Source organism: Pongo abelii, chromosome 5 (assembly GCF_028885655.2).
Source record: "Pongo abelii isolate AG06213 chromosome 5, NHGRI_mPonAbe1-v2.0_pri, whole genome shotgun sequence".
NCBI lineage: Eukaryota > Metazoa > Chordata > Mammalia > Primates > Hominidae > Pongo > Pongo abelii.
The window spans coordinates 28343812-28415900 of record NC_071990.2 but is presented as its reverse complement, the minus strand read 5'-3'; the positions used below and the strand labels follow the sequence as shown (position 1 = coordinate 28415900).

General features: G+C 39.4%; 3 protein-coding genes, 2 long non-coding RNA genes and 2 other non-coding genes across 8 annotated transcripts in view; 5 read left to right on the top strand and 2 right to left on the bottom strand.

Annotated features, from left to right (window-relative positions):
• GPX6 (glutathione peroxidase 6) overlaps positions 1-802 on the top strand; it is an 11401-nt gene extending 10599 nt beyond the window's left edge. The window contains 1 exon segment of the mRNA XM_003776782.3: positions 596-802. Coding sequence (XP_003776830.3) covers positions 596-802 — 207 coding nt within the window.
• A 9221-nt stretch (positions 803-10023) lies between these two features.
• On the bottom strand, positions 10024-13015 carry LOC129060188 (uncharacterized). Its single transcript, XR_008526694.2, has 3 exons — positions 12652-13015; positions 11924-12110; positions 10024-11465 (listed from the first exon to the last, which is right to left on the bottom strand). It is a non-coding gene; the product is annotated as an uncharacterized LOC129060188 (long non-coding RNA).
• A 510-nt stretch (positions 13016-13525) lies between these two features.
• TRNAT-CGU (transfer RNA threonine (anticodon CGU)) lies at positions 13526-13599 on the top strand. The gene has a single exon. It is a non-coding gene; the product is annotated as a tRNA-Thr (tRNA).
• Positions 13600-29955: 16356 nt separating this feature from the next.
• Positions 29956-59378, top strand: LOC134761657 (uncharacterized). Its single transcript, XR_010140616.1, has 5 exons — positions 29956-30509; positions 46056-46216; positions 48165-48226; positions 57034-57248; positions 58764-59378. It is a non-coding gene; the product is annotated as an uncharacterized LOC134761657 (long non-coding RNA).
• Positions 33213-33286, top strand: TRNAT-UGU (transfer RNA threonine (anticodon UGU)). The gene has a single exon. It is a non-coding gene; the product is annotated as a tRNA-Thr (tRNA).
• A 51-nt stretch (positions 59379-59429) lies between the features above and the next one.
• LOC129060187 (zinc finger protein with KRAB and SCAN domains 7-like) lies at positions 59430-61654 on the top strand. Its single transcript, XM_054558610.2, has 2 exons — positions 59430-59654; positions 61139-61654. The coding sequence occupies exons 1-2, from the start codon at positions 59453-59455 to the stop codon at positions 61501-61503; spliced, it is 567 nt and encodes a 188-aa protein (XP_054414585.2). The 5' UTR covers positions 59430-59452; the 3' UTR covers positions 61504-61654.
• Positions 61655-68592: 6938 nt separating this feature from the next.
• Positions 68593-70930, bottom strand: LOC100937493 (cytochrome c oxidase assembly protein COX11, mitochondrial-like). Of its 2 annotated transcripts, XM_063725411.1 has the most exons (3): positions 70259-70930; position 69844; positions 68593-68640 (listed from the first exon to the last, which is right to left on the bottom strand). In XM_063725411.1, exons 1-3 carry the CDS (start codon positions 70903-70905, stop codon positions 68593-68595), a joined length of 696 nt encoding a protein of 231 aa, XP_063581481.1. In that variant the 5' UTR covers positions 70906-70930. The 2 variants fall into 2 exon arrangements, with proteins under 2 accessions (XP_063581481.1, XP_063581480.1); XM_063725410.1 differs by lacking the exon at positions 68593-68640 and having other exon boundaries at positions 69778-70930.
• Between the last annotated feature and the right edge of the window lie 1159 nt (positions 70931-72089).

The window sequence follows — 72089 nt, the reverse complement described above, 5'->3', positions numbered from 1 at the left end:
GTCCTTTACTTACTCAAAAATGGTGCTATAATCAATTTTATGTGGTTCAACAGAGTATTTAAAAATCCCTTAATTTTTAAATGTATGCTTATAGTAGACTTTTAATTTTTCTTATTGGCAAAATGAGTATTTGTGATTCTACGTTAATATCCAAGGAAATAGTTATTGAAATTTTACTGGCTTATGAAGCCTATGAAGCCCCAAACTCTGGGAGCCACTACTCTAAATCAACCTCTTTTTTTTTTTTCCGCTAAGGAAACGAACTGTAGAAATGATATGACTTGCCCAAGGAAACAGAAAATAGTCTTTTACTGAATCACAGTGATAAAATCATGGGAATAGAGGAAAGACAGGGAAAGGAGGAATGCTTTCTATTTACCATTATACTCTCTAACTCTCGGTTATTTGGTAGTTGGTGTACTGGTATTGATACATTGCAGTGTCTGTGGTTGATTGGAAGCATGCAAACTAGTTAATATATTAAAATACATAATGGTGAGTAGACTCTCTAGTCTGGAGATAAAACTGTACCACACAGAGGTAGAAATAAAGTAGAAATAAATGTATATCTCTACTTTCTATATCTCTGCTCCAGAACTCCTGCCCTCCGACCTCTGATCTTTTGGGCTCATCAAGCCAACTCTTCTGGGAGCCCATGAAGGTCCATGATATCCACTGGAACTTTGAGAAATTTCTGGTGGGGCCTGATGGAGTCCCTGTCATGTGCTGGTTCCACCAGGCTCCAGTTAGCACAGTCAAGTCAGACATCCTGGAGTACCTAAAGCAGTTCAGTACCCACTAGGAAGGGCTAGTGACTGGCAGAAGTAACTACCCTGTCTCCCACCTGCAGGAATGTCTAACAAAGCATCCATCTTCCTCCATCTTTGCTCCACACTCCTGCCTACCCAGCCTCCTGATGACCAAACCATCCTGTACTACCCAAGCAGCTGCTTAGCATGTGTGTGTAGCTGTGTGTGTGTGTGTGTATGGATATGTAGAATTGTATTTGTTGGTATATGCATAGGTGTTTGTATGTATGGTGTGTGTGTGTGTGCGCGCATGCATGTGTGTGTGTGTTTGAAGATTAAGGAAAAGAACACCTATCTCTCCAACTCTCTGATCCTGAAATATCTATTCCAAAGGAAAATCATATTTTAGGGTAGATGAATCAGACTATCCTGTGTCCCTAAAAAAGCAATCCCCAGAAGTTGTGACATCTATCCTTTGCCCTTCCTGAAAGTTTTAAAGAAAGCAGGAGCTGGCCGCAAGACTCTAGGCCTCCTTCATAGCCTCTCTCCTCTAAGATAGGCATACATTGTTAAACTCTTCTCTCCTTAATTCTCCTTTATTCCCCTGCCACCCAGTAGTTCTCATGTAGGACCTCTGAAGGCAGAGTGAGAGCAGAAACCCCACCTCACATGAAGGGAAGGGCATCTCCATGATGGTGGATCCCAAAACCCCTCTGGGTCGGACCCTGCCAGAGCCTTCCTTGGTGCCTGTCCCTTAGTGCATTCAGGTCACGGCACCTGGGCAGGGATGTCCCTGTATTCTGAATGATGGGCTTTCTCCTCACCCTGAGCCTCCTCAACTTTAAGCTTATTTTGATCACTGTCTCAAATTTAAAAATTCTGCAGCAACCTGGCTCTGTGTGGTGTTTTCCCAGTCCCATATTATGTCCAGTCATACTTCTTCTTTCTCTGTCACTTTGTCCCTGCTTTCTTGATTCCCTTGCCTTGTTCTTCAGTATTTTGTTTTTCTCAAAAATGCTCTAGAACTTTCCTTGGCACATATAAAACACCGGCTGGAACTGGTTGCTCAGAGCTGCTGTGACCGTGAGCACAGATCTCTTCGTGTCAGGTCTCTCTGCACCCTCCTGTTCAGGTCTCTTGACCAGGCCCCTGCATGACAGGAATCCTTGCCTCTCAAAGAATCCTCTCTCTCTCTACAACAAATATGCATATATTTCTGTTTATAAAATTAATTCATGCTCACTGTTAAAATCTGAAAGCACATAAAAGTAAAAAAGCATAACAAAACAAAATGGGACAAAACCCACTCCTAATCAGAGGTGCAAAGGACCTGCTAGGAAGCCCTATCTGCCCCGTGCTGTTTTATAGTTAAAATACAGTGTTTTATAATTCAAGCAGATTTCAGAAAACCAGATATTAAGGAAAGAAATTAGATGAGGAAGTAAAATAAAATCACTGTTTTTCTTTTGCTTTTTACAAATTACTTGGAACATAGGTATTAGCACTTAAAAAATGCAGGAAATTTAAATCAGTGAGTAATTTCAAACACTATGGAGATCGTAATCCTGCTGTGTACCTAAATAGAAATATGGGCTGGGCACAGTGGTGCACACCTGTAATGCCAGCACTTTGGGAGGCCAAGGAGGGTGGATCACCTGAGGTCAGGAGTTCATGACCAGCCTGTCTAACATGGTGAAACCCTGTCTCTACTAAATACAAAAAAGTTAGCCGGGCATGGTGGCATATGCCTGTAATCCAAGCTACTTGGGAGACCGAGACAGGAGAATTGCTTGTTCCCTGGAGGTGGAGGTTGCAATGAGCCGAGATCGCGCCATTGCTCTCCAGCCTGGGTAACAAGAGTGAAACTCCATCTCAAAAAAAAAAAAAAAAAAAAAAAAAAATGGAAGAAAGAAAAAGAAATGTGATCCATGACTTAATCTTTATTCAGCAACATGAAAATTGACTAACTAAACCAAAAACTGTTAGGAAAATGATTCTTAAGACCTTAAAATTCATAAGTGGTGGATATTTGATACATGAAAAATGGGAAATATTATCAAAATGTTTGGATGTTTTCTTAAACTTAACATCTAGTAAGAAAAAATGAATTAAAAAAAAATCAGGCTTTCTTTGGCTGTAAACCATAGGATTTGAGATTTCCATTAATCTTTTCCTAACCACTGTGGCGGTTGTGAGGGCAGTGAGGAGATTACAGAACCAGCTACCAGGGTGTTAAGAAATATGTTTCATTTTTTAGCTTCTTTTAAATCTCTGAAGTGGTTAAGTACCTCTGGGACCTTAATAGTCTACAGAAGGGTTCCAGACCTGGTAAGATCTGGATAACCAAGGTCCAGAAAGTAGGTGGAGAGGATGAGCTGACACAATGTATAAAATTCTCTCCGGTTACTGGTTCAGCCTAACCCAGGAACCTGCAGTTGCTCCAGGTGATCAACATTCCTATAGTAATGAAGAAAGAGGACTGCAGCCTTCAGCCTGAATGCGTTCTGCCTGAGTATGCGGGAAAGGTCTTCATCCTGCCACTGCTCTGAAAATCCAGGTTCTATACTCCTAATGCCTTCCAGTGGCTGTCCCTGAAGAGAAAATAAACATTGTTCTGGAGAGAGCCAAGACCATAGAAATGAGAAACAGAAATGTCCTTGCAGTGGGAGGTGGGCATAGGTGAGGGGCAGGTTTGGGGGCCAGCAGTCCAGATCAGAATGTCACAAATGATGACAATGATGATAATGATGGCAATAATAATAATGTAAAATATAATAATAATGTAAAATGTCTTTATAAAGAGAGGATCGAGACATAAAATTTTCCACTTCTCTCCTCCTCAACCAATCCCTATAGCAGAGCTTAGTCCCCAAGGAAAGTTACACTTAGAACCTTCTGGAAGTGGGTGGACTTCTCAGGAGTGTCTAACGAGCTCCAGTCTGTCATAGTAGTTAAAAGTTTACTATCAGGTGATTATCATCATTACCATCACAGGCACTATTATTGCTGTGGAACTTTTTTCTTCTAACCAGAAGTTCCCACAACTTATTACACAAATCAGGTACACTAGAGCTAATTGGGTCCATAAATCCACTACCCCACAAACAACCTACCAGGCATCTAGAATCATTTAAGGCTCCACTGATCACAAAACCTTTGGGGAGAGTTCTCACGCAGGACGGGAAGATTCTAAGATACTAGAAAACCAGGACTCAGACCCTCTCTAATCAACCTATTCCCAGATTTGCAAAGCAGCCCATAGCAGGAGGTAATAAACCACTGTGGTCTCCCCTGTGGCAGTTAATCTGTGGATGTAATATATTTTCTGTGGACTGTGTGGACACAGGTGGCTCTTAGCCTTGGAGAGTGCCCGTGTCAACTCTGGGAGGTGAATTCTCAAACTATGAGAAGTAGGACACAGTCTGTCCCAGAGCGCATCAAATCTTGCTTGTGTGGTCTTATGAACACCTCTTGACTTGGCTTCTGTTCTCTGTAAACAGAATCTGAGACAAGAATTGAGGCACATATCGCTTATTGAAAGAATGGTCTCAGAAGAAAGGGAATCTGTGAAGCAGGATAGGGCCAGGAAAAGAGAGAATTAAAATGCAATTTCTGCTGGAGTTTAGCTTCAGAAAAAATCACACTATAATCAGTCCCATCTTGAAGGATGAGACATAGCCTCTTGTAGCCCACCCTTGAACTCTAGAGGCATAAACTCCCAGGTGAGGTGGCTCCCTTTGGCTGAAGAAAATTCTTTGGAGAAGGTGGCCACTGAGAGTTAATGCTCTGGAGAAGGGGCAACTCTGAGCCATTAGCAGCCAAAACTCACAGCAAGTGGAGATGCAGGCACTAGCCCAGTAAAGCCCATCTGGGTAAGGCTGTGGAGACCACCTATTACCCTCCACAAATGAGTCATTATTGAGGGAAATCTCCAGTAGAGGCCCTGAGAAAAGGACCTTGACAATCAGTCATCATTTTCCCTTTCTTGACTTCTATCTCTAGGAAATTGATTCTCAAAGCATAGTCCTCTGGCCAGCAGCAGTAGCATCACTTGAGAACTTAGAAATGCACTTTTCAGATCTCTCCTGGGCTCACTGACCCAGAAGCCCTGGGGTGGGTCCAGCAGTCTGTTTTCAAAAGGCTTCCAGTTGATCCTAATACATGCTAAAGTTTGAGGACCATTGCTCTAAGGAATGGAGAATTTGCAGAAAATATTGTCATTTTGACATAGGATGAGTAAGGAGAACTTCTCTTGTACTTCATGTGGCTACTGACTCCTCTGCATAGTCAAGCCACACTGCCTCCCACTCAGTCCTTAGGTGTCCCCAGGGTTAACATGGACAATCCAGCCGTGCCCTTGGTTTATTAGTTTCCTGAGTCTCTGATCCACATCATCTTCATTTAGGTCCAAATTCAAGATGTGTTATCTGACAAAGACTCCCTCCTTGACCCAACTTTAGTCAGGGTTCTCTGAGCCTTTGTGACATCATAAGAAATATGTATATTTGGTCTTTCCTCCCAACTCCTGGCACAGAGCTTCTAAAATCCTTGTAACTTCCTGAGTGATAGGGATGATAAGAGGTTCTTTTGTTACATTTGGTCTTAGTCCCTGGTTCCCAACACAAGAGCTTTTAAGACCCTTGGAATCTCCTAAATAATAACTGTCTTTGTGTATGTTAATGAGATGACTGGTGGCTGAAAGTCTCCAGATAGCTTCAGAGTGAGGTCTGGTTGCCAGAGAAACCATCCATGGATTAAAGATTTGGAACTTTCAGCACCCCAGCCCACTTCTGAGGAGGGCAGAGGTGCTGATAATTGACCCAGTCACCAAAAGCCAATGATTTAATCCATCATGCTTGTGTAGTGAAATCTCCATAAAACTCCTAAACAACAGAACTCATAGAGATTCTGGGCTGGTGAGCACATGGAGTTATCGGGAGTGTGGTGCCCCCAGAGAAGACACAAAAACTCTATATTCCTCCCCATACCTTGCCAAGTGTATCTCTTCATCTATATCCTTTGTCATATCCTTTATAATAAACTGATGAACATAAGTAAATGTTTCCCTGAGTATTGTGAGTTGTTATAACAAATTATCAAACTACAGGGGGAGGTTGTAGGAACCCTCAATTTACAGCAGTTGGTCAGAAACATGAGTGACAACCTGGGACTTATGATTGACATGTGAAGTTGGGGGCAGTCTTGTGGAATTGAGCCCTTCACCTGTAGGGTCTGCACTACTTACAGGTAGTTAGTGTCAGAATTGAGTTGCAGTGTCAACACCCAGTTTGTGTCTGCAGAATTGGAGAACTGCTTGGAGTGGAAAACCCACACATATGGTGTCAGAAGTATTGTGAGAGTATAGAAAAACAGTCTTTTCTTTTAGCCTTCTCAAGTAGGCCTTAGCTTTCGACTGCCTTCAGCAAGACTCCTTCTATCAGTTTACTGAGAATCTCCCCAAGTCTGGTATCTGCACAGATTATTAATCCTCTACCCTTAATTTCTAAGTCCTTAGCCTACCATTAGCAAGAATCCTGTTAGGCCAGTTTAGCAAGAATCTTCCTCCCTTTGATATCTGTGCTAGTAATTTTCCATCATCTACGACACCTTCACTCTGCCTGTTGGCTGTAAATCCCCATTTGTCTCCATTGAGTTCAGTATCTCTCCCTAATTGCAATAGTCTTAAAGTCTTTACTAACACTTTACCGAGTGCCAAAATACTCTTTCTTTAATATATATTTTCAAATACATTGTGATTTGGAGTAAAATAAAAAGTTCTCATTTTCTCTTCTTTCTTTACCCCTTCCCCTCCTGACCTCCAGCTGGCATTGCTCTGATTGCAAGTTTTCTCTTGCTCTTTCAAGTGTTAGGTTACAAACTTTCTTTTCTTTGAATCTCTATGAAGTTCCTGGATAGGGATTCCATGCCCCTCTAAAATTTTCCTTATGAAACCATATTGACTGTCTACCTTTTCTTGATTCCTTGTAAAGGGAAAAGCTAACTAGTTTTAATTCTTTCAGACTCCTTTTGGCCTTTAAAATACAGTGGGGTCAGGAGTGGTGGCTCATGCCTGTTATCCCGACAGTTTGGGAGGCCAAGGCAGGAGTTTGAGACGGGGCAATAGAGTGAGACCCTGTCCCTACAAAAAATAAAATTAGCCAGGTGTGGTGGCACACACCTATAGTCCCAGCTACTAAGGAGGCTGAGGTGAGAGGATTACTTGAGCTCAGGAGGTCGAGGCTCCAGTGAGCAGAGATTGCACCATGTTCTCCAGCCTGGGTGACAGAGTGAGACCCTGTCTCAAAATAAAATAAAATAAAATAAAACAAAACACAGTGGCCTCAACTCACCATACGAACCATTTTATAACCACAGAGTGCCACCTAGAGTGTATGTAGAGCTTCTACCAATTTTTAGATTATAACTTCAGAGGAACTAAGGCAAAGATAACTCAAGGATCTTCCCTTTTTCCAGGTCTTTATTTTTTTTCTCTCTTTCCAATTTCCTCTGTATTTCTTTTCCTCCAGCCAGACAAGTTAATAGAAATGGAATTATCACCTAATAAGTTATGTTTGAAGACAGTCTACACCTGGCAAAGAGAGCTTTATCTTTATCTGTAGAGCCTCAGAGTCATTTCTATGCAGAATACTGACTTTCTAGGGCTCGCTTTCCAAAAACAAAGACTTCTAAGTTCAATGGCTCCTGAAATATTAGTTTGCTGTATGATTTTATTATATTCAGATATAGGAAATAGGAAAACAAATTGGATGGATAAAACCAATATAGATAGTACGTAAGCTAATAGCTTACAAGATAAGGCAAAATTCACAAGATGTGTTAACTATAGATAAATTAATAAGTAGCTTGTGAGACAGAGGCAGAATTCATAAGTTGTGTTAAATACACATACAAGTACAGTAGTAACATGGAAGATATGTTACAGATAGAATAAATAGAATATATGATGGAACAAACAATAGTGTTATTTGGAAAGGAGCAGAAAGATGAATGGTAATCAAAACTAAATGACATTCAATTTTTCTATTCTCTTATTAGAGAAAAATTGAGTCCTCAAACTGTAACTTCCCACCAAAGGAGGAGAGGAATTATTAATGGCTTTAATAATCTATTTTAAAAGCCTAATATAAAGTTTAAAAAATTGGCGGGACATGGTGGCTCACGCCTGTAATCCCAGCGCTTTAGGAGGCCGGGGCGGGCAGATCACTTGAGGTCAGGAGTTTGAGACCAGCCTAGCCAACATGGCGAAACCCTGTCTCTACTAAAAAATACAAAAATTAGCCAGGTGGGTTGACAGGTGCCTGTAATCCCTACTACTTGGGAGGCTGAGGCAGGAGACTCTCTTGAACCCGGGAGGTGGAGGTTGCAGTGAGCCGAGATTGCACCACTGCACTCCAGCCTGGCTGACAGAGCAGGACTCTGTAAAAAATAAAAAAATAAAAAAATAAATAAAGTTTAAAAAGTTAATTTACATCAATCACTGTATTTTAAGAGTTCTAAGGGCACATGAGTACCTTCTGGCTTCAATCTATATTCATAATTTGCAACATTATGTAAAAACCAAGCTCTCAATGTCTGCTATCAAGGAATTCTGAAACCAGCCACTTCATGCCTTCCTAAACCAGCACTGCATTTTCACACACCCTATCTAAGTCCCAAATATAAACAAACTTTAAACTATTTTTTCTAACTTGTTTTCTCTCAATTTAAGAGTGAATGGACAATTGATATGGGCCTTGCATTATATACATGGGGTATAAGGCCCAGGGGGAAAAAAAGACTTCCAGATCCTCCATAACTGGGTCCTTTGTTAAAAACCAAAGCTCAAACCCATCTTATATTTTAAGGGGCCCCATCAGCTGGGGGACAGAAGGGACAGAAAACAGCATTAATGTAGGGGATGAAAAGCTTGTCTCAGGATTTGGAGGTGCTGTGGGGATTATGGTTCAACTCTGCTCTTGACAGTCCAAACTAATCAAGTCAATTTCCACAATTCCCTTCATGCAAAAATTTGGCATAATATATGCCATCATTTATGATTATTTCTCATAAGTTTTTTTTGGCAAATTTAAGTGTCTCTTTATGCCAAACTTGATTCAGATTTTTTAATGTGTGCATCAAAACATCAGGTTTGTATCTCTCTGTTTAGAATAAAAGCTTCTCAAGAGACAAAACAAATATCAAATTAAAAACAGAACTTTACATTTGGCATATTTGACTCACTAAGAGTTTAACTGAATAGCAAAAACTCTCAATTCCATCAAATTATGTTTTCACAATAGCAGGTTCTGCTTAGAATATCATACTAATTGCCATGGCTAGTTAGGGAAGGATTACTATTTGAATCTAAACAGCAGTGACATCATATTCACTTGATGAAAAAAACGCATGAGGGGACAAAGAGAGTCATCTACAGTAATCACACAGTTTTCACTTTAACAGACTAGGTTGTGGTGCTACTCAATAGTACCACACCAAGCACATTAGGAGCACATCAGGGTGTCTATGAGATACTAAGGTGGAAATGTCTTGTAGGCAGTTGGCTATAATCATATGGCATTCTAAAAAGGTCTATGCAAGATATTTGGAAGTTATCAGTATTCCAAATACGCAAGATATTTGGAAGTATTTTAGAAGGTTCAAAGATATGAGTGTATGGAATATTCCTTTGAATACCATCTCAGAAAAAAGGGCAACCAAATATGGAACCTAGAAAACATCAACATTAAAAGGTTGAATCTTCTACTTGCACAGATTTTCAAGTTGGGAACATTTTACTCAAGCCTCTGGGAAGTTCTTGGCTAGAATCAGGGATTCCAGTGCCACAATTTCTCTACAGAGCTACACATTTGATATATTCAATATCTCAATTGTAATTTTCGCTATGACCACATAAACCAGTGGAAGATTAAGTATCTCTTAATTAGGGTCATTGGCTTTTAAAATGCTGTGAAAATAAAAAACTAGTCTTTCTGAGCTCTTTGTTTCCTGCATATACCTTGTCACACTGTCTCCCAACAGCTTGCCACTTACCCACAGGCTTGGAAACAATCAGGAAGTTTGAAAATAACAGACAAAAATATCAGGCAAACTCACAAAAAGAAAGGATTCAAGGACTTAAAATCATGTGAGGTGGGATTTTGGACAACATTCATTAAATAAAACAAAGAAGGGTGCTGCAAAATGCTAAAAATTACAGTTTAAGTGGAGATAAAGATTTTTGGGGTTTTTTGATATTTTTTATTGATTTTTTATTGATATTTTGAACACATATGAATACACGGGGAAACGTATTCGGCAGTCTACAGTGTCAAAGGATTTTTCTATTAATCCAAGAAAGAGCATTACAGAAAGCTATACAATACGTGAAGACGATTAAAAGGAATATATCCATACATAATTTTTAAAAACCTTTGAATCTTGGTTTTTTTTTGCTCAAAATAAAGCAGCAACTTTCATTCAGCAGAAATTCAGTGGAGACACAAGAGGAAAGGCAGAAACAATTTAGTAATTGACTTCAATTTATTGCTCTAAGTTCAAGAAATATCAGTGGACAAAGAAATAAGTAATATTATAAAAGACAAATAAGAATAAAACATTGACCTGATAGATATCATAAAATTATTTATAGCGAATACACAATTTTTAAACTGCCCAAGAAATTAATGAATTAACTATACAATGATCTAATAAGAAAATATCAAAATACATTTTAATTTAGAAAATTAATACTGTGCTAGAAAATAGAGATAGAAATCAGCATCAAAATATAATCAGAAAAGTATAAAATGTTAATGTCAAATGCTTCTAAAAATGTTTTTGCGCAAAGAGAAAATCAAAACTAAAATTACAGGCTAGGTATAATAGAATGTCAGTAAGACAACATATATCATTACTGTGGAATGCTACAAAAGCAGGTCAGAGGGGAACATTTGTAACTTAAGTGCATTTTTTAAGTAAATGAGAAAGACTTTAAATGACTGAAATACTGGTGAGTATTTCTCTTCAGAAGCAAGTAAAAGACCAACAGAACATACCAAATGAAAGCAGAAGAAAGGAATTAACAGAGAAAATCTGTTTATGTGCTAGGAGAGCTAAGAAAGTATTTTTGTAAATAAAACTGAAATACAAATCTGTGGAATGTTTAATTAAGGGAAAATATAAACTTAGAATTCAAAATTAGTGATGAGAGAAGAGACATTTACAAATACAGACGAGACATGTATCTCAAATACAAAGCATTTTTTTACAACTTTATACCTCTGTATCTGATAATCCCTGATAATCTAAGCATAGTGAATGAGATAGGATTTAGGACAATATAAATTACCAATATTGATGTGATAATAATAAATAACATTGATTGAAGGCTTGCATGGCCCAGGCATCATACTAGAATTTTATAAGCAGTAAGTCATTTAATATTCAGTATCATTATCTCTCAACAAATAAGCAACTGAGAATCAGAGACACTATATGACACACTCAAGTGACACATCCTCATAGAATAATAACCACAGTAATAGATGAAGAGGCTGTCAAAAGTCTCTTTCCATTTCTAAGTCCCATGAAAAGGCCTCATTCTCTTAGGCCAAGTGCTGTCAAATTGCCAAGGATCAGGTAATTCTTGTGGGTTGAATAGTTTCAGGGCATAAGAAGTGGAAAACTGCTGAATCCATTCGTTAAGGTTACCAAAACCTGACATAAATAGAACCCAAAGTAAAAACAAAACAAATCAAATGAGAACAATCAAATTTAGACATCTAAAGATCAACATATCAAATAAAATATTAATAAGTAGAATCTGGCTAGTGTGTGTAAGAATAACAAATTCAACAGAACCAAACAAAATTCACTCCAATAATTCTATTTTATTTTAAGTATCAAAACTCATTATTTAACAAATACCACATAGTGGTTTCATGACTTCTGTGGCTAAACAGGCTAGAACCTCCACACCCCAAGAGATTAGAGCCTTCATCCAGCGCTTTGGACTGCTTAGCCACTTTGCCTCCACGAAAAGCAATTATTTTAGAACGTTGTGTATATTACCTTCTCTATTCCCTTTTAACATACACTCATCAGGAATTTCATGTCCTCTAAATTGGCAAAAGTGAGTTAAAATTGTGTGCACAGACCGTCTCAAAGATTCCCACCTGCCGAACATCCATCCTGATTATCTACCCTGTTATGAGTCCTCCCAGATACTGAGAAAAGACAGAATTCTTTTCGGGGCGTTCATTGCCCCTCTCTCCAGCCAACCAGGATCCAGGAGACCCGAGTTTCGGTCCCAGCGCTGTCTTTTATGTTACCCGGGTGTGAAACAGGAGGTAGCCTTTACACCTGGGAGAATAAAATCCATTAGCTTCTAGAAAAATCAGTCATTGAGAAAACGCTTGAAAACCCCCATGGACGACCTGGCTCTGGGACTGAAACGGCGCTTAGTTGACGTCTCATTTTTGCCGGCTGCGTTTAGGAGTAGGCAGCAGAGAATTATTTTTAATGTGCACAACCAGAAAACAGAGGACGTCCCCATCCCCAGTCCCAGCCTCCCATCTACCCACCTAGGATTCGAGTCCCTGCTTTTTAATAAAGTCCTTACTATGAAAGACGTGGAAAGAAACGTCTGTACAGACAGACCTACTTTTTGCTCAATGTGTTCAGGGCCTTAATTCCCAAAGTCCAGGACGGGAATCCTTTTGCGTTATGCGTGTCTTCGCATCCTACCGGGCCCAGAGAGGCTGTGTCCTGCCCTCTCCAACCCCAGGAAAGCGTTCTGGGCGGGTCCCGGGTCTCCCCTCCCCAGTCCCAACCTCCTTGTCCCTCATCCCTCAGTCGTCTCAGTCCCCGCCTGCCCTGGGGGCCCTGGGCCCCGCAGACGCACCTGAATTCCCCCGGCCCTACGCTGGGCCTGCTCCTGCACGCGGAGCCGCAATCGGTTCAAAGCTCGCGGGCGGGGCTCCTTGCAGGTCCCCGAAGGGATGAGAACCGGGACTCCCCCCACGGGACGTGCAAGGACGGGTTACAGAGGAGAATGCGTTATCTCCTCTGGGAGGCGATTTTCAGAACTGACTGCGGGGAAAAAAAAAAAGAAAAGAAAAAAAAAAAGAACCCAAAAAAACAAAAAACAAGCCCAAGAGGAGCAGAAGAAAACAAAGGATGGGAGAAAACTGGGACAAATTACTTTTTCTTGGTCAGTCTTCAAGTGTCGACCAAATTCCTTGAGGCCAAAGCAGCGGAGTCCTGCTGCCCCGCCCCTCCCCCACTTCCGCACCCCTCCTGAGAGGCCCCACGTGACACAGAACTTTACTGTCCTCTTGAAAATGACATCACAAGACCTTAAGAGGAGCTAAACGGGCTGACACCTGTAGCTGAAGAGTGCCTTAACGCCGAGTACCACGGTTCCATGCGAGAGATGCCTGTTCCTTCTCTGACAAATTTGGCAGCATCACGTACCCTAAGTGAGTGACTTTCAAGAGTCAAAGGTTTTTAAGAATTATGTATAGATATATTCCTTTTAATCGTCTTCACGTATTGTATAGCTTTCTGTAATGCTCTTTCCTGGATTAATAGAAAAATCCTTTGACACTGTAGACTGCCGAATACGTTTCCCCGTGTATTCGTATGTCTTCAAAAGATACTGAGGAAATGAAGTGTTTCTCGAGTTGACATATTTTTTGAAGACAGCAGATAACTCAATAAACTCATTTTGTCAAAGTAAAATGAGATAGATTCAGTTCTAAAGGGCGCTTCCGCGGGGCTCTATGGCTTAGTTGGTTAAAGCGCCTGTCTCGTAAACAGGAGATCCTGGGTTCGACTCCCAGTGGGGCCTGATGTTTTCCAGAGAAAATAAGCTGTTTCTGAAAATTGTTTTCTTGACGAGGAACTGCGTCCTCCCACTAATTGCCAAACATTCTCAACAAACTTAACAGCGGTAGAACACAATTGGATAAATCCCAAGTTGTTTAACTGCATCCTGCTCAGATTCCTTACTTTTAAAAAGTAAATTTTTGGAGGAAGACAATGCAAATGCAAAACACTGCGAAAGAATAATGCATGTGACCCACCTCAATCAATTTCGTATGTCTTGCTTTAAACTGTGGTAAAATGTTTTTGAGCACTTACAATGTGTTACAGTTTAAAGCATGTAGATAACTGTTGTAGGCATGCAGATAAATAAAATCCCTTTAGATTCTAAAAATCTCCAGCTCTATAATTGAGTTCATAAGATAAGAAATTAATGAACAGCAAACCCATTAGTAGCTACAAACAAAAATTAGGACATTTGCAGGGCATGATTGCCTTTTTCTTTTTTTTTTTTTTTTTGAGATGGAGTCTTGCTCTGTCGCCCAGACTCCAGTGCAGTAGCTATTCTCATGCCTCAGCCTCCAGAATTGCTGGGATTACAAGCGTTCACCACCACGGCCAGCTAATTTTTGTATTTTCATTAGAGACAGGGTTTCACCATGTTGGCCCGGCTGGTCTCCAATTCCTGCCTCAAGTGATCCACCTGCCTCAGCCTCCCAAAGTGCTGGGATTACAGCTGTGAGCCACCGTGCTTGGTCTGTTTTTTTACTTTTTAATGAGAAATATTCACAATGTGGCTACTATGTTACTCTAAGTATCGTAAGTAGCAAGGTAAAATGTTGGAAAATTGTCTCTATGTTTGGACCTCACTGCTGTTCATTTTGATTGGGACCTTGTTGAACTAGGTCACATCGGCTGTATTCAAACCTCAGCTGCTCCATTTGATGGCTGACGGACCTTTAGCAAATTGCTCTAGCTCCATGGGCATCACTTTCTTTACATGTGGAATGGAAATAGTAATAAGCCTACCTAATATAGTTGATGGGAGGCCTTGTTGAGAAAGTACACAAAATATTTTAGAAGGATACTTGGCACCTAAACAAGCAATAAAGTTCACTATATTGTTGCTTTTTATAATTTTTCTTATTTATTGAACAATTAGGGACAAGTGTTTAATCCTTTTACTCTGAAACTGCCTTTGCAAACCTATGACAGTAAGAGAAATCTGACATGGCTGTGGCTGACTCCATCTTCCTTCTAGCCTCATGGGCTGGCTGTCTTCTCTCATTTCTGGGCATGGACCAAGTTAACTGTGGAGTCCTAATTGGGAAAAGGAGTCAGGCTGTCGGGACCAAGGGAAAGCAAGAACAGAAAGCAGATAAGCTATAAGTCTGCCCTTCTTCATGGTCCTGGACACATAGCCCTCTTGTACAAACAACTCACAATCTTCCTGTGCTCAACTATCACCACACATCTGCAGAGCAGCTCATTTCGACTTTGGCGTCATCAGTACTGCACAAAGCCCTCTTCAGTTTACAGCATAAACACTATTCTATAAAATCTCTAGCAAGCCTTTGTTTCTTTGCAGTCAGCTTCTCTCATGCTGATTTGGCCATTGCTTTCTTGCAACCTATTTTCATACTTTCTCTAATAAATCTGCCTTTCTAGGGTCTTTGCAGAAGTAATCAAGTTATGATGAGGTCATTCTGGATTAGGGTGGGGCATAATCTAGTGACTGGGACCTTTATTCGAAGAAAGAGAGGAAGGTTTGGACACAGAGACACAGACATACTGGGAAGATGGCCCTGTGAAGATGGAGGCAGAGATTGCAGTTACTGGCCACAAGCCAAGGATTGAGACTGCCATTGCAAAATTATAACTGAGAAAATTATTACAGTAAAAGAGATCTGACCTAACTGACTCCATCTTGCTTCTAACCTCTAAGCTGTCCTTGTTCATTCCTGGGCGTAAGCTGAAGTAACTTTGGGAGGAACTTAGTTTATAGTTTAACTTTGAAACAAGGATGATAACAGCCCTTTCCCAAAACAAACCCCCTTCCTGCCTAGGGACTAGACTGCTTTTGTAGGACTAACAAATTAGCCACAAGATTAGAAATTATGGTTTAGGAGTCATGCGGCTGGAGGCTACAAGATGCTGACACTCCCCAAATTGCTACTGGGGATAACATTACTATTCTATTGTAAAACCTAACAGACCCTACATTCAATGGATCAGCTGTACCACCAGGTCAATAAACTGGCTGATCTGATCTTGTGGCCCCCACCTAGGAACTGACTCAGCACAAGAAGACAGCTTCAACTCACTATGCTTTCATCTCTGACCCAACCAATCAGCACTCCCAACTCACTGAACCCTACCCACCAAATTATCCTTAAAAACCCCAATCCCCATGTTTTGGGGGAGACTGATTTAAGGAATAATAAAACTCCAGTCTCCTGTATTCCGCTGCATGAATTAAACTCTTTCTCTATTGCAATTCCCCTGTCTTGATAAGTTAGCTCTGTCTAGGCAGCAGGCAAGGGGAACCTGTTAGGTGGTTACAGGAACACCAACTGTGGTGATCGCTGGCAATCACCACAGTTGAAAGAGGCAAGGAAGTGTTCTTCCCAAGAGCTTTTAAAGGAGCATGACCCTGTCCACACCTTGATTTTAGACTTCTGGCTTCCAGAACTGTGAGAAAGTAATTTCCTATCACTTTAAGCCACCCAGTTTGTGGTAATTTGTTATGACAACCCTAGGAAACTAACACAAAACATTAAAACAAAATTAGTGATTTATACTAGCAAGTAAATGAAATCTATTATTTTTCCTAAATAACAGATGACATCTGGGACATTCACACCTCAGCTTAAAATTACAAACCTAGGGTATTCCACTTCCTTAGTTGTTTTACAGTAGCACAGAATCTTGGAAACCCTCTCAATTCTTTTTCTTCTTCCTAGTTTGTTTTTTACAGGCCACTACACCTGAAACAGCCATTGCAAAATTATGACAGTAAGAGAAATCTGGCATGCTGACTTCATCTTGTTTCCAGCCTCACTGGTTGGTTGTCTTTGCTCATTCCTGGGCATGGGCCAAACTAATTTTCAAAGAAATTTAGTTTATAATTTAAATGGTAATACCCCTTCCCAAAGACTAAACTATTCTTATAAAACTAATGAAAGGCCTCCAAGTTAGAGGATGAGAATGGTCTGAATTCTAAATAATTACCAGCCATTATTCTGGAGGTAATATGATTTGCAACTTCCCCAATTACTCTTGCAGATAACATCACTATTGCACAACCTACAATATGGTGATATCTTTTCAGATTTTTGCATTTCTGACAACCACGCTTCCTCACCTGGACCCGCCAACCCAACCTGTGGCCTCCACCCAGGAACTGACTCAGCATGAGAGGACAGCCTCAATTCCCTATGATTTCATCTCCAACCCAACCAAGCAGCTTGCCCCCTACCCTGGTCCCCTGCCCACCAAACTGTCTTTGAAAAATCCATAACCTCCATGCCTTCAGGGAGATGATTTGAGTACTAACGCCATCTCCCATGTGGCACGGCTGAACTCGTGTCTATTAAACTCTTTCTTTACTGCAATGTTGTGGTCTTTCTGGGTGCAGTGGACACGAAGGACCCCTTGGGAAGTTACACACCCATCCCCACAATGGTGTAACTCTGTGAAGTTCTCCCATGAATTGTCCTTGGCTGTTTGGAGACATCTAGTAGATTACACCACCATTCCATTCCCAGCAGCTAATAACTGACAGATGGGGGAAGGAGTATAAAAGTCAAGTCCCTTGACTCAGTGATCACTCTGCTATGCAATTTATATTCCAGAGCCCCTGTCTCATGGGTCAGGCCAAAGCTAGACTTTATGTGAGACCACATCTTTGTTTTGTTACTTTTCCTTCCCCATCCAGAGGATCATTTCCTCAATAAATCACATACTCATTAAGGCACATCCTTTGTCTTGGGGTATGCTTTAGCAAGTCTGACTTTGTTTCCCAGGCTGGAGTGCAGTGGTGTGATCTCAGCTCACAGCAACCTCCACCCCCCAGCCTCAAGCAATCCTCCCACCTCAGCCTCCCAAGTAACTGGGGACTATAGACGCAGGACACCATGCCCAGCCAACAAGTCCGGCCTAAAAAGACTTTCAAAGTAAATTTCTGGCCAGGCATAGTGGCTCACGCCTGTAATCTCAGCACTTTGGGAGACTGAGGCAGGCAGATCACTTGAACCTGGCAGTTCAAGACCAGCTTGGGCAACATGGCAAAAATCCCTCTCTATCAAAAATACAAAAGTTAGCCAGGCATGGTGATGCATGCCTGTGGTCCCAGGTACTGGGGAGGCTGAGGTGGGAGGATCACTTGAACCTGGGCAGGTGAAGGTTGCAGTGAGCCCACATCGCACCACTGCACTACAGCCTAGGTGATAGAGTGAGACTCTGTCTCAAATAATAATAATTTAATAAATTCCTTTTACTAATTCTCCATACTCAGTCAATTGAACAAAGTTTCCACATGGTAAAGTTCAGCCCAAGAGCTTTACACATAAGGAAGGCATTCACATTGTGCATCAGATCCTGAAAATGAAACCTTTTGAAAATCCAGTGTGGAGTATGTGAGGGGTACCAAACAAATTGGTGGTTGATTGACCTTCATTGTTATGTTATTATAACTCTGTTTTCTTTCAGTGTCTTTTTTGCTTTGAATCAGAAAAACAAATTCCATTTGAAAGTCATTACTCAGGATTTATATTCATTATTGAATTTACAAGTGCAAGACCCTGTAAGGTATTCAATAAAGTACCTATACATTATGACTGAGTATGAGCCCTCAAGTTAGGACAATCTAGTACATGAGATACCAGCTTTAAAAAAATAAGACCTACATTGTAAATCCGTAAATTATTAGTTTCATGGATATGATGTAGAAAATAGAAATAGTGCTATTCGTCAAATAAAAAGACATATAATACGGTATTTCTATGAAATTATCCTTTAAAAATGAAGGAGAAATAAAGACTTTCTCAGAGAAACAAAAATTGAGGGAATTTGTAGTCAGAAGATCTGCCTTGTAAGAAATGATAAAAGTTCTTGAGAAAGAAGGAAACGATACAGGTCAGAAACTTGGATCTACATAAAGAAAGGAAGAGTGTTGAAGGAGAATTAGAGAAAGTAAAATAAAACATTTTAGTTTTCTTATTCTTAATTGACCTAACACGTAACAATTTGTTCAAAATAATATCAACAATGTTTCAATGATATAGCTTACAGATGCTGTGAAATGACTGACAATAATGTCCTAAGAGGCTAGAGGGAGGAACTGGGAAGACTTATTAATACCTGTGTAGTGGTATAGCGTAATTCGAAAATGGAGTTGAATTAGTTGTAAGTGGATATTGCAAATACAAGGACAACCACTAAAAATGACAAAGTAAGAAATACAGCCTGGGCACTGTTGCTCAAACCTGTAATCCCAGCACTTTGGAAGTCCAAGTTGGGAGAATCACTTGAGGCCAGGCACCACTGCACTCCAGCCTGGGTGACACAGCAAGACCCTGTCTCTAATAAATAAATACCTACATAAGAAGTACAGATGAATCCTGCTGGGCGTGGTGGCTCACGCCTGTAATCCCAGCACTTTGAGAGGCCGAGATGGGCGGATCACCTGAGAGGTAAGGAGTTAGAGACCAGCCTGGTCAACATGGTGAAACTCCACCTCTACCAAAATTACAAAAATTAGCCGGGTGTGGTGGCACGTGCCAGTAATCCCAGCTACTAGGGAGGCTGAGGGAGGAGAATCGCTTGAACTCGGGAGGCGGAGCTTTCAGTGAGCCGAGATTGCGCCACTGCACTCCAGCCTGCGTGACAGAGCGAGACTCCGTCTCAAAAAAAAAAGCCGGGCGCAGCGGCTCACGCCTGTAATTCCAGCACTTTGGGAGGCCTAGGCGGGTGGATCACGAGGTCAGGAGATCGGGACCATCCTGGCTAACACGGTGAAACCCTGTCTCTACTAAAAATACAAAAAATTAGCCGGGCGTGGTGGCGGGCGCCTGTAGTTCCAGTTGCTCGGGAAGCCTAGGCAGAACCGCTTGAACCCGGGAGGCGGAGGTTGCAGTGAGCCGAGATCGCACCACTGCACTGTCGTCTGGGACAGAGCTAGACTCCGTCTCAAAAAAAAAAAAAAAAAAAAAAAAAAGAGAGAGCGAGATAGATGAATCTACTATTAGAGCTGGAGAGACTTCAACAACCCTTAATCAGTAATTGACAGACCCAGCAGGCAGAAAATCAGTAAGGACACAGTTCAACAGAACAGCACCACCAATCAACTGTAAATAATTGACATCTATAAAATACTTCATCCAACAACATCAGAATACACATTCTTCTCAAGCTCACATTCACCAAGGTAAACTACATTCTGGACCATAAAACACATTTTAGTAATTTTAAAAGAAAGGAAATAATGCAAAATATGCTACCAAACCACAATAGAATTAAACTAGAAATCAGTAACAAAAAGATAACCAGAAAAGTCCAAAATACTTAAAGATTAAACAACATACTTCTAAATAACAGATAGGTTAAAGAAGTTTCAAAAGAAATTTTAAAAATGTTTCATAATTAAAATGAAAATACAACTTATCAATCATTTATGAGATGAAGAAAAAACAGTGTTTGGAGGGAAATTTATAGCATTGAATGTACATATTAGAAAAGAAGAAAGATCTAGAATCAATCATTTAAGGTTGCTCCTTAAGCTATTAGAAAGATAATAAATTAAACTCAAAGTAAACAGAAAAAAAGAATTAAATATTAAATCAGAAATCAATGAAATAGAAAACAGAATTAATAGAGAAAATTAACAATACTACAAGCTGGTTCTTTAAAAAAAAAATCAGTAAAATTGATAAACCTCTAGCCAGTTAACTAATAAAAAAAAGAGAGAAGACAGAAATTACTAATATCAGAAGTGAAGGAGAGGCCACTACTGAGTCCATGAACATTAAGACAATAATAAAAGAATTTTATGAACAACTCTGTGCCCACAAATTTGATAACCTAGTTGAAATAGACCAATCCCTTGAAAGAAGATATGGTCTACCAAAACTAACATGAGAAGAAATAAATAACCCAGTTAAGTTTATATCTACTAAAGAAACGGAAGCAATAGGAGAAACAGGCCCAGCTTTCACTGGTGAAATCTACCAAACATTAAAGAAAGAAATTATACCAATATTCTAAAATATCTTCCAGAAAATAAAAGCAGAGAAAATACTTCCTAACTCTTTCTATGAGGCCAGCATTACCCTAATACCAAAATCAGACGAAGACATTACAAGAAAGGAAAACTACTGACCAATATCTCTCATCAATATAGATGCAAAACTTTTCGACAAAATATTAGCAAATCTAATCCAACAAGGCATAAAAAGAATGATACACCAGAACCAATTGGGATTCATTCCAGGTATGCAAGACTTGTTCAACCTTCAAAAATCAAGGCAATTTATTACATAAAAAGGCTAAAGAAGAAAAATCATATGATTATATCAATAGGTGCAGAAAAAGCATTTGACAAAATTAAACACCAATTCATAATAAAATCTCTACTAAACTAGGAATAGAGGGGAACTTCCTCAACTTGATAAAGCACATCTACAAAAGATGCCACAACCAACACCATACTTAATTGTGAAAAACTAGTTGCTTTCCTGCTAAGATTAGGAACAATGCAAGAGTCTTCACTCTCACCATTCTTATTTAGCATTGTACTAGAAGTTTTAGCTAACGCAATAAGACGGGAAAATGACATCAAACAAAGATATACAGATTGGGAAGGAAGAAATCAACTATCTTTATTCACAGATAGCATGATTATCTATGTAGAAAATCCCAGAGTTAACAAAAACTCCTGAAACTAATATGAGACTATAGCAAGGCTGCAAGATACAAGGTTAATATACAAAAGTCCATTGTTTTCATATATGCCAGCAGTGCACAATTGGAATATGAAATTTAAAACAAAATACCATTTATGTTAGCACCAGAGAAGAAATACTTAGATATAAATCTAACAAAATATATGCCATACCTGTATGTGGTAATCTACAAAACTCCTGATGAATGAAATCAAAGGAAATATATTAATAGAGAGATATTCCCTTTGCATGGTTAAGAGGACTCAATAGTATCAAGATGTCAGTTTTTCCCAATTTAATCTATAGATACAACATAGTCCCAATCAACATCTCAGCCAGTTATTTGTGGATATTGACAAATAGATCCTAAAGCATATATGGAAAGGCAAAAGATGCAGAATAACTACACAACATTAAAGAAGAATTGAAATACTGACACTATCCCAGTTTCAAGACTCACTATAAAGCTATAACAATCAAGACAGTCGCAGTGACTCACGCCTGTAATCGTAGCACTTTGGGAGGCTGAGGCAGGTGGATCATCTGAGGTCAGGAGTTCAAGAGCAACCAGGCCAACATGGTGAAACCCCGTCTCTCCTAAAAATAAAAAAATTAGTTGGGCCTGGTGGCACACGCCTGTAATCCCAGCTACTCAGGAGGTTGAGACAGGAGAATTGCTTGAACCCGGGAGGCAGAGGTTGCAGTGAGCCGAGATGGTGCCACTGCACTCCAGCCTGGGCGACAGAGTGAGAGTCCATCTCACAAAAAAAGAAAAAAGATAAAGACAATGTGATATTGGTCAAAGAACAGATGCATAAATCAATGGAATAGAATATAGAGAGTCCAGAAATAGGCCCACACAAATATAGTCAACTGATCTTTGACAAAGGAGCACAGGCAATTCAATGGAGAAAGGATAGTACTTTCAACAAATGGGGCTGGAACAACTGGACATCTACATGCAAAAAATGAATCTAGACACCGACTTTACAGCTTTCACAAAACTTAACTCAGAATAGATCACAGACCTAAATATAAAATGCAAAACTATAAAACTCATAGAAGATAACATAGAAGAAAATCAAGGTAACCTTGAGTTTGGCAACAGCTTCTTATGTACAAGATCAAAAACATCTTCGATAAAGAAAAAGACTGATAAGTTGAACTTCATTAAAATTCAAAATATCTGCTCTGCAGAAGACAGGTAAGAGGACGAAAAGGCAAGCCACAGGCTGGGAGAAAATATTAGCAATACACATATCAGATAAAGGACTGGTATGCAAATTATACAAAGAATTTTTAAAGCTCAACAATAAGAAAACAAACAACTCAATGTAAGAAATAGGCAGATCTAAACATATATGAGATATACAGATAGCCAAGAAGCATATGAAAATATGCCCCAAATCACATATAATTATGGAATTGCAAATTAAAGCAACAATGTGATATCCCTACACACCTATTAAAATAACTAAAATTCAAGACATTGACAACACCAAATGCTGACAAGGATGTGGAACAATAAGATGGTAGCTGATGGCTGAAGACTGCCAGTGCAAGTGCCCCAAGAGAAAATGGTAGATGCTGCAAAACCTTTTCTAACCTAGACTTTAACAGTTGCATAGCATTGTGTTTACTGCATTCTATTAATGGAGGCAGTCACCAAAGTCCACGTTGGTGTAAAGAAAAGTGACATACAATATAACTTGATGGGAGGAGTTGCAAAAAAGAAAAAGTTCAGGCATGTTTTAAAACTATGAAGTCCACATCTTTATCTGAGTGATTGCACACATATATGATAACATAGAAGACAACGTATATATATATACACATTCTTTCAGTGTGTGTGTGTGTGTGTGTGTGTATATGTATAATCATTGAAAGGATTAAAATCACAGAGAATTTTTTCTTGTACAGAGCAAAAATAATCTGAACATCAATAACATTTGGAGATATTTGAGAAAGCCACACGTATCTGGAGATTAAACCATGGAGTTCTAATAACCCATAAGTCAAAGAAGAAATCACAGAGAAATTAGAAAACACTTTAAACTGAATAAAACTGAAAATACAACATATCAAAATTTGTGGGATGCAGCAAAAACAATGCTTAGTGGGATAATTTTAGCATTAAACATTTATATTAGAAAGGAAGAAATGTCTCTAATCAATGTTCTCATCTTCTACCTTAGAAACTTAGTAAAAAAGATGAGCAAATTAAATCCAAAGCAGGCAGAAGAGGAAAATAATAAAGAGTAAATGCCAATGTAATAGAAAACTGAAAAACAATAAGGAAAAACAATAACATCAAAAGCTGTTTCTTTGAAAAAATTAACAAAATTGATACATTTCTAGCCATACTCTTCAGGAAAAAAAGAGAGAGGAGACACAAATATCACAAATGAGAGTAGCCTGGGCATGGTGGCTCACAAACTAATTCCTGAGCAACATAGTGAGACCACATCTCCATATTTAAAAAATAAAAAATATATTAAAAGAGAAAAACAAAAGAAACAAATGAAGGAGTAGATATCACTAGAGCTTCTACAAATAATAAAAGGATACAAGGAAATGTTATGAATGTATTTTACCAATAACTTTGACAACATAGATGAAATGGAAAAACTCCTTGAAAGACACAAAAAGTGTATTCAAGAAGAAATAGATAACCTAAATAGCCCTACATCGATTAAATAAATTAAATCCATGCTTTATGATGTTCTTACAAAGAAACAAAATCTGGCCCAGATGACTTCAAAGTAAATTCTACCAACGTTTTAAGCAATAAATAATATCAATTTTACACAAATTATTTCAGAAAACAAAAGAGGAGGCCACACATCTGAACTCACTTATCAGGCCAGCATTACCCTAATACCAAAACCAGAGAAAGCCATACAAGGAACGAAACTGCAAACCAGTGTTCCTCATAAGAAGAAAAAAATCCTTAAAAATTCAACAAATCAAATTCAACCATTTATAAAATGATAACACATCATGATGAAGCCGGACATTCCCGGAATTAAACTCCAAGAATCCAAAGTTAGTGAAACATTCAAAGGAAAGACAAATTGGATTTTTAAAACAAAAAGATACCATTTACAAAAGCTTCAAAACTATCAAATACTTAAAGGTAAGTTAAAAAATGTGTGCAAGACCTGCATACTGAAAAACTACAAAAGATAACTGAGAGGAATTAAAGAAGACTTAAACAAATGAGAGAAATACCATTGTCACTGGGTGGAGGATAAGAAAGAGCGTAACACAGTCTACCACAAGAAGCAATAGTCCAGGATGTCAACTTACTGCATAGATTGTTTTGGTTTTTTGTTTGTTTGTTTTTGTTGTTGTTGCTTGCTTGTTTTTTTGAGACAAGGTCTCACTCTGTCACCCAGGCTGGAGTGCAGTGGCTCAATTGTGGCTCCCTGCAGCCTTGACCTCCAAACACTGTGGTTGGATATACTGAGATTGGGATTCCTCAGGTGTAGCCACGTCAGGCAATCACACTTCCAAAGTCAGCATTGCCCAGCAGGCGTTGCAATGCCATGTTTCCCTTTCACTGGAGGGCACTATTTAAGGTCCAAATACCTTCATTAAGAGGAGTACCACCCTTCATTGAGTTGTCCTTCCTGATGGTCCTTTTGTAGTTGTTGCTTGAGTTATTCATTCTAGTGCTTTAACACCGCCCCTCCCACTCTGGGTGCCTGGAAGTGATGGAGCAAATCAAGGTCATTTTACACCATAGGAACATGCCCATTGCTGCATTATCTGGGCTGTGAAGAAGGTGCCTTGGTCAGATTAGAGTCTGAATGGATATCTGAACACATGGCAGAGGTGTTTCTTCAGTATTTCAATTTTGTTCTTCTTTAATGTTGTGTAGTTATTCTGCATCTTTTGCCTTTCCATATACACTTTAGGATCTACTTGTCAATATCCACAAATAACTGACTGAGATGTTGATTGGGATTATGTTGTATCTATAGATAAAATTGGGAAAAATTGACATCTTGATACTATTGAGTCCTCTTAACCATGCAAAGAGAATATCTCTCTATTAGTATATTTCCTTTGATTTTGCCATGTTGGCCTGGCTGCTCAATTTTCCATCCACCAGTCACTGGACCATATGGCTAGCCCATTTATAACAGCCCATGAGTCTATAAATAAGTAGCAGGGAGTGGCGGTTGGAGTGGCCTGCACAGCCATCAGTACCTCACAGTGTTCAGCACATTGGGCAGACGGTCCTCATCCACTCTTAGTCAAAACGTGGCCACCCTTGGGGTGGAGGACCACTCTTCTTGCATGTGTCCTGACTTTACTCCCTCCAGAAAGAACAATTAGGGATGGGGCCACGGTCTCCTGGTTTTTGCTATGGTCGAGTGACCCTACATACCAGCAAGGGTAGAAGGGGAGAAAGGAGTGGGGGTTCAGATGTTTATGGGGTTTTTGGACACTGAGGTTTAAAAGATAAGAATCCTGATTTCTCACAAGGGTAGAGGTAAGCCGATAGCATTGGAGGGCTTCAGGAGTGACACCATGATCCATGGTAGGCAGGTGCTCATGCGCTATGGATGAGGCCCTTTGGTCCATTTCTGACGGGGCAGGAGGACCTGCCTTTGAGGAGGATCTTGTCTCGTAAAAGCCTCCAAGGTCACTGGGATGGGACCATGTTGTCCACATCTTGTCGGGGAGCAGGATCCTATTTCTACCTGTCTATTGCCTTCCCACGCAAAACAGTTATGACTTCATGGACAGTTTTCTAGAGGGGTCTTCCTCTTGGGGAAGCCTCCTGCAGTAGGGAATACAGCCCTCTTGTTCCATCAACGCAAACTAAGAATGGGATAGGTTTATCTCGATCCCTGTCCTGCTGGTTCTGTCATTGGGTGAAGGCAAAACTAAAGCTGCAACACCAGGGTTATGGTCAGTTTTCTCAAACTGCACCAGTCGGGTGACATTGAGTTTGCACTCCCCGTCACCAAACAGACGCATCAACCAGGCTGCATGAGACTCCCCAGAGTTAGAGAAGATGTAACAGCAGAATCAGAGATCAGTGATGCAGCCATGAGCCAAACAATGTGGCAAGGAATGGATTCTTCCCTAGAACCTCCAGAAGGAAAGCAGCTCTGCCTATAGCTCCCTAAGACCCATTTTAAACTTCTGACCCCCCAAAATTTAAGATAATGCATTTGTGTTATTTTAAGCCACTAAATTCATGGTAATTTTCAAAAGCTGCCATAGGCAACTAATACAGATTTATGGTATTTGGTGTAGATTGTGGTATTGTATGATACTGCAGTCAGCGCATTAAAATAGCATCTAGCTCACAAAGGAAGTTGGTAGGGTTCTTGAGGGACTGCAGCCTCATTTTTCAGTCGTGTTGTCTGTCAGTGATCCAGGAATCCAGATTTCATACCGAAAACTTTAATGGGTGGGATATTTCTTTCTCAAGCAGAAGTATATCGAAACTACAAAATCACCATGCCCTCTCTGAGGTTCAAGCTCGGGACCTTCAGATTATGAGACTGATGTGCTGCCTCCAGGGCTAAGAAGGCACTCCTAACTGTCTTAGCAAATCCATTAATTATACTCTTTCAAGTTTATGTGAACTTTCTGAAAAGTTAGGTTTTCAAAATAGAGTGTAAAATGACAATGTGTGCTATGCCATGTGTTTACTGTCCTTCCAAGTATGTCGTATGACTTACAAAAATCATCTCGGGACTTTCCCCTTGATTAAATAAATGTACAACACAGTGGATTTTCCCACTGTGCCTTAAACACCACTTTCTCCTGGGAGATGTTAGACTTCATTAGATTGCACACTACTCCCCAGCACAACATGTGTAAAGATGTAACTAGAAGGTGACATACAGACGCAAGGGGACTGAGCTGGGTCCACAGCCTGAAGAGTCCCAGCCAGAAGCAATGACAGACACAGAAAGCAGATAAGCTCTAATGAGATCATAGCTGCAGGCTTACCTGGGTCTGAAGCTACACCTCCTTGCCTGCCAAAGTTCTCCTTAAAACCAATGTCCCTAACCATGTCACCTGAAGGATCTTTACGAGTCTAGAGCCCCAGAATAGCGTAAATAGAGGTGAGACAAGGGGGAAGAGATGAGGTGAAACGACTGAGAAGGGAGAAACAATATACAAGGTAAAGCGATCTGACAAAGCGAAAATTGTCCGACGTTTGAAATTGTAGGGTTGAGGTGTAAATTTTCCATGTGCCATCTTAATTTAGGAAAAATAATTCACTCTACTGTCTTGTAAATATGTTACTTTAAAAACTTCATTAACTGTAAAACGAGATATCTCACTGTCATTCATGAGACTGAGCACTTGATATAAAAAGTTGTTCAGTAAATGCTAATAAGTGATACCAATACTGATAGTAAACTTTACTGAGTGCTTATTATGAGCCAGGTGCTGTTTTAAGCAATTTACGTGCATTTGCTAAAAATAAAAATTCTGCTATAGTTTTTTAACTCTTTTATTTCTATAGGTTTTGGGGAGAACGGTGGTGTTTGGTTACGTGAGTAGGTTATTTAGAAGTGATTTCTGAGACTTTGGTGCATCTGTCACCAGAGCAGTGTACATTGTACCCGATGTGTATGTAGTCTTTTATCACTCACCCCCTCCCACCCTTTCCCCCGAGTGCCCAAAATCCATTGCATCAAAACATTCTGCTATAATTTTTAAAGGCAAGTTTTATTGTCTCGGTTTTACATATGAGGAAAGTGAGATCCAGTGAGCTTAAGTGACTTACCAATGACCCTGCAGCTATTAAGTGGAGCTGCTGGCATTTGAAATAGTCCAACTGGGGCTCGTTTAAAAAGGGTCAGCATCTAATGGGACAGGTGGGACTAAATAAGAAGATGAGCGGCGTTGGGGCTGCAACAGGGAAGAAGAGGTTGGAGTGCCAGCCCAGACGGCGTTTGTGGGGTTGGAGCGAGCAGGCGACACATCCTCTTAGGGTCCGGAGAGGATGTGATGTTCCGCACCAAATACAAACTGGTCCTCGTCTTGAACTTTAAAAACTAAGGTCATGAACACATTCAGCAAAAAAAGCAGGTCTGTTTGCATAGTTCTTTCCACCTCTTTCACAAGAGGGAATCACGCGCAGATACGCAAACAAAGACGCGAGTTCCGGGTGGATTGGGATGAGATCTCCTCTGTTTTCTGGTTGCAGACATCAAAAATAACATCTTGCTCCAGACCCCCAAACGCAGCTGACAAACTGGAGACTCGATCTCAGAGTCCTCAGAGTCCCCGTGCTGCGTCGGCCTAGGCGTGGGATTTCTGATCATGTTCTTAAGAACCGATTCTCTTGGGATTTGTTGGATATTAGGTACTGGCTTCCTGTCCCTTTACTCTCAGGTATTAGAAACAGCATGGGAAGCAAACGCAAATCTCAGCTGCAGGACAAAGGACTGGGACTAGGAACCTATTTGCAGATTTTATCGGTGGTTGAGACCGCTACGGAATCATTTGAGTAGAAATGCTCTGAGAAAAAAAATAGTAATACGCAGAATAATCTTGTGTCTTTTAAATCATTAAGATGAGTCCCACAGTTGTATCAGCGTGGTATCGTGACCAAGCGGTCTAAGGCGCTGGATTAAGGCTCCAATCTCTCCGGGGGCGCGGGTTCGAATCCCACCGCTGCCAGATTTATTGCAAAATCACGAGGGATATCTTAAAGCTCATTGAGGTTTGCAAGAAAAACATTTGCCACTGCGAGCGCAAGGTAGGTGTTTAATCCTGAAAACGGTAGGTTGAAAACCAAATAGTAGCTGCAAAATCAGACTGCCATCAGTTATATTTAAGACCTCTTCTCCAAGGGAGTATGTTCTTTTTTATGTTTTAAAAATGCTCATACAAAAAGTACAACTCACATGATTCAAAATTACAAAAATTCAAGAATACATACATAATGACAGTCTATTTGTGCCCCCACCCCATCCTGCCGGACACCCAATTCTGGACCCTCAGGCAACCAACCATATTAAAATCTGGAGTTCTATTCAAGGCATATTCTTTGTATATACAAGCCAATAGAAACACTATTGTTTTTTCACTATAAATATGCTTTCCAAACCCATTCTATTACACCTTGCCTTTTTCACTTTATGTATGTTGCAGCAATTTCCATGTCAATAAAGAAAGAGCCTCTTCCCTCTTTGTTTTGTCTGCATAGCATTCAGTTTTATAAATGTATCTGAATTTATTTCAGCAGCCATTTTTAACAACATAAATAACGTTGCAATAAATTAACTTGTATATCCGCATTTAATAAGTGCCTGGGATTAGAAAACTTTCTAAGAGTGCAATCGCTAAATCAAATCATATGTATGTGATGATGATTTTGGTGGCTCTTGCCTTATTCTCCTTCCCTAAATATTACTAATTTATTCTCCTATAGGGCCCAGAAAGGACCTGTTTCCTCAACACCCTGACCAGCACAGAACATTGTAATAATGACAATTATCAGTCATTTAGCTCCAACTAAGCCCCAGATATTGTCATAAATTCTTTACATATATTGAGTCATATAATAATCTCAATAATATATAAGGATGTTCATATAATCCACATTTTACAGAAAAGAAAATTGGAGTTGTGACCAATTAATCACATAATCACAGTCGTCTAAATCACATAGATTATAGATGGAGGAATAAGAATGTCAGTGCCTGTGATTGAATGAAAAATGCCCCAAAAGATATCCACGCTCTAATTCCTGGAATCTCTGAATATTACCTTATTTTACACAGACCCCCAAAAGGGGGGTCTTCAGAGAAGAAGTTAAAGATGAGGAAATTATCCTGGATTATCCAAGTGGAGCTCAAATACCATCACAAGTGCCCTTAATAGGGAGAGGCACAGGGAGATTATACAGTTACAGAAGAGGAGAAGGCAATGTCACCACACGGACACAGATAGGAGTGATGCCACCACCAGCCAAGGAATGCGGGCAGCCACCAGAGGCTGGGAAAAGGTAAGGACATATTCTTCCCTAGAGCCTCTGGAGGGAGCATAGGCCGGCCAACACTTTGATTTCAGACCAGTGATACTGATTTTGGACTTTTGGCCTCCAGAACTGTGAGAAAAGAAGTCACTTATTTCAGGCCATCAAGCTTGTGGTACTGTAATTTCTTACAGAAGCTACAGAAAACTAATTCAACATCTTTAAGTGCTATTCGGCAACACTACCACAAACAACTGTTTTTGTTTTGCTGTTGTTTGCCAATCTGATATGTTAAAGACATTTTCTCACTGTATTTCTATAGTTTCATTTTTTAAACTTCTTTTACTTCTTACTTCTATATTGCTTTTATTATTAAATTGGTTGCACCAACTGGGGACAACAGATTTTGTTGTGTCTGCTATCAATCTTATCTCAGGCAACAGATAGAAATGAAGAAAATTAACTCTTTAAAACACAAGTTACAAATATTTTCCCCCCAGCTTTACTTGATGTTTTGTCACTTTGTTTATGCCTTTTTTGAGGGGATAAGGGTACATCCCAGTGGAATTTTTAAAATGTTGTTTAATGCAGTGAATTACGTTAAACTCTCATTGTCTCTGAATTTTATGTAAAAAATTAGTTTTCTGTACCAAAGTTATATAAAATTTCTGTCTTGGTATTTCTAGTAATTATAACTGTGGATTTGTTTCATTCTTTACTTTTACAATTTGCTTGTATTTGGAATTTATTTTAGTCTCATAGCTTTAAGTTTTTCTTTTCCTAAGTGGCTGTCCAATTAGCCCAACACATGTTTTGAATAATCTGCCTATTTCTATTGATTTAAGTTGCCAATGATTACAGTCTTAACCATTTTTTCCCTCAACTTTTGGGTGTTTCCATTGGAGAAAAAAAACTATTTGGGTGGTCTAACAATGGTTTGTTCACTCTCTCATAATACCTGAGCATGTCATTTATGCAAGGCATACATTGACAGAAGATTCAAGTGTGGGAATTCAGTGTGTCTGTTGTTTACTATTCTATTTATGAAGCAGCAGAGTTAGCCTCAAACATATTAGCAATCCCTGTTAATGTTTTTATAAATACAAATATTTGTTATTTTTAATTTTCTAAAAGTAATACAAGTTGTAACTAATTTAAGCTTTTATTATTAAATTAGTTGCACTGACTGGTGACAACAGATTTTATTGTGTCTGCTGTCAACCTCATTTCAGGCATAGATAGAAATTAAGGTAAATTCCTTTATTTTTAAAATCTAATAAATGTAATCCTTTATTAAAATTGTGTCTGTGGAAGATTCAAAGTAATCTACAAACTATTAGAATTAAGAATTAAATTTAATAAGGTCTTTATACAGGGTAAATATAAAAATGAATTGTACTTTTAAACACCAGCTGTAAAGAAGGGCTGGGCGCGGTGGCTCACGCCTGTAATCCTAGCACTATGGGAGGCCAAGGCGGGCGGATCATTTGAGGTCAGGAGTTCGAGACCGGCCTGGGCAGCATGGTGAAACTCCGTCTGTACCAAAAAATACAAAAAAATTAGCTGGGCTTGGTGGCACGCGCCTGTAATCCCAGCTACTCGGGAGGCTGAGGCACAAGAATCGCTTGAACCTGGGAGGTGGAGGTTGTAGTGAGCCAAGATCGCGCTATTGCACTCCAGCCTGGGTGACAGAGTGAGACGTTGTCTCCAAAAAAAAAAAAAAAAAAAAAAAAAGGTAGAAATAAAAATTTTAAAGTATAATTTATAATAACATAAACATCAAATTTATAGGAATAAATTTAATAAAAGAATAAATGGAATGTTATGCCATATGTATGGATTAAAAGTTTATCAGTTCTCCCTAAAATTTATCTAGCAATCCAAAGGAATTCCCATCTAAATCCCAGGATAATTTTCCTTATTGCTTTTGTGGCAAAGAAATGAAGGTGATTTCTGATTTTCACCCTGAGTTCTGTAATTATAAATCTTGGTAGAAACTTCAGAATTAATTGCTCAAATAATTCATTTTGGAAACAAGATTGAGATTCCAGAGAACGTTCGGGAGTTTCCTTTAATCAGCTCTAAATGTATTAACCTTTCCTAACCCAGAGACACATTCAAACCGATTCCCCTGTCTTGCCAAGTGCAGCCCAGAGAAGTAAGATATTATAAAATAGAACCTGACTGGTCCTGAGAGCGAGCTGAGATCAAGTCTAAAGAAAAATAAGCCCAGAAGACAATCTCTAGAGCGATGCTCACATTGGGAAGGGGTTGACACTCCGGTCCTCTGCCCTCCAAATAGCTGCCTCCTGAGTGCAAATGACTGTCAGAACACCATACGCCCAACTCGGTAGCCTACGAGTCTCTTGTGGAGTTCTTTTGTTAGAGGTTTCCCTTAGGACATTGGAACGACGAATCATTAAAATGATAAAGAATAGTACCTGCAAAATTTAATTTTAGGAAACTTTATCACATTTGGACAAAGTGAGTAGCCTTGACTTTTACTTGTGGTTATCCTTGGACTAATTGAAGTATTAATGGTCCTAATATTTAAGCTGCCCGAAAATTTTTTCGTTTGTATTAGTTCCGCAGTGCATCTAAGTAAGCAAAACGTATTTTTGGAGTTTGCCCTCTTTCTCACGGCAAACTGTTGCAGAGTGTAGAGACGCTGTGTCAAGAATCTTTTACTTAAAAGCAGGAATAGAGTCAAGCGGCAACTTCTCCACACAAGTGGGCTCTATGGCTTAGTTGGTTAAAGCGCCTGTCTTGTAAACAGGAGATCCTGGGTTCGAATCCCAGTAGGGCCTTAAGGTTTTCATTTTCACTCGAAAGCCAGTTCTTCATTAACCTCTACTATACCTAAATTTTCCACTGTATTCACTATACTGCAAGTTCTAATGCAATTATATGTTATGTGAAGGCAAAATTCCCAGGCTCAAAGAAGAAAATGAGAACTTTGAAGTTTTGAATTAAATTCTGGCAGCAGATCCTTTTTTCCAACAAATATTTATTGAGCTTCTCTGTGTATGCACAGATTCAAAACCTATGTAGATGTAGATTATGTCATCCCTAGAATCCAATAATGTCCAGCTCTATAGCTGATTTCAGAAGAGTTCATATAAATTAATACACTACCATAAATTAATAAGTCTACCATAAAACAGATGGGAAATTAGCATATTTACGGGGTCCTACTTGCCTTTTGAAGAGACCAGGAGGAAAATAATTTTTAAAACCCTGTTAACCCTCTTATAAAATGAACTAGGAACACTTTATAGTGACAGCCAGTTAGAAGCTATATTTGCCAGAGGCTGGTGCATCTCTGGGGCTGGAACAAAAGTGCTGAAGGAATAGAGCAAATCAAAGAAAATTTTCAAACATTCAAAGCTAATAAGGGCCAACCTTACTTGATTAGTTTCATTTGCATGTGTTTGCATATCTCATTATTTTGACCACTAATTCAACACAGATGTATTGACTGCCTTCTATGTGCAAAGTACTGCTCCAAGTGCCAGGGGTAGGGCAGTTTAATAAATGCCAACCCCTCACCATCTCTCCACCCTAACAAAATCTTACCCTCATGGACCTTATTATCTAGAAGAGTATGGAAGATAATGAATAGATTAAAACACAAAATAAATATTATGTCAGATTGTGGTGAATTCTATGGAGAAAAATTAAGCAAACAAAGAAGATGAGGAGTGTATGAGTAGAAACCAAGATTTCTCTGCCCTTCTTATAAGGCACTAGCAGACCTGTTTTTTGTTTTCCTTTATCTTTTATGAGAAGTGATCATAGGATGACTCTGATCGCCATGTTATTCTAACAACCCTAGGTAACATCCTTAAATAGTTAAATGACTTTCAACTTTACCTTTGCTGCACCCTATTACATGCTGCCTGTCATTAGATCCTGACCCTGGACAGGGATCCATTCGAAGTCATATCAGAATGTCTGGGTACTTCCCTCAGCTGTCCTCTTTAATAACTATGTAGTTTTGGCAAACTACATAACTTCACTGGGCTTCACTTCCCTTGTTTGTTTAATGATAATGGAATTGTTATAAGAATGTTTTAAAGAATAAATACAAATAAATTACCTTTTAACAAAAATGCTTTCAATAAGGGTCAGCATTATTATTATTTGAACAAACTTTGTTGGGGCCAAGTGTTTCATTCTTTAAATGAAAAGAATGAAACCACACTTTAAGCTCTTATTTCATTTTATGATAAAAATCCCAAAGCTTAACAATTTACTAACTTCTACTAGCAAGTAAACAAAATCATTTTTTTCTATTCATATATGTACAGAAAAAATACAGAATTTTAAAATAATTAGGGAAATAGATCAACAGTTAAATAAAATATTTAAGAGAGTGCATAAAAATGTTAGCTAGCCTCATATATTCTAATTGAGGTAGCAAACATATATAGAAATTTACACAATAATAAAATTCAGGATCATCATTATTAAATTACATGCCTAAAAGCTCTTCTCTGAATTAAATTATGCTATGCACAAAAAATTTGGTTCATAAATATGCATTTTGGTGCATTCAGTGTGCTTTTGATTATGGCCACCAAGTATTTGGATATGTAGAAACACCTCAAAGCATTTCTAAGTTTAGCAATATATCTATTTAACAGATAGAATTATGCTTCTGTTTTGTTTGCTTTTTGTGAAATTTCTGAATCTCAAACTGCTATCAAAAGACTACATCTGGTTAATAAATTATTTGTAGAATACAAAAACAATGAAGAAAACATCAAACAACTATCATTGACAGTGGAACACTGTGTATTCAGAAAATAATTGTAGCACATCATAATGTAACAGATTCTGGCTGCATATGATCATAGTGGCCAATTTCAGAATTTTTATTTATTCAAAAATACAGTAGACAATCCACACATGATTTTGCAACTGTTTTCTTTTTTTTGTACTTTTTTTTGTTTTTTTTTTTTAGTAGAGATGGGGTCTCACAGTGTTAGCCAGGATGGTCTCAATCTCCTGACCTCGTGATCCACCCGCCTCAGCCTCCCAAAGTGCTGGGATTACAGGCGTGAGCCACTGAGCCCGGCCACAACTGTTTTCTTATACAGTTGTAATGATGTTTACATACAACGGAATAGTTGACCTAACATATTTTAAAAGTTGCATCCGATAGTCTCAATACTTCAAAACTTACTGATAATCACAAAATATTTGCCCCAAAACTAGATATATGCTGGAACTTGCTGAAAAAGTAACCAAAATAATAGGCCTTGGGAGCAAACGGTTTTCTTATACATCACCTATTAAAAAGATTCTCCTATCAGCATCCCAGGATGGAACTCATACTGTGACGAAAGAATATATCTGTGTTACAAATCTGTAAAACAACTTCATTGAAGGAAGTAGAGTAGAAAGCTGCTGAACTAAGTAACTTTGGAAATATAGTAGAGTCTGCAAGACTAAAGTCAAAGAGAACTGTATATAACATTGTACTCTAGTTGATTAAGTCATTTACCAGGGGAGTATGAATTAAAAATTCTGAAACCCCTCTACATGGGTCCTGGAATTGAACAATTAAATAAATGAATGCTAGATGGTGAGAGCCAGGCTTCTCACTTTGGGAGTGAAATTTTATAGACAAGCAAGGGAAGAAGGCTAGAATGATCCAGGTGGTAATGGATTAGAATTGGAAATATCAGTATGAACTCAAATTTAGCTTAATATAGATACAAATGGATATATATATTTATAGATATTTGTATGTATATAATATGTATATATATTGTGTATGTACACATAAAACACACATGCATGTATTTTGTTGGTCTGTCAGCTGAGAGGGCCTAAAGGCAACAATATCCCATTAGCAATAAGGACACCTATTGCCCAGATCTTGGTTTCTAAAACCATTTTCCAATAAAAGGAACCAGGGCTCCTTGGAGAAGTGGTGAATGGTAGGACTAGGGAGGAAATATACAAGATGAGCCTGGAGAATCTTGTAGTGACAGAAAGTACGAAAGTGCTCAAAAACAACACGATGATGAGGGTATGTCAAGGGACATAGAACCCAACTAAAAGTCTTTCTAATTGCCAAAGAACCCTCTGCAGATCTTCAGAACTCTCCCTCTCTGTAGCCCTCTTCTCCTTGGTACTTTGCCTGTGGATTTTAGTTACTTTGGCTTCCTTGAATGCTAACTCCCCAACTCTAGAAGATTGTTGGGCTCTGTTTAGGTTTCTGTGACTAAATGAGTAGTACTTTTTATTTACTGATACTGGATAAAATTTATAAAGTTAACATAATTTATATTAATTTATAAAGAAAAGTGATATATTTATGATGACCAATCCAAGAACATAGAATGAATGTCCATTTATTTAAGTCTACTTTTACTTCTTTTTTCTTTGTTCTTAGTTATTTAATGTGAATGTGGGATTGTTTTGTTTTTTGAGATGGAGTCTCTCTCTGTTGCCCAGGCTGGAGTGCAGTGGCACTATCTCAGCTCACTGCAGCCTCTGCCTCTTTGGTTCAAGCGCTTCTCCTGCCTCAGCCTCCCGAGTAGCTGGGATTACAGGCACGCACCACCAATCCTGGCTAATTTTTGTATTTTAGTAGAGATGGGGTTTCGCCATGTTGGCCAGGCTGGTCTAGAACTCCTACCTCAAGTGATCCGCCCACCTCAGCCTCCCAAAGTGCTGGGATTACAGGCATGAGCCCCTGCGCCCTGCCATGGTGTGGATTTTTACTATAGAAAGTTCCTTCATTTCAAGGGTTCACAGGGCCCAGACAACCTGGTCTCCTTGCACTTACTTATGAATCAGAACCTGTAAAGACTCCCTTTTAGCCACTGTCATTAGATCAATTTGCTGAGCTTCTATTCTTAGGTGGAGCCCTCGCCTCCTTTTAGCAGGCGAATGCCCGTTACTAATTTCTGGATTTTCTGGTTCTGAAGGCCATCAGAAGTTCATTTTCTTTCTCCTAATTTCCTCTCTTACAGTTGTTGTACCTTGCATTTGTTGGTGAGTAGTTCCTACTCAGTCGTATTTGAGAGTTTGTGAGAATACTTAATTACCTCATTTTGTTGAGGATATTGCTGATGGGTTTTTGTTCTTTTGGTTTTTTATCCTAATTGTTATGCCTTTTTAATGGAATGATTCAGAAAGACTCAGCACATACATTACAGCAGTCATCTTGCCACAAATCTTCTATTATTTTATATTTAACCAAAGTACTATTTCTTCCTAATTGACATATTTAAGTGTATGTTTTTAAAAGGCAATATTATTTTCTAATATCTTAATGTGGACAATCATATCACTCATTCCAAGTACCACAGAAGAAATCTGCTTGTCTTCCAGAGTTAGTTTCTACAGTGTTTCCTCTTCAAATCACTTATTCTGAGCTCCTCTCCTGCTTGATCCAGTCAAGTCTCTGAAATGAGCTCACAAGCTCATAGCAGTCACTTCAACCAGACATAGCATTCCACCTTCAGACCTTCACATATGCTATTTTTCTCTGCTTTTAACACTCTTCACCCTGCTGTTATGTACGTACTTCCTTCATATTCTTTAGTATTAGATAAATGATATTTTTCCCAGGAAAACTTCTCTCAGCAAAATATCTCTGAGGATAGGAACTTGTTTTTGTTTATTGTATTCCCAGAACATAGAAAGCCCTGGCATATTGTAGGTCTTTTCTGAAATATGACTGCTTCCATAGCACTCTGTATTTCATCAGTCATAGAATTTGTTACTTTTATGTTTAGTGTGTATTTATTATTATTTTTTAATTTCTTTTAGATACAGGGGTTTTGCTATGTTGTCCAGGATGGTCTCAAACTCCCACCTTGACTTCCCGAAGTGCTGGGATTACAGGTCTGAGCCACCCGTACAAAGCCTCCAATTTTACTAGAGTCAAGAATGAAGTTTCTGGCCACACAGCTAAACAAAATTAAGCAATTTAGACTGCTCCCAAACCTCAGCCCTGTGGGTTAGGAAACCTGAGTTAACTTTCCATTTTCTGTGAGGAGAAGATAGCACCCTAATAAACAGCTATTTAGCCATTTTAGTGTTGGAGAAGTTAAATAGAAAATAAAATCTTAGATATCTATGTAGGAGGTTCTCCATGAAGAATGAACAGGCCATACTAACAAGCTGTATTCATCTCTATCTCTCGGGCTGTGTATATCTGCTTCTGTTTTGGATTCATACTCCGTTCATCTTCTGATTGTTTAGATTTACAAGTAGAAGAAGGGGGAATTGTGTGACATAGCTGTGAACAACTTAGTGACAGCATCTAACAACTTCTGAAGGGCAGCTTAGAAAGGGAGCTTTGTGGATGAAAAGAAATGTTGAGGTAAAAGTATTGTCAATTAAACAAGGATTTGGCCTTTAAAGCACTTTTTAAATTGCTTCTTCTGTTCTACCTTGTCCAAAGGAGTGATTCACTTGGAGATATTCTTCATGTGATAGAATGAGTTAAAATTAAACCAGCCTGCTTAAGAAATAAGAGTAGGACCTTAATTTGATTAGCACTGTGCATAAGCCAGTTGAAAAAGAACATGAATCTTTTCTTTTTTTTTTTTTTTGAGACAGTCTTGCTCTGTCGCCCAGGCTGGAGTGGCATGATCTCGGCTCACTGCAACCTCCACCTCCCGGGTTCAAGCTATTCTTCTGCCTCAGCCTCCCAAGTGTCTGGGACTACAGGCAAATACCACCACGCCCAGTTAATTTTTTTGTATTTTTGGTAGAGATGGAGTTCACTATGTTGGCCAGGCTGGTCTCAAATTCCTGACCTCAAGTGATCCACCTGCTTTGGCCTCCCAAAGTGCTGGGATTACAGGCATGAGCCACCATGCCTGACCAAAAGAACATGAATCTTGTCCTCAAGAAGTTTTTAATATGATTGAAAAGACCAAAATAAGCACATACCCCAAATACTACAGACATAAGAAAAACAATTGTTTACTCATAACCTGTGCAAAGCATTCACTTAGTGTTTGAATTCTGGAAATGTGTGAGCCTTGCAAACCTTGGACAAATTACTTACCTTCTTTAAATTTCAAATACCTCAATGAAAAAGACAGTTAATAGTGTCCATCTCAAGGAGTTGTTAGAAAGCATTACATAATTCATGTGAAGTGTCTAGGATATATTAAGCTATTATTATCATTATTATTATTAACACAATATTTATTTGCTTTCTGAAAATTGATGGGGTAAATCTGCCTTCCCTTGCTATTAAGATAAGATTAATGAGTGGAAAAACTGATGCAATCTATAATGATAACCAAAATGGTAAATTCAAGACTGAGTTAAATGATGTTTCTCCAGGGAGATTTACTCACAGTGACAGTCTCTAAGGGATCACTTATACACTGGGTAGGAACTGGTTTTAACTGCCTTTAATCAGACTTGGAGTGAGAGAACATTCTCTGCCTTCAGAATTACATTCACCCTACCTGCTGTATTAAATAAGACCTTTTGTGGCTGTTATTGAAGCCTTGGCCTGATGGTACCTGCTCGCGTCTCTCAGGACTTTCTCCTGAGACTTTTCTCCTATCTAGACTTCAATAGCTGACAATGCCTGCTTAATACAAGTTCAAATGAGAAGAGGTATGTTCTAGTGATGTCTCTTTCTACTGACACCAGCCTACATAGCCTTGGATTTAGTTTTATTTTATTTTATTTTATTTTATTTTGAGAGAGAAAATGAAGGTTCTGAATGCTGGATAAAATCAGTCAAGGTAAGATGTCTCAGTGAAGCATTATGCCAAATCAATGACTGTCACTTGTTCATCTCAATCCCAAATTATGTCCAAAAGATCCAGTTGTCTAGGAAAAAGGAAGGCATGAGAGAGCAAGTCATCACTAAACATCAATTCTCTAAAGGCCAACACTCTGAAGGTCAATTTGAGAATCAAACAATATAAACAATGAATAATAAGCAAAATATGGAGAATATTTTTGAGCGGGAAGGATCTTGTTTTGCTTTTCTCCTCTGCCATTCTGTATGTTAATGCATTTACTTTCTGTCAAATGTAGCTTATTGTCTTCTCTGTTTGTGGAGGCACATTCCTTTGCCACTGCCTCTGCCTCTATATTTGTCCTTGTCCCTGCACTTGGTGATTCACCAGCAGCAACAAACCATCCTAGCCATGGATTCAGATAGTTGTATGACATTTTGCAGATGTGTGGCTGGTCAAATTGACCTAGAGGTGTCTGGAAGAGGCAGGAATCCAGCCTAGGATGAATAAATCCTCAAGCTAATTCTTACAGGCCAAGCTTAAAATTTACCACTTTTAGGAGGTCTTTCTTAATTAAATCATCTATTTCAATCAGTCCACACATAGAGGCCCCTTTCTGTTAATTGCATTTCTAATCTCTCAGCATCTCAGATTTAAGCTTCAGTTTCTTTTAACTCCTTCCTTTTATACCCATGCCTTGTTCTTGATCTCCACTGTCACTAAACAGCTGATCCTCTCAGCCTGTCTCCAGTAGCCTTCCAGAATTCCAGATAACCTCCTAACTTCCTGGCTCTTATTTATTTATTTTTCCACAAGAAAACATCTGCAAGTACCAGGCTCTTTTTTAATTCCCCATTTTGTTGCCATAAGAAATGTTCTAAAGTGCTGCTCCAATCATTGCACATCCCTCCTAAAAAATCTTTGTTTGATCAGATTCCTTAACCTAGTATTTAAGATTTTCCATATCCTGAATCCCAGTTACTTTTACAGCCTGATTTGCCATTACACCACTTTATGCACGCTATGCTGCAATAATCAATGATGTGTGTTTTTCATCCTTTCAAACAATGCATATCCTCTAATGTTCTTCATAATCATTTATAAATATTAAGATACCTTCTATTCCTTCTTATTTTTTATTTTTATTAAATACATATATGTTCAAGGTTAAAAAGTAATATAGTACTATGAGTTTGCGATGAGAAATAGCAGTTGCCTTCCTTATCACTTCTCACCCTCAATTCCTGTTCTCCTGAAGCAAAACGTTCTTAATAATTTCAATGTTTTCTTCTATTTGCCCATTTTTCTTTCTTTTTCTTTTCTTTTTTTTTTTTTTTTAAAGACAGAGTCTCACTCTGTCACCCAAGCTGGAATACAGTGGCGCCATCTCAGCTCACTGCAAACTCCACCTCCCTGGTTCAAGCGATTCTTCTGCCTCAGCCTCCCAAGTAGGTGAAATTACAGGCGCCTGCCGCCACGCCCAGCTATTTTGTGTGTGTGTGTGTGTGTGTTTTGTAGAGATGGGATTTTGCCATGTTGCCCAAGCTGGTCTTAAACTCCTGACCGCAAGTGATCCGGCACCTTGGCCTCCCAAAATGCTGGGATTACAGGCGTGAGCCACCATGCCTGACCTATTTGCCCATTTTTCTAATAATGAGCTTTACTCTATTTGAATTTTTCAGTTTTAAATATTATTTCTTACTTACCATAAGAAAATAATATTTTTTAACCCTTAATAACAAAGAGAGCAAGCAAGTGAGCAAAAGAGAAAAATGTATGCCTCACCTTTCAGATACTCACATACCACACTTTGGGCTAGATCAGCATTGAGGGTTTACACTTTTGTTGTTGTTGTTGTTGAGATAGTGTCTCATTCTGTTGCCCAGGCTGGTATGCAGTGGTGTGATCACAGCTCACTGCAGCCTCAACCTCCCAGGTTCAGGTGATCCTCCCACTTCAGTCTCCAGAGTAGCTGGGACTATAGGCAGATGCCACCTCAGCCGGCTAATTTTTTGTATTTCTTGTAGAGATGAGGTCTTGCTGTGTTGCCCAGGCTGGTCTCGAACTCCTGGGCTCAAGTGAGCCTTCTGCCTCAGCCTCCCAAAATGCTCAGATTATAGGTGTGAGCCACTGTGCCCGGCCCTACACTTTCAAAATACATAAACATTAGCCATGGTGGAATCATGTAATGACCTATAATTACCTAAAAATCTCCTCTCAGTGAGTGGTGTCATACTAAGTGTGACAGATGTTACCAATTTCATTCTTATTCTTTTCTTGGAGACATGGCTCCTGGTGCCTGTTCAATCCTGGTTGTTCTCTAGCAGTATCCAGAGCCCTCCCTTCACCATTGCCTTGGAAGTTCCTGTCATCCTCTTGTGTGGGTTTTCTGTTTCTTGTATGTCTTCCTCTTTTTCTACTTAATCCCTCATTTTGGTGACACATAACCTCTGAATAGTGGAGTTCCAGCAAGAAAGAATAAAAAATAGGGCAGAAAATTAGTAAATAAATTCATAATAAAAATATTATGGCAGGATAATGAGGGGTTAAAGATTAGAAGAGTTGGAAGTTGAGGGGTCTTCTGGAAGGCTACTGGAGAGAGGATTGTGGCAGTGAAAATCAAGGACAAGTCATGAGTGTAAGACAGATGAAGGAGTTAAAAGAAATTGAAGCTTTAATCTGAGATGCTGGGAGATTAGAAATGCAATAAACAGAAAGGAGCCTATATGTGAAGATTGATTGAAATAGACGATTTAATCAAGAAAGACCTAAAAATGATAAATTCTAAGCTTGGCCTATAAGGATTAGCTTGAGGATTTATTTATCATAGGCAGGATTCTTGCCTCTTCCAGACACCTCTATGTCAATTTGTCCAGCTACCCAGCTGGTGTCCCCAAGCTGGTGTCTCTAATAGCTTCCTAAGAAGCTGTTTCTGGAAAAACAAAAACTACCTAAAAATGTCTTATTCTAATTTGATTGATTTGTTGCAGATAGAATTCTAGGTTGGAAATTATTTTTCTTCAGAATTTTTCAATCATTACCCCTTACCTTTTCACGTCTACTGTTGTTGCTAGTCCAATATAATTTTGATTTACACACAGACACACACACACACACCCCTTCTGGAAGTCTTTGGGATCTTATCCTGATTAGTCTGAAAATTCAAGAATAACACAACTAGATGTTAGCCTTTTGCCTTTCAATGTGCTGAATACTTGCCCACTGACGTCCTTAGTTTGGGAATTTTTTTTACTGTGAATTTCTTTGCTAATTTCCTGCCCTATCTTTAAAATTCTTTCTTGGTAGAATTCCACTATTCAGATTTGAACTTTGATGAGGGAGGAGGTAACACTGATTCTCTAATGTGCATTTTTCATAGAGTACAAACATTTTTATTGCATTCACCAGGGAGGAAATGTCTGGGAACAATGTTTCTAGTTTTTCTCAACTCTGTCATTCAGTTTTGAGAAAGGATGAGGAATTTATGAGATTGGTAAATTTGACAGATGCAACTGAGCATGTTTGACTCAGCCACTTCCCTTCTCTCTGGTTGAATCCAGTCTGTCTTCAAGATTCATTCTCCTCTGCTTCTCCATACCCCGACCTACGCATAGATCCATTTTGTTTGTGTATGGGTGTGTGTGTGTTTGTGCATGTGTTGAGGGGGTGGCTGTCCAATTGAGTCAATGACTGACAGGTACATCCTCTCAGGGATAGAGAAAAAGCAAGATGATTTGATTGCATAACTAAAATCATGATCTTCAAACAGCACTAACAACAATAAGGCGAACATTTTGACCTCTGTCTTTCTGGCATCAATGTCCATTTTTCATTTTGTTCTAAATTCAGGAAGAGAAGGCAGATGTGTTATTAATTAATTCCCCTAAACTCTGACAAGTCATGTGGATAATCCTTTTTAATATATTTTTATTCATTTTTATATATTTTTGTTCTACTTTCTGAAAAATTTCCACAACATTTCATCCTTTTAAATTTTTAAATTTATACCATATTCTTAAGTTTCAACTACTATTTCATTTACTTTATGCCCTCACTTTTCCAGTAATCCTGTTCATGTTTCAAGGTGCCAATATCTTTTATATGTTATCTGAGAACCTCTCCTCCCTACACTGTTTTCATTCGGTTTATTTTTTTAATTATGTATTTATTTTTGTATCTCTAATCAGAAGCTTTCCTAGGACATTCGGTTATCCTGGTCCATTCCTACTTAAGAGTGAGATGCTGCCATGCTAATTGATAGCTCTGTGTTAATATATGGAGCTTGGCGATGTGTGAGTTTTGCTGTTGGGTGATCAAGTGCAGATGCAGATTTTCATTTTAAAATCTTCATTTGAAAATGTAGGTCTTTCTAGAACTATTTCTCAAATGATAAGCCCTCAAAATTCTTATTTAGACTGTATAGGCATGACTACCAATGTTCTGGTTATTGAAAGGGGTTGAGAGTTGGGGGTCTCACAAGTCAGCAGGCAGACTGCCATTTAGTTGCCCCATTTTAATTCGGCTCCGTTACTCCTGTTCTCAGGTTTGCTGGTGTCCCCAAGCCTAGGGTGCCTTCAGTTCACCCTTACAAAGGAGCAAACCTGCTGCCTTGTGCCAGGGTAGGGGAGGAACTGATATTTGGTATCACTGAAGAAGTTGGGCATCCAGGGCTCTAGCTGTTCTTAATACAGTCTCTCAGACAATGCTTTTGCTTTCAAGTCCATGCCACACCCCTCACCTTCAGTGATCTGGTTCCTCCAATTCTTATGCCTTTCTAGGTTTCTCCCATATGAATCTACTTGCTTGTTGACTCCCGGCATTGCTGAGTAAGTTTTCTGCTTTCTCAGGTCTTCTAAGACAATTACCACTGAACCATCTAATTATCAGCTTCTACAAGGTTGTTGACATTGTGTTTCTGCTGTGATCTCCTTTCTCATCCTCTTTTTAGGAGTTTATACTTTTTTATTCTTTTACCCCCATTTTAGTAGGTATAGACAAATACATATGTTATATATGCCATGTTTAGCCTGGAATCTGTATCTTCAAGATCTAGTTAAATAGCACTCACAGGCCAGTCAGGGTGGCTCACGCCTGTAATCCCAGCACTTTGGGAGGCCGAGGCGGGCAGATCACGAGGTCAAGCGATCGAGACCATCCTGGCCAACATGGTGAAACCCCGTCTCTATTAAAAATATAAAAATTAGTCGAGTGTGGTGGCAAGCGCCTGTAGTCCCAGCTACTTGGGAGGCTGAGGCAGAAGAATCGCTTGAACCCAGGAGGCAGATGTTGCAGTGAGCCGAGATCGTGCCACTGCACTCCAGCCTGAAGACAGAGCAAGACACTGTCTGAAAACAAACAAACAAACAAACAAAAAAATAGCGTTCACATTCATGATCCCACCATCGGCTGGATTCCTACTTACAAGTAATTTATTCCATTTTCAAACTCTTGATGACAATCATCGAGGATGACACTTAGCACATTCTTGTTTGTTGTTAGTTATTTGTGCACATGTAGAAAGGTCCTGGTGTATAGTTTTCTTGGAACAGAGGGGGGGTATGGTTGGTTTTTCCTATCCCACACTGCGTAATATGGTGCTCCATGCTTAGCAGGCATATAAGTAATACTAATTTAATGAGTGACTATATAAATAAATGACTGAATAATCAACTAATATATTCTCTGAATTTTAACATTAAGACTACATTCTATGTTTTGGGAATTGTAAGTATGATAATTTTCTTTTGAATGTATTTCATCTTATGAAATATTTGTCTCTAAGATTAGTTGATAAGGTCTTTAAATGGAGGAGCCATGTATTTCATATCATTTCTTGCAGTTACTACTTTACTCTTTACATACAAAATGCTCGAAATTAATTCCTTCTGAGTGGGAGGCAGAGGAGACGCAGGGCAAATTTAGCTCTCCCATTCAAAGGGTGATCTTGAGGGATACCTGCACCATCTGAAAACTGGATTTGGAGACATGAACTTACTCTTGGTGAGTAAGGCTTATGATTTAGAAGAAATATAAAATTACCTATGACCTTTTATCCATTCTTTCTATTCTCATTTTCCTCTCTAAACAGACAGCTAAAATTTTTACTTTTTCTGACAAGCAGTCCACAATTACTGAGCTCTTATTGCAGTATATTTTTGCTTCTACTAAGTCACACCCAGTACACCTCTGTTTCAAGATTTATGCTGTACCTTCTACCTGAATGTTCTTTCCCCAAATTTCACGTCTCCTTCCTTCTCTTTATTCAGGTCTCTGCTCAAAATGTCACTTTATCAGCGAGGACTTCGTCAACTTCCTTATATAATAAAAATCCCTTTAGCATGCCTTATATCCCTTTGTGCTGAGTTATTATTCTCTCTAGTACTTATCACCACATGACCCATTAGTTATTTATCTATGTATCTGGCTTCTGTTCCCTACAACTTCACTGTAAGATCTGGAAGGGCAATATCTATTTTGTCCAATTGTGTACCCGTAGCACCTAGAATAGCGAATAATCCTTAATAGGTGCTCAAATAATTCTTAACGAATAAATAATTTCCTAAAGTATAAATATTTCTAAAGTATGGTCCAAAGACCACTTGCATCATCTGAAGTACTGGTTGAAAATACAAATTCCTGGGTCCACCAATGACTTACAGAATCAAAATCTATGAAGATGTGAGGCATGAATGTATATTTTGAACATTTACATTAAACAATTACGACACAAAGATAAAATGGCCTAATTAAATGCATAATCCAAAACCCAATAAGAACAAACTAACATAATGAAGAGTAGATACATTGGTTCATAGGTGGACAAAACAAGAAAAAATAAAAGAATAAGCAGATTTGCATAGAATTAACCAGAAGAATTTCTTGGGTTTGACATAGTTATCCAAAGTGGCATAAATAACGTAATTATTGGCTTGGAGCTAGATGAAAGGCAGACCAGCTGGGTAAGGAGTATGTGATTTCTATAAAGAAGCCTGCTCCAGCTTCAAGTACAAGTGCAAGATGAGATGCAGATCTAGATCAAGTAGAAACCTCTCTCAGTGTATTCATTTCAAGAATTCTAATTATACTAGCACATCAATGTTGTTAACTTCGCTGGGTGCAGTGGCTCACACCTGTAATCCCAGCACTTTGGGAGGCCAAGGTGGGCAGATTACTTGAGTCCAGGAATTCGAGACCAACCTGGGCAACATAGTGAGAACCTGTCTCTGAAAAAAAAATTTAGTTAATCATGAATTAGATGCCTATCTCTTGTTTTACATGACAATAGCATGTATCACTATTACTCACATTCCATACAAAACATTCTCCTTCATATACTATAAAGATAGAATTGATAAAAGTCAAGGTTTCTTGTACTTTGAGTTGCTTTTTAAGGAGAGGGGTTACTTTGTGCTGATCCATCATCACATGATGTCACTCATTTAAAATAGCTTAGAATAAGAGTGTAGACTGATTGTAGATATGGTCCTTTCCCTTTGAAACCAACTGAGCCATGTGCAATAATGATCTTGTCTTCATAACCAGTCTGTTCTTATTTACTGACGTAACTAATGTATTACATATACCCACAATCCCTTCAGGGTTCTTAGACCACACACTAAGGGAATATTGATAAATCAACATTGTTTAGGTGGATCACTTTAAAAACCAGATTTTAGTCACCCAGCAGAGAAAGAAATTAAAGCCACACTTATAGATCCAACCAGCAGACTGAAACAATTCTCTCTGGTAGAGGTAATCATTACAATAAATAAATATCTACTTTCTTTGGTAAAGCACTCTCAGAATTCATTCTCACATCTAGTCTCCAAATCTCTGCTCCAAACTAGCAAACTCCTGCAATGTTTCTTATGTATTATCCTTTTGCTCAGCTTTGTTTTTAATTAGCCTTGGAAGAGCCTGCTAGGATCTAACCCTGTTTACTTGATAGGTATGGAGAAGGCCATGAGAAGACTCGGCTTCCTTTTACCATGTGTCCGTCTCAGTAAGGAGGTACAGTATTTTTTAAAGACTTTATTTTTTAGAGCAATTTTAGGTTCATAACCCTCTGCCCCCACAAATGCATAGTCTTCCTCATTATCAACATCCCCACTAGGGTAGTTCATTGGCTACAACTGATGAACCCACACTGACACATCATTATTAACCAAAGTCCATAGTTCACATTGGGATTCCCTCTTGGTGTTATACATTTTATGGGTTTTACAAATTTATAATGACATGTGTTCACCATTATAGTATCATACAGAGTAGTTTCGGTGCCCTAAAAATCCTCTGTGCTCCACCTGTTTATTCCTCCCTCCCCCTTAATCCCTGGTGACCACTGATCTTTTTATTGTCTGTGTAGTTTTGCCTTTTCCAGAATGTCATATCGTTGAAATCATATGGTATGTAACCTTTTCTTATTGTCTTCTTTCACTTAGCAATATGCATTTAAGTTTCCTGCATGTCTTTTTATGACTTCATAGTTCATTTATCTTTCGCATTGAATAATATCTCATTGTCTGGGTGTACCATAGTTTATCCATTTACCTACTGGAGGATATCTTGGTTGCTTCCAAGTTTTGGCAATTATGAATAAAGCAGCTATAAACATCTGTGTGCACATTTTTGTGTGGACATAAGGTTTTAACTCCTTTGAGTAAATACCAAAGAGTGCAACTTCTAGGTCATATGGTAAGATTATGTTTAGTTTTGTGACAAATCACCAAAGTGCCTTTCAAGTGACTGTACCATCTTGCATTCTCACCAGCAATGAATGAGAATTCCTGGTGTTCCACACCCGAACTGGTATTTGGTGTCATCAGTGTTCTGAATTTCAAACATTTTAGGTGTGTAGTGGTATCTCATTTTTTCAATTTGCATGTCCCTGATGACATACGATGTGGAACATCTTTTTATACGCTTATTTGCCATCTGTATATTTTTTTTGGTGAGCTGTCTGTTAAAACCTTGGCCCATGTTTTAGATGGGTTGTCTGTTTTACTTATCATTGATTTTTTTTTGGCCTTTTTGATGTATTTTTAACAGTCTTTTATCAAATATGTCTTCTGCAAATATTTTTTCTTTCAGTCTATGGATTTTCTTTTCATTCTCTTGATGGTATGGGATTTTCAAGCAAGGCAACTTTATCAGACAAAAGAGGAAGACCATCTTATCTAGAATAGGAAGGTGGGGGTGGGGTACCATGAACACTCTGTATGTACCATATACCCTCATTCTAATTCTTGGGTCCTACTCTTTATCATCAGTGCTCTGACTTACAAGAGACCTGCAGAATATTTTCAATTCATTATCTGATGCCATTTTCTGTATTAGTCAGTTGTAAACAAGAAAAGCAAGTCTGATAACATAAGCAAAAAGAAAATATTAGAAGAATAGTAGTTCATAGAATCAATGAGAAAGGTAAAGAATAAAACTTGGCACACACACAAAAGGCAGAAATGAGGAGAAGCAAAACAACCAAGACCCCACCCCTGGAAGAAAGCATATAGGACACATCCTTTGAAGTTGTCATTATGGGACATCAATCGAGGAAGGCAGCTTCTCTGTACTTTTGACAATCCCTTTCTCCTTCTTCATTCTTTTGCATAATTTCTACCCAGACTCAAGTCAGGGGTAGAATCATCTGATTAACCAAACTGAGGTGACATACTCCCTTTGCTGCCAGGCATCTGGGAGAATATGCAGCCCACCTTCCACTGATTTCTTTAGTCAGACGTAAAAGCCATAACAACTAAAGTCTACTAACCTATCACACATGGTTTTGAGTTAGGGGGAAAAATGCGAAACCACTTTCTTTACTGAAAGAGCTTTTCAAATATTACTTCATAATGTTAATTATAATAATCATTATATTCATTAATTCATTCACTGATTCATTATTCATTATTATTGTTATGATTTCTATTGAGGGTGTCTCCCATCTCTCCCTACTAAAACTATTTTTTCCTAGAAAAAGTTCTGTCTTCAGGACTTCTACCAACTCAGAACTTTTTAAAAATCACTCTTATCTTACTTGATTTTAGCAGGTTGGTGTCGTCAAAATTCAGTGAAGTACTTGAATGAAAGTTTCCCAGAGGATTTCATTCTCATGGGCTTTATCAAATATCCATGGCTGGATTTTCTTCTCTTCTCTGTCCTCTTGGCCTTCTACATGTTCACATTGTTGGGAAATATTGCCATTATTCTGGTCTCTCAACTAGATTCCCAACTTCATAGTCCTATGTATTTCTTTCTCACCAGTCTTTCCTTCTTAGTTCTCTGTTTCACCACCACAACAGTACCTCAAATGCTGTTCAATTTGGGGGGGCCCAACAAGAACATCGCTTAAATAGGCTGTATGGCCCAGGCCTATGTATTTCACTGGCTAGCCTGTACTGAATGTGTCCTTCTTGGCATCATGGCCTTAGACCGCTATGTGGCTGTCTGTAAGCCTCCGAGGTACACTATAATCATAGACCATAAGGTCTGCCTGCACCTGTCCAGCACTGCTTGGCTAATTGGTCTGGCCAATTCACTGCTGCAATCAACACTCACAATTCAGCTGCCCCTGTAAAGGTGTACAGCTCAGATCTTCCTTTAGTTAGAGTCTGTCACCTAACAGTCTCTAACTGTAACAACCTTTGAGATCTGCTACAGCGTTCTATCTGAGGCCAACCTCATGCCAGGGAGCTCCAAACCAAAGACTGAAGATGGTGGAGATACAAGGGCCTGCTGATTTCTCACATACCTGGGACTTCTCTAGTGAGAAACCTTTATTCTAGAGCTCCCCATTGGCTGGCAATGGGGATGTGAAGTAAGAAGGTAGAGCTTAAACACCAGCAACCAAGGGACTGCAATTATCATAACAACCAGCAGACACATAACTAGCACAATGAGCATGTGAATGGAGTGGCCAAGGTGGCAGCGATAAAGATTACACAAGAGTGCAACAGAATAAACTCCCATTTACCAAAGCAGAAATAACAGGTGCTGCCTGTAAAGGTCCAAAGTGCCAGCAATAGATACCAATGCTAAGACTTTCAATGTCTCTATTCCTCAAGGAAAAGAACCAGCCACTTGGCAGGTTGATAATAATAGACCCATTCTACCATAGGCAGGCAGGGTTTAATCTCACATAGATACCTATTCCTGGTATGGGTTTAACATTCTTGTTCATATAGCCCCAGTCAAGACCACTATCTAGAGATATTTGGGTTCATATGCATTGAATCTCACAAAAGCTAGTGTGCGACCATACAAACTGGCGAGGTGACCCGCTTCTAGTAAGCCCGTGATGGGACTCACTGGTCCTATTCCAAACCACATTATCTAGAAGCACCTGGTCCGACAGAGAGTTGAACTGGCTTGCTGAAGGCACAGCTGCAGCACCAGCTCAGAGGTAATAAGGCATTCTCCAGGATGCAACGTATGTACTACTGAATTAGAGCTCCTAAATGGTGCTGTGTCTCCTCCAAAAGGAAGAAAATGTGAGTCCAGGAACCAAAACATGGAAGCAGGAGTGGCCCCATTAATCATTACTTCCAGTGGACCATTTGGGGATTTGTGTTTCCCATTCCCACAATTCTGAGCTTGGCAAAGTTAGACTCCTAGTCTCAAAGACAGTCCACTCTTGCCAGGGGATATAGCAAGAAACCCATTGAAGTAAAAGCTACAACTGCCACCTAGGCATTTTGAGATCCTTGTGTCCAGGGATCAGAAGAGAAGAGAAGGTAGAGCTGTTTTTACATAGTGAGGTCAGGGTGGAATACATATGAAGCTCAGATGATTCACTTAGTTGCCTCTTGATATACCCTTGTTCAACTGTAGTCATAGATGGACAACTAGACAAACAGAATAGAAAGAAGAACCAAGAGAAAAAAATACTTTTATTCATAAATAAATGGGCCTGAGGATTAGCGAAGAAAAATGAATTATTCAATAACAAGTGTGAGACAATTGAGTATTCATGCAGAAAAATGCAAATAAAACAGAATCACTGACTCATATCATACCCCTCCAAAATGTATCCTAAATGTAAAATATTACTTTATAAAAACAAAATTTTAAATCATTTAAAAAAATATAAGATCATATTTTAATCTTATAGGGTTAGAAAAATTTTTCTTAAACAATATCCAAATAGTACAATCCATATAAAAATAAAAATAAATTTAACTAAATTAACCATAAAATCTTCTGTGCCTCAGAAGACACCAATAAGCAAAACAGAGAGATGGGCCTCCAATTGGGATGTCAGAGATGGATCCAGGTTTTGTAGAACCTGAATCCTGTATAATCTGGGGGACCCTTTTGAAAAGTAGAATACAAAATTATGAATGTGTAATTACTACAAATGCTCTTGCAGCCTTCAAAGCAACCCAGGCAAGTGAAGAATCCTAAATATCAAAGATGTATAAAGAGCTTTTTAAAAATGAGTAATAAAAAGACCAGCAGTCAAAGAGGAAAGCATATAATGATATGAAACCAGTAATCAACAAATAAGGAAATACAAATTAGAAGATTATCACTAGTAATAGAAAAATGCAAATTTTAAAAATCATATATAAAATTATACCAATAAAACTGGAATAAGTTTTAAAGTCCAGGGATATCAAAAGTCAAAGAAGCCACTGCACTCCATAGGCGACAGAGCCAGACTCTGTCTCAAAAAAAAAAAAAAAAGGTCAAAGAGGATGTTGACCAGCAAGAACTCTCACACACTACTAGAAGGAGTATAAACTGAGAGTAATTTAGCAATATCTAGTGCACAGATTTCCAACTAGCACATTGCGGCACATAGTTGGGCTATGAATGTGTGACAGGTGTGCTGTTGAGATATGGATCTCCTTAGAGAGGCCAGGCAAGACCATGGGAAATTAATAATTTTAGTTCTGGTTGCTTCTAGCCACAAGCAGCTTTATACATCACTTCCAGTTTGTTATACAATTATCACTTACTTATGTACCATGAGAGAAGAAGGGTTGAGAATAACTGTTTCTGTTAGAATTCTTAGTTGCAAGCATCAGAATCCACTCTACAGATGAAATAGTATAAGAATTTATTAAGAATATCAGTTGACTTAGAGTCTCCTGAAAGGCCAGAGAAACACTAGAATTATGCAGTCAGGAAAAAAAAATGCCCAAATTTCACTCCCAGACTTCCCAGACTGCTCATACAAGCAATCCCACAACAGTGGATAATTATCATCACTTTCAATATGAGCACGAAACACAGGACACTACACTACAGCATGGAGCTTGGTCACTTTTGCTTCTAAAGGTTCTTAATATGACCACACTGCTACCTCATTTACAGAATTCTGCATAGCATCCCCTTCCTCACAGTGCTCTCTTCTAAATTGAAGTTTTTCATGAATGCGTCTTATTGGCAAAACCTATGTTACATGACTGCTCACTACCTGCAGGGGAAGTTAAAAAATGGGTTTTTCTAGCACCTACCTTAAAAAGGTAGGAGTTATAATGGGGGAAAGTCACAGTTATAGGAAGGGTGCTCCAAGTATTCTGGGTAGCCACAAATATGTCAAATATTCACAACATCCAATACAATAAAGAGAAACATATCCCCTTTAGCAATTTCACTATTGGGCAAATGTCATTTTAAAAAAGCTAAATGCACTAGTGATGTACTCGCACATGCACAAAAGAAGATGTACAAGAATGTTCATGACAACATTGTTTGTAAACAATTTAATTCACACCAATAGGAGAATGATGAATAAATTGGGGTACATTTATAATCTGGAATAGTGTACAGTAGTGAAAACGACCAGGCACGGTGGTTCACGCCTATAATCCCAGCACTTTGGGAGGCCAAGGTGGGCAGATCACGAAGCCAGGAAGGAGTTCGAGACCAGCCTGACCAAAATGGTGAAACCCCCATCTCTACTAAAATACAAAAATTAGCTGGACATGGTGGCACGTGCCTGTAATCCCAGCTACTCAGGAGGCTGAGGCAGTAGAATCGCTTGAACCCAGGAGGCGGAGGTCACGGTGAGCCGAGATTGCACCACTGCACTCCAGCCTGGGTGACAGAGCAAGACTCCTTCTCAAACAAAGCAAAACAAAACACAAAACATGTAAAGTGTTAAGCAAAAAAGATTAGTAAAGAAACAGTTTTAAAACATATATAAATATATATACACACACACACACACACACACACCACTTATGGATATTTTTAAAGTTATAGATAGATGCACAATCTAAAATGTACGAAAATGAAAGCTACCAAATTCTGGGATGATGGTTGCCATTTCTTTTTTGTCGTTCTCTCTTTCTTTTCTTTACTTTTTCAGACAGAGTCTTATTCTGTCTGAGTGGAGTGCAGTGGCACAATCACGGCTCACTGAGGCCTCTACTTCCTGGCCTCAAGCGATCCTCCCATCTCAGCCTCCTGAGTAGCTGGGACTGCAGGCATGCACCACCTCAACATTACTAATCATGAGGGAAATGCAAATCAAACTACAATGAGGTATCATATGATTCCAGTTAGAATGACTATTATCAAAAGATGAAAAAAAAACATGCTAATGAGGATGCAGAGAATGGGGAACTTTCATATGCTGTTGGTGGGAGTGTAAATTGTATAGCCATTATGGAAAACACTATGGAGTTTCTCACAAACTAAAAATAGAACTATCAATCCAGCAATCCCACTCCTGGTATTTATCAAAAGCAAAGGAAATCAATATATCAAAGAGATCCATGGACCCCCATGTTTATTGCAGTATTATTCACAATAGCAAAGATACCAAATCAATGTACATGTCCATCAGTGGATGAATGGATAAAGAAAACGTGGTACATTTAAGTAACGAAATATTATTCCACCATTAAAAAAGAAGAAAATCATATCATTTGCAGCAACATGGATAGAACTCGAGATTATTATGCTATGTGAAATAAGCCAGACACAGAAAGACAAGTATCACATATACTCACATGTGGGAACTAAAAAAGTTGATCTAATGAAGGCAGACAGTAGAATGATAGTTATTAGAGGCTGGGAAGGATGTAGGTGTGGGGGTGAAGAGAGGTTGGTTAATGGATACAAACATATAGTCACATTAAAGGAATAAATTCTAATGTTAGTTGAGTAGGGTGACTATAATTAACAATTTATCATACATTTTAAAATAGCTAGAAATGAGGACTTGAAATGTTCTCAACAGATAGAAGTGATAAATGCTTGTAGTGATGGATATCCTAAATACCCTGACTTGAGCATTACACATTCTATGCATGCAACAAAATATCACCTGTACCCCATAAATACGTACAAATATTATGCATCAATAAAATAAATAAATACATAAATATTTTGAAGATAAATTTGATAGGAGTTTGATGGATTTTATGTGAGGGTTAAAAAACAGAAATGCCCAAGTTTCTGATTTGGACAAGTGAACAAAAGGAATGTTGGAAGAAGATCAGATTTGGGTGCAGAGATTACAAGTTTCGCTTTGAACATGTTTTGTTTGAGATGCCTTTAAGGCACTTAAACATAGAAGGAAAAACAATCATGACATTTAATCATGGATTCAAATCAAATCTGGAGATGTGAATTTGAGACACATCCACAAATAAAATGAGATACCAGTAAACTGACCAAAAATTTAGAAAAGTTGTAACACTTGTTGCTCTTCGAAGTGTGAGGTGGTTACAGCCTTTTGGAAAGCAAACTAACAGCATCTATTGCTAAAAATACATATGTTTTTCCACCTAGCAATACTACTTATGAGAACCTATATCCTATAAATAAAATTGTCTGTGCAAAACAGGTGTGCATAAGAATGTATATTGCTGGATAATGAGGTTAGGAGATTGAGACCATCCTGGCTAACATGGTGAAACCCCATCTCTACTAAAAATATAAAAAATTAGCCGGCGCGGTGGAAGGCGCCTGTAGCCCCAGCTACTCGGGAGGTTGAGGCAGGAGAATGGCGTGAACCTGGGAGATGGAGCTTGCAGCACTCCACTCCAGCCTGGGTGACAGAGCGAGACTCCGTCTCAAAAAAAAAAAAGTGTATATTGCTAACTTGTTCATGATAATACAAACTGGAATAGTATGACTGTTAATAAATTAGCTATTAAAATAAACACGTTGGGGCCATTTTAAATAATGCTTAATTCCAGATGACTCACAACACTTTCTAGTAGGATTCTAGAGGTATAAAGAAAATATGGCCAGGCGTGGTGGCTCACACCTGTAATCCCAGCACCTTGGGGGGGCCAAGGCCGGCAGATGGCTTGAGCTTAGGGGTTCGAAATCATCCTGGGCACATAGTGAGACCCCGTATCTACAAAAAATACAAAAATTAGCCAGGCGTGGTGGCCTGCCTGTAGTCCCAGCTACTCGGGAGGCTGAGGCGGGAGGATCTCTTGAGCTGTGGAAGCAGAGGTTGCAGTGAGCACCTTTGCACTCCAGCCTGGGTGACAGAGTAAGACCCTCTCTACATGCAAGAATTTGTGTATATGATATTACCTCATGTTTACAAAATAAAATTATCTCCCCTTCCCCTCCCCCCAAATCCCATATATGTATAGTATTAGACCTTGGTATCTAATGTGCTCCTGGGGCTCTTTCTATGTTCAATACTCAACAGTAACTCTGTGCTGTACGTACCACTATTGTTCTTTTACAGGTAAGGAATATGGGACATAAAGAATTTAAGTAACTTGACCCACAGCACAAAGATATCAAGGTATACAAGTTAAGCTCAGAAAACAAGCTCTTAAACACTACACTGTCTCTCTGTATTTGCTTATAAATGTGTACATCTGTTTACCGTACAGGGAGAAAAATATGGAAGAATACATACCGGGGAACTGACATAGGTTGGGGGAATGAGAAGATGATGATTTGGATGGCTGGAGATGGAGAGGAGAAGATAAACCCGGGCAAAAAAGAAAGAAAGAAAGAAAGATCAGGTTCTCCAGACTGGACAGCCATTCCTAGATTAACCAGGCATTGATACGGGAGGGAGATGCTTTGCTGCAGGAATTCTCAGGTAATAGGAAGAGACCACAGAATGGTATCATAGGATGATGGCTGGAAGAAGCAAACCATGGAAATGAACATTCCTAGAGTGCTGCCCCGACACTTCCAGATGTTGGCTGGTCTTTAATGACGGGGTTTTCAGGGCTTCAAGAGAGTAGGACCTGGGCTCTAGGCTGACCCTGGGCCGGGTGTAGACCCCTTCTTCTCCTTTCCAGTTCGAGCTGCCATTAGCTGGTCTCCTGGAGTGACCCCTGACGAAGAGGACAGAGCTTCGTGCCCGACCCTAACCCTGGCTTCCGTACCCCTAGCCAGCCTGTCTTGGTGACTTGGAATCAGGCTCCTCTTCTCTGGAAGTTTTGGAGAAGCAGGACTCCTGAATTTAAGAGGGTGGCCTTCTTGGAATCTGGTGAGGCCTTGACACATAGAAAACAGGGAAATTTTCCCCAATCTTTAGGGTCAAAAGTGTTTTAGAAATCAGATTTTTGAAGGATTTTTTAAAAGCAGTATGATGCATGTGTGCTACATATGCATAATACCCCAGAGATCTGGGGAAGCCCCGTATTCAAGCCTATTAATATTTCTGTAATAAAACATGAATATTTATGCTGACTGTAAATAGCTTCATGTCATTTCAAGCCAAGTTTTGTTACAAAATATGTTTATGTTACTTTGGGTATTGCCATCAAATGACTTATGAAAACACTCTTGGTTTTCAGAGCTTTGCGGGATTTTGAATTTGTGGAAAAGGAATTGTGGACCTGTTCTGTTTAATATTTTCATTGCCTTATTTCTCTAATCATGTTTGTTTATCATACAGTGTAAAGGAAATGATTCCTTAATAAGTTTTGTGAGTCTTACAGTTAATACCTTTTGTTAGTCATTCTGTATTTCAACAGATAGTTTATTAATGACGTGCTACATACCAGGCACTATTCTAGGCAGTGGAAGTATTGCAGTGTACAGCACAGATGAAGCCCCTACTCTTATGGCACTTATTGTGAGGGTAACAAACAAAAAGCAGATTTTATTTGCCTTTTAATTATATGTTTTAATGTCGGGGGTGATGCGTGTTATAAAAAAATATAGTAAGGTAAGAGGGCAGATAGTGGTGGAGAGCTACTTTTTTTTTTTACAGGATGAGCTAGAAATACCTCTTTGAGGAAATGGTTTGTGAGCATACTTTAATGAAATGAGGGAATGTCTCATGCACATATCTGGGTAATAGTATTCCAAGCAGGTGTGAAGGCCCTTGCATGGAATGCATTTCACATATCTAGAACAGAAAAGAGTTGAAATAGAGTGAGCACAGGAAACATTGGTAAGAAAAAGATTACTCTTTTTATTTATAAAATAGTCATATAAATTTCCATTACTGAGGTGTAAAATCCTCAAATTATATCACTGTTAGCAAAACCTCAAAACTCTTTTCTAAAGTGGCATAGGCAGCCTTTCTAGTACATGTAGTTAAAAAAAAAAACGGATGGAAGTTTTTCACCTTTGAATAACATTTTCTTTATTTTTTAAGGTGAATCTCCCTGGATTATAAACCCATCTGCAGTTACTCCTGAGTGAAAATGGTTACAGAGTGTATCATACAGGATGGAGAACAGGAGGGAACTGTGATAGTAAAAATGGAGGAAAATAACTCTTTTTATACAAGAAATTGACTTGCAGTAGAACAGCCAGCCCAGCCAGGAAGTCTTCTGCCAATGCTTTAGACAGCTCTGCTAGCAGGAGACACCTGGACCCAGGGAGGCTCTAAGACAACTCTGGGAACTTTGCCATAAGTGGCTATGACTAGAGGATCATACCAAGGAGCAGATCTTGGAACTGCTGGTGCTGCAGCATTTCCTGTCCATCCCATCCGAGGAGCTCCAGTGTTGGGTACAAGAGCATCATCCATTGAATGGAAATGAAGCTGTGTCTTTGCTGGAAGATTGCAGAGAGAACTTGATGATCCTGGATTTCAGGTGGGAAGAGGAGCTGTGTCTTGTGGTAGCAAAGTGAGCATTTAATGGTTAAGTCAATAGGGAAGCAGTGAAGACAACATTACTGAGGTTTAATTCCTATTAGGCTTCACTGGTAGTGTCAGTTCGTTTTTCTATCTCATCTCTCCTTCTAATTCCGTTGAGTCCCTTTTTCCCATTCTATTTCCATAGGAATGTTTCTTGAGGTTTCAGATCTAGTTCCCACAGAAGTTTCCTCTCAAGCCTAATGGTCCCTAATTGTCTCCAAGGCACATCCCAAGAAGGTGGACTGGAAGTGCTCTGGGAGGAGGTGATATCTCTGGGAGCTGCACAGCAGTCACCATGTTATCACCTCCAACACATAGAAACCCTGCTCAAGGATGACACTTTGGAACCCTATTCTCCACAAGAAAGAGGGAAGGAGGAAAAGGAGGAATCTATCTGGGGAGGTGGGTAAGAGTAAGGACTCTTGTTTGGCCAACCAGAGGCATCCTTTATAGTTTATTCGTTAGCATCTCTAACCCTAACTCTCTCTCTCTTGAAACCCTCCCTGACCCATCTGTCTCTGTCTTTATAAAGTAGAGCCTTTATCCTTGGCCTTTTAAGCAAAATATTTTTATTCTATTTGCTTTCACATATCCATCTTTGATTTTCATTAAAGCATTAAATTATCACACCATTCTGTTACTTTTTATGTCTTCCTTGTCTATACCCTCTATCCCTTTAAGTGCTCTCTGCCCATCAGTGATGAAGTTGCCTTTTAAGCCTTTCACTTTGACTACATTTCTATCTTCTTCCACATTAAATTCTTTTTTCTTATCAATACCTTCCCCTACTTGTCACTCCGGTATAGATTAGGTACCCCTTTTCCTTTCCACATTCTCTGTATGCCAAATGTGCTTTCCATTTAAAAAGTATCCTCCTTTTTACATTCTGACCCTTTTTAAAAAGAATCTGTCTCCAGCAAACAGCAATGAAATGATTAGGAGAGCTAAGAAGTCAGTACTTTTCTAGTATTTCCTGTGAGTTCAGGTGGGATGTTCATTTAAATGAGTTCAGTACACAATTTATCTTCTTCAGGTCAAATTTTACTAAAATGTATTTTTTATTGTGTTTATAAAGGAATACTGACCTTTGTTTATTAAGGAATTGTTGGTTTACGCTGAATCTTCAAGCAGTGCCTTATTTGGGAGACGATTAAGACAAAAGGGCTTTTTCCCCAAGCAATGGTATAAATACACTTTTGCCTTTCTGCTATAGTTGTTGTTGTTGTTGCTGCTGTTGTTGTTGTTGCTGCTGCTGTTGTTGTTGTTTTTGAGACAAGGTTTCACTCCATTGCCCAGGCTGGCACAATCTCATCTCACTGCAACCTCCACCTCCTGGGCTCAAGCAATTCTGCTGCCTCAACCGCCCAAGTAGCTGGGACTACGAGCATTAGCATGGGCCTGCCTAATTTTTCTATTTTTGGTAGAGACGAGGTTTTGCCATGTTGCCCAGGCTGGTCCTGGGCTCAAGCAATCCACCCGCCTCGGCATCCCAAAGTGCTAGAATTACAGGCGTGAGCCACCACACCTGGCCCTTGAATGCAATTCTAACTTATTTACGCACTTAGGCTTTTTCAATATGCTCTGATGATTTGTATCCTGTTTTGGAGGTAAAGATTATTCTCAATCCCACTTTAGTATTATATAGATTATTTATTCTTAGGATATGTCCGTTTCACCTTTGCTTTCTAGCACTTTCCTTCCTTAACTCAACTGTAAAAGTATTTACTGATTGTTGGGGGAGCATGGCTAAAAAGGAAATAAATGATCCCTCAGGAGTTTACTATCTCATCAATAAAAAAAGGTGACATTTCCATTCTGTTTAAAAATTTTTATAATAAAAAGTTAAAAAATAAAGTGATATTTGAATGATTCATTTTCTATTTTAGACAGTGAAACCAAACCTGAGACTGGTAATTTGGCTCCAAAGCAGGAAGCATGCAAAGGAATAGAATCACAGAGGTCGCTGTTTGGTAGAATCTGCAGAAGCAGCAACATTTTACAGGATACTCATTTTGGAGACCTTCATGAATGCAAGGACAGGTTTGAAAAGCATCAAGGAAATTTAAAGGAAGGCAAAGAACACAGATGTGATCAGTGTGGGAAAAGTTTCATGCACAACATCGGTCTTATTGGACATCAGAGAATCTATACAGGGGAAAAACCCTTTATATATGAAGAATGTGGGAGAGTCTTCAGTCAAAACACAACCCCCTTTAAACATCTCAGAATTCACACCGGTAAGAAACCTTAGTGTAATCAGTGTGGTAAGTTTTAGTCGAGGCTCAGTCCTTATTAAACATCAGATAAATCACACTGGGGAGGAGCCTTATGAGTACAGTGAATGTGGTAAAACCTTCAGTAACAGCACGGGACTTACCCAGCAGCAGAGATTCCATACCTTAATCAAATGTTACCAGTGCAATGAGTGTAGGAAGGCTTTCAGGGAAAGTTCAAACCTCACTAAATATCAGTGAATTCATACAGGAGAAAAATCTTATGAATGTGACAAAGGTGGAAAAGCCTTTGGTGGAAGTTCTGATCTTACTGGACATCAGAGAATTCACACTGGGTAGAAACCCTATGAATGTGATGAATATGGGAAGGCCTTCCATCTGAGTTCACATCTCACTGAATGCCATAGAATCCATAAGAGTGACCTCACTTTCCCCAGCCACCCTATGTACACTGAAGCTTCCATGCCTTTTTCTTCCATTTCTCCCCCTTTACACCCAGAATGCCCTCTTTGTTTTTTCCCCAACCAGATTTTATTAATTTTTTAGGTCTTCTTAGGTTTATTTTATTTTTTATTTTTTAAGATTTTATTTTATTTTGGATTCAGAGAGTACATGTGCAGGTTTATTACATGAATATATTGCAAAATGGTCTTTGGGCTTCTAGTGTACTCATTATCCAAATAGTGACCATTGTACCAAATGAGTAATTTGTCAACTCTCACTCCTATCCCAACCCCCCACCCCCAGTTTGTAGTCCCCAGTGTCTATTGTTTCCATCTTTATATCCATATGTCCCCATTGTTTAGCTCCCACTTATAAGTGAGAACATGTGGTATTTGATTTTCTGTTTCTGATTTATTTCGCTCAGGATAATGGCCTCCAGCTTCATCCATGTTGTTGCACAGAGCATGATTTTGTTCTTTTTTTATGGCTATGTAGTATTTCGTGTTTGTTGGCTGCTTGGATGTCTTCTTTTGAGAAACGTCAGTTCATGTCCTTTGCCCACTTTTTAATGGGGTCGTTTGTTTTTTTTTTCTTTTTAGTTGTTTGAGTTCCCTGTAGATTCCAGACATTAGTCCTTTGTCAGAGGCATAATGCAAATTTTTCTCCCATTCTGTAGATTGCCTGTTTACTCTGTTGATTGCTTCTTTTTCTGTGCAGAGCCTTTTTAGTTTAATTAAGCCCATTTGTCTATTTTTGTTTTTGTTGCATTTGCTTTTGGGCCAACCAAATTTTACATGTGTCTTACCATAACCGTGTTTAGAATAAACAAGCATTCTGAATGCTGAACCTCCTAGAGATTGTGTAGCAGTACCCCTAATGTGTCATTAAAAATGGGCTTCGGTGAAATGTTAGTGACCCTCTTGGGCTCCTACCCTGTGTGCTTTCAGTTAACTTGGTGACAATTGGGTTTGCCTTCTGAAAATAAGATATTGCTTCTTTTTTTTTTTTGTTTTTTAGTTTTAGGAACTAAAGATAACATCTTTTTTCTTTTTTAGGAAGAGATTTTTATTATTTTATTTTATTTTATTTTATTTTATTAAGTATTTATTGATCATTCTTGGGTGTTTCTCGGAGAGGGGGATATGGCAGGGTCATAGGATAATAGTGGAGAGAAGGTCAGCAGATAAACACATGAACAAAGGTCTCTGGTTTTCCTAGGCAGAGGTCCCTGTGGCCTTCCGCAGTGTTTGTGTCCCTGGGTACTTGAGATTAGGGAGTGGTGATGACTCTTAAAGAGCATGCTGCCTTCAAGCATCTGTTTAACAAAGCACATCTTGCACCGCCCTTAATCCATTTAACCCTGAGTTGACACAGCACATGTTTCAGAGAGCAGGGGGCTGGGGGCAAGGCCATAGATCAACAGCATCCCAAGACAGAAGAATTTCTCCTCCCAGACGGGGCAGCCGGGCAGAGGGGCTCCTCACTTCCCAGACGGGGCGGCCAGGTAGAGGCGCTCCTCACTTCCCAGACGGGGCGGCCAGGCAGAGGCGCTCCTCACTTCCTCCCAGACGGGGTGGCGGCCGGGCAAAGTGCTCCTCACCTCCCAGACGGGGCGGCCGGGCAGAGGTGCTCCTCACCTCCCAGAAGGGGCAGCCGGGCAGAGGCGCTCCTCACTTCCCAGATGGGGCAGCCGGGCAGAGGCGCTCCTCACTTCCTCCCAGACGGGGTGGCGGCCAGGCAGAGGCGCTCCTCACTTCCCAGACGTTGGGCGACCGGGCAGAGGTGCTCCTCACCTCCCAGACGGGGCGGCCGGGCAGAGGCGCTCCTCACTTCCTCCCAGACGGGGTGGCGGCCGGGCAGAGGCGCTCCTCACCTCCCAGACGGCGCGGCCGGGCAGAGGTGCTCCTCACCTTCCAGACGGGGCGGCCGGGCAGATGCGCTCCTCACTTCCCAGACGATGGGCAGCCGGGCAGAGACGCTCCTCACTTCCTATATGGGATGGCAGCCGGGCAGAGGCGCTCCTCACTTCCCAGATGGGGCGGCTGGGCAGAGGCGCTCCTCACATCCCAGACGATGGGCGGCCAGGCAGAGGCGCTCCTCACCTCCCAGACGGTGCGGCCGGGCAGAGGCTGTAATCTTAGCACTTTGGGAGGCCAAGGCAGGTGGCTGGGAGGTGGAGGTGTAGCGAGCCGAGATCACGCCACTGCACTCCGGCATGGGCAACATTGAGCATTGAGTGAGCGAGACTCCGTCTGCAATCCCAGCACCTCGGGAGGCCAAGGCGGGCAGATCACTGGAGGCCAGGAGCTGGAGACCAGCCCGGTCAACACGTCGAAACCCCGTCTCCACCAAAAATACAAAAACCAGTCAGGCATGGCGGCGCCCGCCTGCAACCCCAGGCACTCGGCAGGCTGCGGCAGGAGAATCACAGGAGCCCGAGGCAGGGAGGTTACAGCGAGCTGAGATCACGGCAGTACAGTCCAGCTTCGGCAACAGAGGGAGACCGAAGAAAGGAGGGAGAGGGGGAGGGGGAAGGGGAGCAGATATTGCTTCTTGAGGAAGAGAAGAGCAATCCCTTTCTGGAGATATTGGAAAACACTAGTACTCAAGTAGGCATTGGTCACCTTATGCGGGAGATAGCCTGTGATGCTGACCCAGACATACACCAGGCTGCAATGAGAGTCAGAGGAAGATCCTTTCTAGATGGTATTGTATAAATGGCTGATGCCACTGTACACCAGACATCCAGGTAGGATAGACCCAAGAGGAAGTGCTCCTTATTCAGGCATCTTTATTTTAGCTAGTACAGAAAAAAATAAGATGGGCTGGACCTCAAGAGGAATTCTGAGATCCCAAAACAAAGTGGTGTGTGATGCAAATAAAAAGATAACTAGAAACTTCACTGGATTAGAAGACAGGTAGCAAGGTTCAAAGCAAGGAAGGTCACAAATGACAAGAGTACAGTATACCCTAGGATGGGTGAACTAGAGAAATATTCTTCTTTACCATGGCTCCCACATGAATGTTATTTTAGGGACTGAGTGACTCTGAGGACATTAGCTACCATTTTTGTTGAGTCAGATATTACTATCAGTTAATAATGGAGCTATCATTTTCATATGATTAGCTATATACTTACAAGTGAACAGACCTTGAACTTCCTCTAGGTTTCTAAGTGAGGGCTTAAACCTCCAAATGTGACACCCTCTAAGGGTAACTCAAGCTATGGACACTTAAGACCCTGAGATGATGATAGAGTATTTTGAACATTATAATTTGCCGAATGTCTGTTGAACCACCTGGTGCAATGCAACTTGTGCTTCCTCTCTTACTCTTTTTTTGCACTTTTTCCTCCCTTATATTCACCTCTCTTTTTTCTTTTATCTGTTGTCCCTTTTTTTCTGATCACCTACACTCTTTCTACCACATAAGCATCATTTCTTTATAACTCCTCACCCTCTCCCCGCTAAACTTGTATTTCCCAGATATCAGTTCTTGTAGGCAGGAAGCAGAGATGGTGGGTTCAGTTAGAGGCGATGGGGGTCACATTTTTTAAAAAGGGAAGGAAAACCCTAGGTAGGTAGTCAAAGCATAGACACCCTATGTCAGACTCTATGATCAGCTGTTACTAACAGCTTATGTAAATGAGGTCCAAAGGTAGATAGTTTGAGGTTGTTGCTTTTGCTCTATAGAATCATCAGGAATCCAGGTCTCTTCCACCTTGTCACTGTCCTCTGTGTACAGCTTCTCTTCCCATGGCTACTGAAGCACTGGCAATCAATTCTGCATTCTAGTCAGCAGGAAGGGCAAAAAAAGGGACTCTTCCAGCTAAGTCAGCAATTTTCAAGGAGTCTTCTCAAAATGCAGAAACTCTTACATCTAGTTAGCCAGAATTTAGTCACATGACCACACTTTGCTACAAAGGTAACTAAGAAATGTAATCTTTATTTCAGGTGCCAGTGTACAAGATAAAAATTGTAATGGTTACTTGATAAAAAGGAGAGAATACTTATTTATTAGGCAAACAGTCTCTGCCCTAGTCCCAAATAAAGATATAACATTTCAAGTTCTTAAGTGCAGGAACCAACTCTTAAGAAATGTGTGATGAAAGATCAGTAAACAGATGAACGAATGAGAGAAGGAGCGCAAGGAACAAAATCAGAACTAAGAGATTCAATGGTGTTTTAGTGAATATTAGGAAGGTGGTGGGGATAAAGCAAGGAAAGGGAAAAGAGGAAGTGAGGAACAGGAACAGATAAATCTCTGAGTTAGAAGTCCCTAACACATCATGCTTCCTTAAATAATAGCATTAAAAAGCTTTATTTAAAAATGCAGTTTAACTCTATTTGAAGTGATATCAAAAAATATTTTCATTTTATATATCTATTTTTTGAGACACAGTCTCACTCTGTCGCCAAGGCTGGAGTGCAGTGGGGCAATCTTGGCTCACTGCAACCTCTGCCTCCCAGGTTCAAGCAATTCTCGTGCCTCAGCCCCCCAAGTAGCTGGGATTACAGGTATACGCCACCATGCCTGGCTAATTTCTTGTGTTTTTAGTAGAGACAGGGTTTCACCATGTTGGCCAGGCTGGTCTCAAACTCCTAACCTCAAGTGATCCGCCCACCTCGGCCTCCCAAAGCAGAGAGATTACGGGTGTGAGCCACCATGCCCAGCCTCAAAAGATATTTTTAAAGAAAAAATATCTAGTTTTTTTCCTACTACTAGAAAGAACTTATCCCTACTTCCCTAATTTAAGAATTATTTTTATTTCTTCAAATTGTCTATTTAGAGAGATTGATAAATAGATATATTTGTCAGGTACTTAGAATTTTATGACTTGTTATATTGTTTATTAACCACCCTTATTTTTAAAATTACTCCATGTGGCCGGGCGCGGTGGCTCACGCCTGTAATCCCAGCACCTTGGGAGGCCGAGGCGGGGGGATCACGAGGTCAGGAGATCGAGGCCATCCTGGCTAACACGGTGAAACCCTGTCTCTACTAAAAATACAAAAAAATTAGCTGGGTGTGGTGGTGGGCGTCTGTAGTCCCAGCTACTCGGGAGGCTGAGGTAGGAGAATGGCGTGAACTGGGGAAGTGGAGCTTACAGTGAGCTGAGATCACACCACTGCACTCCAGCTTGGGTGACAGAGAGAGACTCCGTCTCAAAAAAAAAAAAAAAAAATTACTCCATGTTTCCACATGATCAAATTTATTGCCTTATAGTTTATATAATAGTTTTAGGTCACTTTAGGCTTCGTATATAGTGTGTGTGTGTGTGTGTGTGTGTGTGTACATACACACAGTCATGTGTTACTTAACAACAGGGATACATTCTGAGAAATGCATCATTAAGCAATTTCATCATTGTTTGAACATCATAGAATGTACTTACAGAAACCTAGATATAGTCTACTACACAGCTAGGATACATAGTATGGCCCGTTTTCCTAGGCTACAAACCTGTACAGCATATTACTGTACTGAATACTGTAGGCAATTGTAACAATGGTAATTATCTGTATATCTAAACATATCTAAAAGTAGAAAAGGTACAATAAAAATATGCTCTAAAACTTTTTTTAAAAATAGTACACCTGTATAGGGCAACTCCATTATAATCTTATGAGGCTACTGTCTTATATGCAGCCCATTGTTGACCAAAACACTGTTATTCACAGCACATGACCTATATAGACAGGGCCACTTCTATCTCTATTTGGGATACATTTCACAAAAAGTGAAATAGCTGAGTAAAAAGATTGTCATATATGTTTAAGCATTGCTAAGAACTGCATTTTTGTCTAATGGACACTGTTGACCTTGCAACCAAAAAAAATGGCACCTTTAAGATCCACATGTGCCAGGCGCGGTGGCTCACACCTGTAATCCCAACACTTTGGGAGGCCAAGGTGGGTGGATCACCCGAGGTCAGGAGTTCGAAACCAGCCTGGCTAACATGGCGAAACCTCATCTCTATTAAAAACACAAAAATTAGCCGGGCGTGGTGGTGGGCGCCTGTAATCCCAGCTATCGGGAGGCTGAGGCAGGAGAATCGCTTGAACCCGGGAGGTGGAGGTTGCAGTGAGTTGAGATCATGCCATTGCACTCCAGCCTGGGCAACAAGAGCAAGACTCCATCTCGGAAAAAAAAAAAAAAAAAAAGATCCACATGTAAGGGTACCTAGTTAACTAACCCCTCAAACCCAAGGGAGCTAGCGGATCAGGAAAACTGGATATGAGTCCTGGGTCTGCTGAGCTCAGCAACACAGTTCATGTATCTGAGCTCTGGTTTATTCAGCTCTAAAATGAGTAGTTTGCATATTTTTTTAAAAAAGTATTGAAATACACACATACTTAAAAATACATAACAATATGTGCACGGTGAAATGACATACTGCAAAGTAAAACCATTCATATAACCACTACCAAGGTCAAGAAATAGAACCGTTACCTGTGCCCCAGAAGGCCCCAGTTGTGCTCCCTGCTAAACTCTGTTCCTTTCCTCCTCCCTGTTGTGACTTCTAACATCAGATATTGGTTTATTCTGTTCTGAACCTTATATAAATGAAATCATGAAGGATGTGTTTTTTGTCTTTTTTTTTTTTTTTACATTTTCTTTTTTATTTTAGAAGAAAGTGGATGATCAGCTCACTAGCCACATCAAAGGTGCCAATTCTCTAAAGGGTAGACTCTGTGCAGCTTTGAAGCCTGGAAGACAATACCTACCAACATGTCAAAGCCATGTTGGAACATTTCTGCTATAATGAAGATTAAATAGAAGAATAACAGTTCCAGGATAACATTGATTCCTGACAACAGCATGAGATTTCGACAGAACTTGTTTGGAACAAATACTCACTTAAAACTTCAGCAGAAGAAAAATTACTTAGTCCTTAGGCCAACCAATTTAACTGCAGTGTCATATGTTTCACAGGCCTTCCTACATTTAGAAATCGTCACACAGCTGTGATAAGAGTAGATTATTTTACTACAAAATAATTGTGAATAGATGAAAGCATAAAATGTGAGAAACTGAATGTATTATTCAGGAAGAATACTGAGTGCCTTCATTTAACTAAAGTTGGATGTAAAAGTCAATTTGCACTTCTTTATAATTCTCTGGTTTAGAATTATAAATTGTTAAAACCTTGATGATTGTCATTTAATTATATTTCAGGTCTCCTGAACAGGTCACTAGACTGTACGTTGGGTGGCCTTTAAATATGATTATTTGTAATGCTAAATAGTCTTTTTTTCTCTTTTTACTGCAACTTAACATTTCTATTTGGAACACAGAAAATGAAAATATTCAGAATAAGTTGTACATTTGATGACAAATAAACCACTATTAAAATAATTTAATAATTTTTTTTTTTTTTTTTACAAAAGTTTGTTTCCAGAAGAACTTTTGATGTCAGTAAATCTTCACAATCCCACCTGTACATTTTAACATTCATGGACTTGTAATGATGATGCTTTGGCTAGCAGCTTAGTAGATGTATTTTATTTCTATTTCATGATACTACAATTTCAAAGTAATTATCTATTCAGAACTCTGAATATAAAATAGCCCTAAATCTTAAAGGACAAATCAAATTTGAAATAAGAATTTAAATCTTTGGACAAGCTGTTAGGGCTTAGTGACTCCTCTTCTACTTTGAGCTTTTAAAATATTGACTGTTCATAATGAAGGAAAATAGCAACCAACTCTTTTAGATATAATAAACATGGTCAGAAGTTCTGGCCTATGACTTGAAACAAATAACCCCGAGCATTCATTTTTGAAAAATATTGTCAGATTCTTTGCTATAAGTATGAAGAGTTAATAATCTGGAAGGGAACTATAGAATTAAGCTGAACCCATGCCTGCATATTTAAAAAACAAAGCGGCTTATTTTAATACTATCAAACTCTTCGGTATGGTATTGAATAGTCAGTCATATATTCTAGCTAGGCATGTGGGTTTCTTATGATAACAGCTGAACTTGTTCTCTCAATTTTAAGTGAAATAAATTAGTTGAGAAAAAATAATTATTTAAAATATAAGGCTTCATATTATTGTACAATATTTCTCCTTTGAGAAGATAGGATACATGATTTTCCCAAAAATCACAACTTTGAAGGAAGACTTAGTTGCTGACTTCAATTATATCCTGGAACTGGCAACTTGTGCCCTTCCTTTGCTTCAAAAAAAGTGTAAGAAAGACTGATAAGATCAATATTAATCATTCTTGAGTCTTTAGCAAATTCAGGATCAATGTAGAAAAACACTAGCATATCCACTTCCTCTTAGGGATTAAGCCTTTGTTCTTCAAAACAGAGGCACTGTATTTTATTGAAATACTGTCCAGCTTCAAACAGAACAACATTGTATGTTGAAATTCCAATTATTGGTTTGTCAGTAGGATTCTTAGCTCTGTAAAACGCCAGTGCTGTGTCTCCTGGCACCACATATATTTCTGTTTGCTGAGGTCTAAAGTTCCACTGGAGATTTGCATGCACATCTGCATCAAAGTTAATTTTAATGATTCGATCCTTAACAGGCACCATGTTTTCAATCTGGTCTGAGGCATGACCTGCAACTGCTGATCCTCCAAGTCCAGTAGTCTGGCAATAGAGCCGATAAAGGGGTACGGCAGCGTAGGACGCCCCCAGCATGCCCACGGCGACAGCGGCCACGTAAGTGAGGGTCGTCTTGTTCCGCCTCCGCCGCTCCTCCTGCTGCGCGCGCGTGAGAGGGTTCGAGTTCTCAGGCCGCCGCGGCGGCTGCAATACTGGATGCCGGGCTCGAAGGCTGCAGCGCTTCCATGTCCCAAGCCACCACAGTCGTCTCTCGGCACCTCCTGTCCCACTCCACTCTGGCCTAAGAAACGGCTCTACCCTCTCTGCAGCCCTGGCTAGAGACCCAGGGTGGATCCAGCGCCAGCCACAGAAAGCGACGCGCCTCCATCCCGGATGCCAGAGCCCTCCCATAACCCCCTGAACTAACACCCACCCGCCTCTCAGGGACGAGAGGTCAAATCTCGTGTTTTTTGTCTTCTTTTACTCACTGTTCTGGCTCCTTTTACTATTATTTGTGAAATTTATCAACGTGGTTTGTAGCTGTAGTTCATTCATTTTCATTGCTACATAGTATTCAGTTCTCTTAATAAACTTTTTTTTAAAATCCATCCTACTGTTAATGGACTTTAGGGTTGTTTCCAGTTTAAAGCAATCACCAAAAAATGCTTCTAAGACATGTCTTTAGATGCAAGTACATATGCGTTTCTGGTGGCTGGGTCATAGAATATGCATACATTCGTCTTTAGTAGATATGCCAGAGTTTCCCCAAAATGGTTTCACCAATGTACACTTTCATGAAAAATATGTGAAAATTCCCATTGTTCCATAATCCTTGCTGAAATTTGGCACTGTGAATCCATTTCTAGCAGGGATTTCAGCATTGAGTTTATGATTCCTTAAGAAATATCCAAGGACCTATCACAATGGCAACATGTAAAAGCCTGAAAACATACAGTTCATGAGGCTGTGTGAAAACAGGCACTCTCACACTTTGCTGTTGAGAGTACAAAATAACACAACCCCTACAAAAGTCTCTCTCTTATTGTTCATTGCAGCATTATTTGTTAAAGCAAAATATTGCAAGTAATCCAAATACCCACCCCTAAGAAACTGGTTAAAAAAATTATGGCACATCCACACAATGAGTTATTTATGCAGGTGTGAAAAAAGAGGACTACTTCTATAAACAGGACATTTCTAGGCTTTTCTGTTAGATGATAAAGCAAGGCATGAAAGAATGTGTATAACATAACTTATGGGGTAAAGAAGGTAAATACTTATTTTTGCAAGAAAAAGTAGGGAAGGGAGGAGGGAAGGAAGAAGGAAAGGAGAGGATAAATAAACAATGAAAATGGGATATGAGTATATGGGGTAAAGGGACTGGGGATGGAAGCAGAACTCCTCTAAATATGCCTTTTTATATAATGTGGATTTTGAACTAAGTAAATGTTTTGAATTTTCAAAAGAGAATTAAAAAGGGATGAAAGCAAACCCTGAAATGGAATATAAACAGAAACAAATGATCCTAACCATATATCGTTTAAAATATAACCACAGAGAAAAGAAGTAATTCAAATAAGGTATTTATACAGCTA

What these genes read in the sequence shown, in the direction of transcription:
- LOC100937493 (XM_063725411.1), bottom strand. Translation starts at nt 70,905, where the DNA reads ATGGGAGGGCTCTGGCATCCGGGATGGAGGCGCGTCGCTTTCTGTGGC.
- LOC129060187 (XM_054558610.2), top strand. Translation starts at nt 59,453, where the DNA reads ATGGTCCCTAATTGTCTCCAAGGCACATCCCAAGAAGGTGGACTGGAA. An exon ending in GGAGGAATCTATCTGGGGAG is followed by an intron (nt 59,655 to 61,138) that starts GTGGGTAAGAGT and finishes TTTCTATTTTAG; the next exon opens with ACAGTGAAACCAAACCTGAG.